The sequence below is a fragment of the Diuraphis noxia genome, unplaced genomic scaffold (genome assembly GCF_037042655.1).
Source record: "Diuraphis noxia isolate RWA-SAM2 unplaced genomic scaffold, SU_Dnox_SAM2 contig0002, whole genome shotgun sequence".
Lineage (NCBI taxonomy): Eukaryota > Metazoa > Arthropoda > Insecta > Hemiptera > Aphididae > Diuraphis > Diuraphis noxia.
In genome coordinates this window covers 35,472,540-35,544,628 of record NW_028301712.1, presented here as the reverse complement: position 1 = coordinate 35,544,628, position 72,089 = coordinate 35,472,540, and the positions used below count along the sequence as shown (strand labels likewise).

The 72,089-nt window shown below is 27.6% G+C and overlaps 3 protein-coding genes across 3 annotated transcripts; all 3 read left to right on the top strand.

Annotated features, from left to right (window-relative positions):
* The first annotated feature begins 26,717 nt into the window (after window positions 1-26,717).
* LOC107165633 (cytochrome P450 4C1-like) lies at window positions 26,718-37,606 on the top strand. The gene is made up of 8 exons (XM_089219457.1): window positions 26,718-26,839; window positions 33,725-33,942; window positions 35,096-35,290; window positions 35,444-35,693; window positions 35,757-36,048; window positions 36,803-36,879; window positions 36,958-37,147; window positions 37,215-37,606. Exons 1-8 carry the CDS (start codon window positions 26,819-26,821, stop codon window positions 37,544-37,546), a joined length of 1,575 nt encoding a protein of 524 aa, XP_089075583.1. The 5' UTR covers window positions 26,718-26,818; the 3' UTR covers window positions 37,547-37,606.
* Window positions 37,607-45,718: 8,112 nt separating this feature from the next.
* LOC107165634 (nucleolar transcription factor 1-A-like) lies at window positions 45,719-53,267 on the top strand. The gene is made up of 2 exons (XM_015513967.2): window positions 45,719-45,876; window positions 51,077-53,267. Exon 2 carries the CDS (start codon window positions 51,083-51,085, stop codon window positions 52,790-52,792), a length of 1,710 nt encoding a protein of 569 aa, XP_015369453.2. The 5' UTR covers window positions 45,719-45,876; window positions 51,077-51,082; the 3' UTR covers window positions 52,793-53,267.
* A 10,465-nt stretch (window positions 53,268-63,732) lies between these two features.
* On the top strand, window positions 63,733-69,556 carry LOC107165635 (uncharacterized). The gene is made up of 4 exons (XM_089220187.1): window positions 63,733-64,313; window positions 64,777-64,996; window positions 65,646-65,843; window positions 66,683-69,556. The coding sequence occupies exons 2-4, from the start codon at window positions 64,885-64,887 to the stop codon at window positions 66,766-66,768; spliced, it is 396 nt and encodes a 131-aa protein (XP_089076313.1). The 5' UTR covers window positions 63,733-64,313; window positions 64,777-64,884; the 3' UTR covers window positions 66,769-69,556.
* Window positions 69,557-72,089: the final 2,533 nt, after the last annotated feature.

Here is a 72,089-nt window from a genome sequence, read left to right as displayed (position 1 = left end):
AGAGTGACAATATTATGTGTTGTAGTTATCGTCCATTAAGCTGACTAATTATCATTTCACTTTGGGTTGATTCAAATATTATGTCTCTATCCTCACAATATACGCTTATATATATTATGATAGCTTATAACATATAATGAAAATTTAAACGAATGAGAGGGATGAATGCAATTATTATTATTAATAAATAATAGGTATGAAAAAATATTGATTATCTATAAATATCTATAACCAAAAAATTGTAAGAATAGCTTCAAAAATGTTGAACATCTCACAGTGTTGTAATAATATGGTCACGTTTTTAAAAACCTTGTATGTGAACTGATAATTGATATTATTTATATTTTAATATTAAAGGAAATGAAAGAAGACAAATTTATAAATACAATTTAAACATACTCAAAAATATTTACCTCCGATATTATAGACATTTCCTTTGCCATTAATACTTAGAAAAAATGATTGATACAATATTGCTTATGTCCTATAAATAAGGTAAGTGAATTTTAATATTTAATGCTGCAAAAGTGGCACAAAAACTAATGCAAATAAATGCCTTGGTACAGAAGCAGCTGGGACAGTTGGTGATTTAAGTACCTAGGTACTAAATTCTAAAAATAAATAAAAATTCTTACCTAACACTTTTGAAAGTTTTACGGACAAATATGATTAATTGGCTGCTCCTCGTGAGGGTGTATATTTTTTATGTAAAAATGCTTTGTTCTTGCGATTATATTGCAACGTTTTGATAACAATCTTTAAAGATTAATATTAATTATTCGTATTTTACGTTGCAAATATAAGGTAACTTAAAAATATAAAACACTGAATTAATTATGTATTATAAAAACGTTAAATTAAAATTTTTGTGGAAGCGATGTGACATTTATTCACACCCAGAACAACAGGACCGACCTCGCCATTATTATTCTAAGTGCAGAATGATTTTATTCAACACATTTTTGAAAAAAATAAAAGTATATTTTACTCTATTTGGTAACAGTGAACTGAATATTATCTAAGAACTTATCTTCAATGATAGAGATCAATGAATACGGTGAACGTAATTTCTCACACAAAATATAGCAAATAAAAATCACCCTTGGGTATGCATATACGTACACCCTCGCGAAAATAATATAAATGTACCTACATAAGTTCTCGTATGAATAAAAACTATCATTTATATGAATTCCATTTCCACTTAATTCAGACTTAGAGCTCACAACTTAAACTAGTTGACGGGGTTACAATGTGCTTATCTTTATGTCACATAAAGAACAAATTCTAATCCAATTTTTAATTGAATCCAGTTCATAATTCCATATAATATATATAATCTATATAAGTATAGTCTAAATAACATCATACATACATAAAATGATAATTAAAACTTAACCTATGGATTCATTTAAGAATTGAATCAGACTTTTTATGCAACACAACAAACAAATTTTAAATTCAAATTGTTTTTCTTATGAGAAGTTACACACGAGTGTATTTTTTCCTGAGAGGATTAACATAATATAATATGTATAACAGTTATACGTCTAAACCTGTAGCTATGTTTTGTGTGGAAACTTACTCCAGCCCCAATAAATATAAGTAATTTAGATTTAAGTATATCTTTTAATATTATCTAGATAGACATTTATCAATGGTAAATTCTAAATTAAATAAATACATTTTTATTAAGTATATGCATATGCTTGACAAAACTGACATTTTTAATTTTGATAATATGTTTATTTTGGAATCCCTCGACCCTTGTCAACATTTTTCACTTTCTACTTAGCAATCACCATGCCACTACATCAACTATAATAGGTTTATGTTTGTGCTCTAGATTATTTTTTAAATCATGCATTTTTTAACTTCGTGCAACACTGCAACTTATAAAGTTATAAATATTATTTCAGTCTTAAATAATTCTAAAAGCCACATTCATTAATTTCATTAGTCACAAATTAACTTAGATAAAACCGTATTGTTTCTCATTTAAACTGTTTTGATAGAATTCGTCGAACATGTTTCGAGGAAAAAGTGTTTATTTAAAACTTAAATAAAAAATCGTGTTTATAAAATTATAACAATAGTTGAATGTTAAATTATTATTTTCAAGAGACTTGTGAACTCCTCAATTAATATTTACAATATATATATTATCATTTTGGAAATTTAGTAATAATTAATATCCATTAATCATGTACACAAAAGATATAAATATTGTCAATTTTAATATTAAATTACTTACATCAGTGCAATCTAGTGGTATAAACAAATATGATCAACAATGTTCCACTACATCACTAGTTTATTCAAAATAATATATACCTTGACTTGATCAAAAATCAAAACACCTGGAATTCAAATTCCTGTACTTCAATTACGATATTATTATACAATGTCTTTTTTCAAATGAGAAGAACCCTTTTATTTATTTATTAAAATTATATTTTTTAAATGTTGAAATTATTAGTATTTTAGTATTTTACATTTTACATTATTACATTTTAGTATTTTACACGAAATCATATAAAAATATAACACATATTCAATACATCATATTGATAGAGATAATTGCTAAATTTCACATCAAATTATTATTATTATTGTTACTTTATTATTATTAGTAGTAGTAGTAGTAGTAGTAGTAGTAGTAGTAGTAGTAGTAGTAGTAGTAGTAGTAGTAGTAGTAGTAGTAGTACCTAGTAGTAGTAATAGTATAAATATATTATGACTGTAAGTCTTATTATAGTATTAAATTATAAATTTTAACATTTTTCTCTGGCAAGTACTACATGATTAAAATAAATTCAAATATTTCTTTTTTGTTAAAACTACTATAAAGGCACTCTGTCGAAACTACCGATGGATTTTTTGATCAATAAGATTAACATAATATACCAGACACGTCAAATAGGATTTTTTCAACGAGCCAATTTATGAAACAATTCCAAAAAAAAATTTCAGCTGTGTCATAATTATTTTTATTAACAAGGCAAAATACAAATACAAAATATAAATGAAAAATTAATGATTATAATGTAGAAAATTATGTAAAAATGGAAATAATGCAAAAAAAAATAATATTAAAAAATTATTATTGTTTGTTAGAAATCTTTCGCTTCATATTGGTTGAAAGGTTTTTTACATATGATTGATAGGTATGATGTTGATTGCAAGGCAAATGCGAAGAATCTTCCTCCGTTAATCTGTTCCTATAGCCTTTGAATGTGTATGATTTATTACCGAAAAGAGACTTTCGCAATCATATGTTGAAGGTTAGGTTCGAACATCCTGTAATTTTTGTTTTTTTGCATGTGACATTTTGAATAAAAAAATAATATAATAACATAAAATTCGCACACGGTGTATTATCTCAATACGCGAACGAGAACTGATTACCTATATAATATTAACTTGTCCACATACTTTTAGTAATTTAGTGTCCCACTATATTACAACAAATATATAATAATAAAGATAAGATATCTGAGCCGTCATAGTTCTGTACTAAAGGCTATTCATTTTTTTTTATTATTTTTTTTTTTATTAGATACAAACAATCTGTACAATATTAGCAGAATAAGCTTATTTGATGAGAGCATATACAAAACAAAACAAAACAGAAAAAAAATAATAAAATAAAAATAAGACATAAAAGGTGTGATTAAGCAGCCACCCATTAGTGGCTCTTGGCTATTGATTAATTATTATAACTACATAGAGACGTTAGTCATTTAAGTTTTGTAAAAGGTCACGGCATCATTTCCTTTTTAATCTGTGGTTAGGATTTCCTGGGAGTGTAAGGATGAAAAGATATTTTATGAGAGGGTTTGGATGGGTTTGAAGTCGTTTGTGAAAACGTGTGTAAAAAATGTGTGCTTCCTCTTCAATTTTTCTCATATGAAGATCGTTATGAAGAGTTTGGTTAGAGATATAAGGCGGGGCATTAGACAGTCGTCGGATTGATATATTAAATGCTATTAAATAAAAATAAATAAATAGCAATACGTCGTTGTGAAATAAATATTATTAATATTAATATATATGGACAGATGAAAGTTTTTCGAGTGCCATCGAAAATCTCACGCGTGCCACTTATTTGTCATCCCTGTAATATACTTAATTACATAAATAATACAATCTATAACAATGTATATAGTAATAATAGTATAATAAATTACCTAACAGAAAGTATTGCACTGTTTATGGCAAGAAGGGGGGGGGGGGGGTAGAATAAATTATCAGTATTTATTGTCTTTTACAATTTATTGCTTTTATTCATTCATAATTTATTTCAACACCTCATATTGTTTAACTAAACATTTTAAGTACAGTTATGCATTTAATAGAATCTTGGCAGACAATACATATTATCAGATTGAAGTGTATATGAAAGAAAACAAATTAGAACTCTAATAATATTGTAGTTTGTTTATAACTACATAATGACATAAATTATTTATTATTTTTTAAGTGCAATTAGTGAATGTAAACAAAATGAGAATTAAGGTTTTAAAAATTTAAAAAATAAATATAATTTGTCAAATCTTCAGCTGGTTATATTTCTTCGCCTGGTAGGCACAATCCATAACAATAAATCATAATTATTATTTAATGAAATCTTCGTTGGCTTCGTTTTTAGATCAATTATTTCTTTTAATTGGTTTTTGTCACATTACTGATTCGAAGTTGTGAATAATATAGCAAGGTATTTACTTTAACGAACAGAGCATATTATACAGATTCAGTAAAAACAAAAATAAAAATATAAAATTGATATTGTAATCGTACCGAGATAATAATATTTTAGATTGTTTAACGTCATATAATATAGTGTTTTGGCAACTGTGCTGTGTGAAATAAAATCACAGCTACTCAATAGATTTGTGGGAACTCGAGGTTCGCCAGAAGAAAAAGCCACTAGCGACGCTTTTCGTCAATTCCGCGATGCGATGTAACCGTTTTCCGCGTTAGGTTACCTGCTATTTTAGGTACGCTTTCACTCGCGTGTGTACTATATAACAACTATAGCAGAAAATGGACGATATTTATCTTCTCATCGAGGTTAAAAAGATATTTACGGAAAACAAAAGTAAACATGAACGGAATGAACATAATATACCTAGACTAAATGACGTCCATGAACTTGGCCCACCGACATATTAATATCAATCTGAAAATGGTACTAAAATTTTGCGAGTAATTTGCGAGAATTTGCGAGTATAGTTTTAGAATTTGCGAGTCACTTTTACCCATTCCAATGTCGAGTTGGGCCAAATTCATGTAGCCCACCCACTTCACCCGATTTCCACCAAATCGGTGCCAAAAGCTTCGTTTTGATTTGCGAGAATTTGCGAGGGCATTTACCAAATTTGCGAGTGGCTCAAAGCACAGATACGAGCTTTCAAAGTTCTGAAGTTGACCCACCCACTTCACCCGATTTCCACCAAATCGGTGCCAAAAGCTTCGTTTTGATTTGCGAGAATTTGCGAGGGCATTTACCAAATTTGCGAGTGGCTCAAAGCTCAGATACGAGCTTTCAAAGTTCTGAAGTTGACCCACCCACTTCACCCGATTTCCACCAAATCGGTGCCAAAAGCTTCGTTTTGATTTGCGAGAATTTGCGAGGGCATTTACCAAATTTGCGAGTGGCTCAAAGCTCAGATACGAGCTTTCAAAGTTCTGAAGTTGACCCACCCACTTCACCCGATTTCCACCAAATCGGTGCCAAAAGCTTCGTTTTGATTTGCGAGAATTTGCGAGGGCATTTACCAAATTTGCGAGTGGCTCAAAGCTCAGATACGAGCTTTCAAAGTTCTGGTAAATACGTCAGGTATGAGCTTTCAAGTTCTTAAAGTATTCATATTTAAAATCAAATTCTTATTTACAAATACTTTTTTTTATTTCGTTTAGCTACGTTATGTTTTAAATTGTATTATAGAATTCTGAAATTGATAAAATCAACTCAGTTCTATTGGTTTGTATAATGTATATACAAATTTTGAATGTACTTATTTGAAATTACTTAACTAAATTAACTTTTTTAAATATTATTTCTAATTCAGTATCTGTATAATTCCGTTATTGAATACTTTTTAAAATTATGTTTTTCAAGACTAGGTATTTCTAGGTTCGGTGGCGTTAGTATGGACTATGGAAGAATAACATTTTTGTACATGAGTAACAAGTACCTAAAAATAATTCTTTTTTAAGTGTTAAGTGATGTGTGTCAGTTGTCGTTCTATAAAAATAAAACTCATGGAGGACACCATGAACATGACACCCAAATACCCCTTTGATTACGCCACAGTCTATGTCCACTAAATCTTACTAAAATCTTATTTAGGTATATCTATATTTGGTAATAGGTACTAATTAAGGAATATTCCTTATATATATATAAAAAAAAACGACTTACGAGATTCACAAAATTGTTATGTTTACCTAGTGGCACCTAGTTGTCTTTCACTTAATTATATTTCCAAAAACACAAAATAAATTTATACATATTATATTACATTGTATTATGTCAATGTACACCTATTACATATTATTGTCGTTTATATTATATTTTTACTGAATTGGAAATTTGTACCAATTACTAAGTCTATTCATCATCAGTTGTTTTATTCATTAGCAGTTAATCCAAATTCGTTACTTTAAGCTAAAACTAAAATACACCATTCGAATTCTTAAGTTGGCTCACACAACGCAATGATTTTTATTGATATTATAATACGTCGTATGAAGACATTGAATAATTACACTTACATAACATATGTTCAGAAAAAATAAACATTATTCAAATATTAAAAAATAAACAGATTCCTATGAAATAATTACTACAAAAAAAAAAAAGAAAACTTATCCTTGTTAATAAAAATGAAGTATAAATTCAGTAATGCGTAATTAATTAGCACTTAATCGCATAATAATAGGTTATCCTTAACATTTTTAGATTTTTAAATAAATTTATACAATAACAAACTTATACAAATTATAATCTTACTCCTGTATGTACATTAAAATATGAGGAGTTATTTTTTGTTGGTATACACGTTTAGTTTGTTTTTCCAGATCATTGTGTAATTCCCAAATATTGTTTGCTCTTTTTACAAATGTCATATAATGATTGCTACTGTACGCTATTGCAGCAACTAATATAAACCTATAATAAAATCCAAATACATTGTGTTTTAAAATTAATCATATAGTATAAGTGTTTAATTATTAATTTAGTATGCTTACTGTTTATTGTCTACACTGAGTTCCTGGGGTATCTCTGTTAATTGACAGGATAAAATATTATCCGCTTGGAAGACCAATGAATCGAGTTCAATAAATATATGCTCTTGAAGTTTTCGTTCTATATTTTTTTGTCCACCACAAGGCAATGAATTATTAGGCAACATACATATTTCGGATCCACTTTTTACATATTTTTCTATCACTTGAGGTAATATAGATATACCTTCAGCAATAAGACGAACACCATCTGTTGGATTCATCAATATTGTTGGCGATGTTCGGTTTTTCTTATGATTTCGGCATTTTTGATTACTGCAACTTATATCTTCAATACAGCTTGGCACTTCCTTCAACAGACCATTAATAATTAAGCTTACATTACACTCTGCATTGATTAAATAAACATTATCAACACAACTATCCGAGGTAAATATAGTGTTAAGTAATTTCAATCTACTATTATACATTTTTGCTGAAGATCCATGATTAGCAATTTCAACGATAAAGTTTAAAAATTCAATGTTTTTTGAATTTATATACGAATGATATGAAGGAAAGTCTGTATAAGCCATTGCGATTCCAAACACCAACGAATCAAATGCACACGTGTTGCTGATGATATATTTTTTTTTGTTCAGACTGCATGGAGTTGTCAGATTTCCATTTCGTAAAAGTACAGTTTTTGACGATCTTGTAGATGTTTTACTTAAAATTCGTTCGATTTCTGGGCATTCTTCTAAATATTTAGTTCTTCTTTTTTTAGAATTTGTTGTTGCATGTTCTCCTGGAATGCCTTTATCTAATGTTAGTGATTTTTTAAAAGTTCTCACTCGCTTTTCTGATTTTTTAAATGGCCCGGTTCTTATATTCTTTAAACCTCTCCAACTTTCTTCTTTATTTAATGAATCATCACTACTTGTAGATGAGTAATTTATAGATAAAACATTTTCAGGACTAGAAATAGTTTCGCTGTTAAGAATATGATTAGCTTCAGTGGATCTTTCTAATTCTTCTTCTTTGTCATGGCTAGGTGGCTCATACGAAATGTAGCTGACCGGATAACGATTATTCTCTTCCGAGTCACTGTCAATATGAGATTTATTTGAAGGAAACAGTTGTTCACTTCTCGCAATTTTCATCGTATTTTCTATACTACGTAAATGTGTGACAACAAATCGATCTACTGATAATAGTCGAGATTCGTGTTTTAATATAGAATTTTTTAACTGCGAAAATTCACCTTCTACAGCAGCAGAGGTAGCCGTGAGATACGGAGACTTGAAAAACTCTACCATTACATTTGTCCACATGGGAAATTTTTTACAAATTCTCATTAATGGCACTTGAATATCGGGCACGTAATAAGCATTTAAACGATCGCCTTCTACTGAAGAATTAATTCTAATTTCGAATTCAATTGCTTGAAAAAACTTGTCCAAACAAGATGAGCCTCCTTCTTCTTCGTCGACATCATACTCACCATAACAATTAACGTTATCGTCCAAATCTACAGTTTCTTCTCTAGAAACTTCTATTGTGTTTGATGGTGAATGACCTATACAAAACATTTGTTAAAAATTGTTGCGAAACTTGAGTTCAATTATTGGGGTGCTACAAGCTTTAACGTTGTTTAAATTGACATTTTTTTTTAAAACATAATTTAATTTTAAAAATATTTAGATTTTTTTTAAATTATTTATAGGCATTTAAAATATTAGATTTTTAAAAAAATTTTTGAAACTTTTCCCAATTTTATTTATTATTACATAATAATACATAATAATGTTTTTTCAAAATATTAATGACTAAAATTGATATATTATAAAATATAGATAACTGACCGTCTTCATTCAGATGATTTCTTCTTGTACTATGATTTATTGAATTCAAATTTAACACATTAAAGTACCCTACTGCAGTGTTTTGTCTTTATTTTCGTATTTATGTTATTTTGTAAATAGGTACAATTCAGAAATTTACTGACAATTTAGAAGTTTACGTGTAAATATTTTTTTACAATTTATATGCCCTATTTTTCACGATTGATAAAATGCACTAAATAATCAGACAGTTGTGTTATGGTACAGCTAAAAATAACTAATCAACTTTCCACGATTCTTTTACACCTTATTATTATTATTTGTTATGTTCTAGTTCTTATACACTCATAATTAAAATGGATTATTCAATTTTTTTAGCAATGAACGATACTAGTTAAATGTATGTAAATTTATCTTACCGTTAAAATTTGATTAATTTCGTCAGTTCCTATCGCAATATTATGTACAAGAAATGTATTTACCTTTAATTAAACTCATTAATCGAATTCGAGAATCTTCAGCCGGGGTATTTGTTTCTAACGAATCTTTCATTTTTCCATCATACTCATTCATACAAACTGTTAATATATCAATTAAAATGTTTTTAAATTTGTTCAAACATTCACAATGAACCAGTAAAACCGTGCACCTGTAATTAGTTAATAATTTTATATATTAAAACGAATAAATGTATGTTTGTATTATACTAAAATGAAGAACGTGTGTAAATAACAATCCTACAATATAATTATGTAAATGCAAGTTATGACTGAAGATTGAACAATTAATATTGTGTATAGTAATAATGATATCTGTGCAGTGTTTTTTTTTTTATTTTTCGACATAATATGTGTTTGAATTAAAAAACTTTGAAACTCGAAAAATAACCCGTCTAAAGTACCTACAGTTCCAATTTGTCTACTGAAAATAAGATATAATATATGATTTGATCGAATAAATTCTTTTACTAGAAATGTATATTTAACATAAAAAAATATATGAAAAATAATTGTATATTAGAGTAAAACTAACGTTATTCGTTTTTATTTGAAATCTGACAATAATATAATAATATTATATATTAATATAATATAATATTAATGCTTCATTTAGTATAAAACATTTAAAAAAAAATTAACGATCATTAATTATTAGATAATTAGATGTATCTACATATTTCTAAAATTTAAATACCTGACAAAAAATTCCTTGAGATGATATGTCTTAGTACCCTTCCAACATTTCCACCGGCATACTATTTTGATAAGATGAGCAATGTCTATTCTTACAAAACATGTAAGCTGTTTATTTGATACCTTTTTCTCCGTTAAAATTTCCAAGCATGATTCTATGTAGGTCCTTATTGTCATACCTCCACAAAACGCTCTGGTAATAGCACCTAAAAGTGCCATCGAAAAATCACATACTGTTTCTTGAGGTGCAGGTACACCATCCTTCATCCACAGCATCAACCAAGAAAATATAGTAAATGTATCTTGTTTTTCGCTTAGCATTTGTGATACCGAGGTTTGATATACATTAGAAGAAACGACAGCTTCATACAAAAAAATATGGCTGGATAGTATGCCTTCTTGAGTACGTTTAATTTTCTTCACGATACTTCCAGTCGCGTCAATCGATAAGCGGACATAAGTTTTGCTCATGGTTTTGTATACAACTAACTGACATGGTGTCCAGTAATTTACGATGAAAGGCTTAGCACAAACTTGATGAATTGAACCGGCATATTGTGTTAGACTTAACTCTACTAGTGACATTATCGGACACTTTTCAGTTATCCCTAGTATTTTGTCTTTTTCCGATTGCTTGCATTTCCACAATACTGTATTTTTGTATATATTAGGTGGTATTTTTTCGCCAAAAGTCATCGATGTTACCGCATGTCGCCTCCAATTACTGGCACACTCATGAGACAGCTGCATACCTACTTCATGACGTTTTGCTCCGTTAAGAGGCCTTTTTGAAGTATGTTCATACAGTATATCCATACCTTCCATCATTATTTTTACCACTAATGGCATACCTTCATTAGGCCTTTTTTCTGCCCAGCCAACTACTACTGCCAAACAATCTTTACATTTTCCTGAAAAGTCTATGAAATGTTTTGCCTTACTGACATCATTTGCTACCCGACATCTTTTATAAATAATATTACAGAAAATATTACAACTTTTTATGAACCAGTCATTTATAATGTTGGTCCATACTCCCTGTTTTAAAACTGTGTACATTTTTTTGAACTTTTTTTTTCCGTATGAAACATCTATTGGGCTAATTTTGATATAGTCTCGATATGGAATATCAAAACTATAGAAATTTTTGCTATCGTATAAATCATTTTTTTCATCATCAGAATCTGTTGAATATTTATTATCATTTGAATTATCATTTTCATCTGATATAATAGCTTTGAACTCAACAAGAGGCTTCTTTACAATTTCTCTAAGTTTCGTCTGCAATTCATGACGATCTTGCTGAACACACGAATATAGGGTATGAGCTGTAATTTCTTTATCCAACTTATTGCTTAACTCACTCCATAAAGGATGTGAGTATGGAATAAGATGTCCATCTAAATCAAACAAGGCCATAGCTACATTGCTCAATGTTTCGAAAACCAACTCTGACGGGATACGAGGTTTTCTTCCAGCTTTATGCTAGCAAAAAAATTATTGAAAATATTAATTTAAATTCGTATTTTATTTATTTGTAAATCACAAAGATATTTATGAAAAATGTTATAATCAAAATATTTATTCTCAGTATTATGTATTAAATATAATTGAAATTTACATTAAATTATTAATTTGAGAATAAACTGAATGTATGCCAGTATAATAGTTTGATTGATAATAATTTTTAAAAAAAACTAACTAAAAACCAAAAAAGTAACATAATATCTATGAATACCTCTAAAAGAGTCCAAATATTTTTAAAACCTAATCATATATAGAAAATGCTAGTATAACCATTTGGTGAATATTGTAAGTAAGGTTAATCATTTTTGAGTTAAATCAAAAAAACAAAAACGAGTTTATTCTTCTATTATAATATACATAATAGCATATAACTATTTAATGTTAGATTGAACTACTGAAAAATTACAACATTTAACAAAAACAATTTTAGATTATGAGCGGAGGGATGGCCATAATGATTTTACAATTATGTGTTTTTCTTTATGTCTGATAGAAAAGAAAATTGGTAATTTTGAGAAGTTTTCTACACAACTTTCAAAATATTTTGAAAAATAAAAATATAATAATATATTTATAGACGACTTAAATTTTCGATTTTGCTAAGTATTTTATTTTGAAGTGTTGATAAAAAAATGTTGGGTGCCCAAAATTACTTTATAATTTAATATAAGATTTTTTATAAATCGTTCTTATTATTGTAGTCAAAAACAATTTTTTTATAAGCGTTTAAAGTACAAATTTTTACGAAATATGTCAAAATTACAAAAATTTGTAAGTAATTTTGTAGTTGAAAATTTATAAAAAAATTTTGTATTTATATCTAAGGTTAAAAAATTCAACACTACGTTTTCCATAAGTTTTTCCTTTAAATAGTTATAGAGAAAACTCAGAGTCGTTACAGGAAAAAATATTATGAGCGTCTAAATTTTAAATTTTTATGAAATCGATAACGATAACGATTTATCCTCAAATGATTTCAATATTTGTTTTTATTCAAAAGTATAAATCGTAGATACTTGAAAATTTTACCAGTTTTCCATAGGTTTGGTCCTATGGACCCTAATCCTAAATCCACAAATTTTTATCAAATTTAAAATTTAAAAATTATTTTGTAGTTAAAAATTGATAAAATTTTTAACTTTCATAGCTAAGGATTGAAAATTAATATTAAGGTACCACGGAAGTAGGTTATTCTGTTAACCAAAAAATCTTAAAAATATAAACGTACAGTTTTTTTCTATAGTTATTTTATGTTCCTATTTGGACGAAATTATATATAAAATAACCGAGAAAAACGATTTTAGTTATTTTGTTGTAATTTTATAATAATATTAATTCAACTTACCGGCTACCGTATTTATAATAAGTTATAACAATTTAAATAGAATATAAAATATCCATATGACAAACTGTCCCAGCTCAGAATCGTTTTTCGAATACAATGATTGTATATCATTGAATTCAAATTTAATACCATCCATTAAACAGTGACCCACTTGCCCACCTACTGTACAGCAGAGCGACATCCACTTACCCACCTTTTTTTCAATTTTATTTCAATTATTTTTTGGATGTATTTTTAAAACTTACCAAGAGCTTTGAGGGCCCCTAAGCTCTAGGGGCCTCAGGGCACTGCCCTGCTTTGCCCGATGATAGCTACGCCACTGGGGGTGGACCTCGGACTAGGGTAGGTTAAATTTGAATGCAATGATAGGTATATCATTGTATACGAAAAACGATTCTGAACGGAGATGATTTGTCAGTCTAGGATATATTATATTTAAATATTGTCATATATTCTATTTTGAAACAAATTCAAACATTTTAGTAAAATTTTACGATTTAATGGCATTTTCTGTACATGATTTAATTTTAGGGTATTCAAATCAGGAAAACATAAACCACTTTTTTTACCACCCACTGGAAAATACAACCTAGGCTGACTAATATTCGTTCAGAATCGTTTCTCATACACAATGATACCTATCATTGGATTCAAATTTAACACATACCTAAATAATAGTCTTTTTTTTTATAATCTTATTAAATAAATTTAATATCATTACTATCGTTAATTTCGGCTCGATTGCACCTGAATTATTTTTAATAACAATATTCACTTCAGATATCCACGACAAAATTATTTTCAATACCATATTAATAATATACACAAAAAAAAAAAAAAACTTCCACGATAAATAATAATTTTTACATTTATTTTAAGTTTTGAGCATCCTGCAAATCGAATTCAAATTTGTTGGTATTATTCGGTACAAATGATTACAATAATAGTGTCTTGTGAAAAATAATATACAAGATAATAGTATAAGATATATCATAATAAATGATACTTCATATTTAAAATTATACCTGTTATGTAATACTGTTGTACTGTAAAAAATATTTTTTTTAGTATAATCAAATGTGAATTTAACTAAAAAAGTTTTATTTAAGCATGAATACTTTAGATTGTATATTTGTATAAAATTATTAAATCTTAAATTGTTATAACCTCTAAGTAAAGTATTGAGATACCATGTCTTAAACCTATATTGACCCAGGAAGTAGATCAACAAATTATAATTTGAGATACTGTTAACCTGAAATAAGTATACCTACCATATTAAATTCCTTAGAGAATTTGTATGATGTCCTAATATAATCGTAATTAAATAACACTTAATTTAAAAGTAAAATAACAACAAAATTTCAACTTTTAAAATATAAAATAATTTATTAATTTTTATGCATATATTTTTTTCAGTTTCATAGGTGATAGGTGGCTAATATAATATTTTAAATTCTATTTTAATAAATAGAGCGTTTAAAAACTCATAAAATTGGCCCATAATAATAAATAACTTACCTTTTTATTATCCATTTTAAAATTAAAATAAAAGCAATTGCAATATTTAAGTTATCTATTTAAAATAAAATAAATTATTATATAAATGATTGTAAGCTTAAATCAATAACTCTGATGTAATTTACACATCAGACGACATCGGCGTTCTGTAAGCAAATGATTAATAATATAATAACAGATATCTCATGTAAATAATTATTTTCGTTATAAAAATAGCAATATGTATATTGAACAATGTTGATAAAAATAACAAATCTATTGTTTTCTCCAGCGGCCAGTACGCAAGTATTAAAAATAGCAAACAACAACGCCTATAATTTTATGAAAACAGCATTAGAAACACCACAGCTTATGTGATTTATTTGACGAACAAGATTTATTTATCACATGGCATAATAATATTGTTTATGTAAAACGTTAAAATCGTACCTACATATTTATTATATTTCATTTATTTTTTCATTTACCTCAAGCACGTACTACACGCTAAATGTCACAAAATTCCACATGACAACATTAGCACATGACCAATTCCACATTTTTATACTGTTTCCATATTAAATCTAATTACACATATAATGCGATTGTCGACCACGTCATTTTGGATTTTTAAAAATAGGCGTTTTTAAGGCATATAATATAAACGACAATAATATGTAATAGGTGTACATTGACATAATACAATGTAATATAATATGTATAAATTTATTTTGTGTTTTTGGAAATATAATTAAGTGAAAGACAACTAGGTGCCACTAGGTAAACATAACAATTTTGTGAATCTCGTAAGTCGTTTTTTTTTATATATATATAAGGAATATTCCTTAATTAGTACCTATTACCAAATATAGATATACCTAAATAAGATTTTAGTAAGATTTAGTGGACATAGACTGTGGCGTAATCAAAGGGGTATTTGGGTGTCATGTTCATGGTGTCCTCCATGAGTTTTATTTTTATAGAACGACAACTGACACACATCACTTAACACTTAAAAAAGAATTATTTTTAGGTACTTGTTACTCATGTACAAAAATGTTATTCTTCCATAGTCCATACTAACGCCACCGAACCTAGAAATACCTAGTCTTGAAAAACATAATTTTAAAAAGTATTCAATAACGGAATTATACAGATACTGAATTAGAAATAATATTTAAAAAAGTTAATTTAGTTAAGTAATTTCAAATAAGTACATTCAAAATTTGTATATACATTATACAAACCAATAGAACTGAGTTGATTTTATCAATTTCAGAATTCTATAATACAATTTAAAACATAACGTAGCTAAACGAAATAAAAAAAAGTATTTGTAAATAAGAATTTGATTTTAAATATGAATACTTTAAGAACTTGAAAGCTCATACCTGACGTATTTACCAGAACTTTGAAAGCTCGTATCTGAGCTTTGAGCCACTCGCAAATTTGGTAAATGCCCTCGCAAATTCTCGCAAATCAAAACGAAGCTTTTGGCACCGATTTGGTGGAAATCGGGTGAAGTGGGTGGGTCAACTTCAGAACTTTGAAAGCTCGTATCTGAGCTTTGAGCCACTCGCAAATTTGGTAAATGCCCTCGCAAATTCTCGCAAATCAAAACGAAGCTTTTGGCACCGATTTGGTGGAAATCGGGTGAAGTGGGTGGGTCAACTTCAGAACTTTGAAAGCTCGTATCTGAGCTTTGAGCCACTCGCAAATTTGGTAAATGCCCTCGCAAATTCTCGCAAATCAAAACGAAGCTTTTGGCACCGATTTGGTGGAAATCGGGTGAAGTGGGTGGGTCAACTTCAGAACTTTGAAAGCTCGTATCTGAGCTTTGAGCCACTCGCAAATTTGGTAAATGCCCTCGCAAATTCTCGCAAATCAAAACGAAGCTTTTGGCACCGATTTGGTGGAAATCGGGTGAAGTGGGTGGGTCAACTTCAGAACTTTGAAAGCTCGTATCTGAGCTTTGAGCCACTCGCAAATTTGGTAAATGCCCTCGCAAATTCTCGCAAATCAAAACGAAGCTTTTGGCACCGATTTGGTGGAAATCGGGTGAAGTGGGTGGGTCAACTTCAGAACTTTGAAAGCTCGTATCTGTGCTTTGAGCCACTCGCAAATTTGGTAAATGCCCTCGCAAATTCTCGCAAATCAAAACGAAGCTTTTGGCACCGATTTGGTGGAAATCGGGTGAAGTGGGTGGGCTACATGAATTTGGCCCAACTCGACATTGGAATGGGTAAAAGTGACTCGCAAATTCTAAAACTATACTCGCAAATTCTCGCAAATTACTCGCAAAATTTTAGTACCATTTTCAGATTGATATTAATATGTCGGTGGGCCAAGTTCATGGACGTGACTAAATGATTTGTAAATGCCGAATACACGTATCGAGAGATCCCTACCTAGTATAACACAACAATTATAAATAGCTATAATGTCTAATGGTTGTAATGGTACCTGTAGGCCATAAGATACTAATATTCAATACTAACGTGTATTCTTAACGTTCTTTAAAGATAAGATGAGAATGACTATACGTTTTTTGTAATTACCATTATAAATAGACTGTATTTTGCAATTTTCTATTAACATCAAGGCATTGTATAACACTTTTATTATTCTTTTTATTATATATCCAGATATACCTATTTAATACATTATATTAATATTATAAATGTTATAACTTGTATCCAGATCTATATGTAAATGCAAATATGATAAATATAATTGATTCTGATTAAAAATCAATAAGAGTTCGATATGTGTAAATTATAACTTTCAAATATATGCTTACAAGTTTTTGCATTTCGCTGATGATCTGACCGTTATTGGTGTGGCGATAATTGGGCCTTTACTAGAGGACTTCATCAACCTTGTTCTGGATTAGGTGGATAGATGTATGTCGAGACGTCTTCAGCTCACCCATCAAAAGAGTGAGGCTGTAATGCTGACCAGGAGATGGACATATACTCCCCCGAATCTATCGATAGTGGGAAACCCGATAGCGATAAGTAAGCAGCTGCGGTACCTTGGGGTCATTCTGAACCAAAGACTAAAGTTGATATATGTCATTACCAATAAAGCCTCACACTCTTCACTCGCTTTGGCTAGGCTCAGTGACAAGTTAGATGGTCTTCCACGACTAGAAACCCGGATACCGGCAAGTGACTTAGAAGAACGGTACCGAAGGTGCCTCTGTCGTATCACATGACTCAGGAACTGACGGACCACGTTTGCTTCCAGTATTACCTATACCACATGGGTAGGGCCATCAGCTCGTGCTGCCATCACTGCAACAGTGACGCGGACATCGTTAACCACACCCTTTTTGAGTGCCAGTATTGGAGCGGTCTAAAGCAGGATCTTGGCGAACACCTAGGGCACCCCCCAGCCGTGGAGGACATTCCGACCATTTTTTGTGGCCCTGCCTTCGAGAACTTACCGTTAGACCTCTCAATGAGGGCCTAGGGGCTCTATAACGCGGAGAAGACGTTGAGGATCTTTTACAAGATGTTAGAGTAGATTCTGACTCACGAAGAAGAGAAAGAGAGGACCAGACAGGCAGAGGAAGTCTAGCGAACGAGCCATGAAAGTGACAAACGGAGGACCGCTAGCAGAGGGGCAATTTAGAATGGACTGTGATAGCAAGGGTGGCAGACTCCGGTCGGCCCACAAAGACGGCTCATCGAAGAACACTTGATAGTTTTTAACATAAATGTATTCGGAGTTCCGGCAGCGTCGTTGATAAAAAAAAAAAAAAATCAATACTATATAATATTTTAGTAATACGTACTGAAAGGTTTATATGTTTACAAAATATATATGACTATTAAAATCATGTATACTAAATTAATAAAATAATAAAGCTAGTAAATAGTAATGAGTAAAAGTTCTAAATTGAGGAACTGTCCGTTCAAATAGTATGAGCAAACTTCAGTATCATATTACAACATTTGAAGTAAACTACTATACAAAAAAATCGAAGAGATTTAAAATTCAAATCCTAAGTAAATCATCTTATAATTTTATGCTGGAATACTAAATTCTATAATAATGTATACTTATAATTCAAAATACACGAGTCATTTGATTTATCACAGCAAGTTGATTTAATTTTTACAGACTTTTCTAGATATAGTGTTTGATTCAATTGACTAATTATACTGTGATACCTTATCTTATATTCTTGATCGATTAGGTGTTAATGAGCCACTGCGTGATTAATTCTTCATAAATCTCTTTGATAAAACCTCAGTACGAATTCGGGTGTTATCTGGAATTTCTCTAAGTAGTCAACTTGGTCCATTATTATTTAATATTTTTATTAACACTATATATTATACCGTAATGGACCAGCCTTCGCAGAAAACTTTGCCCTATGTAGATGATTCCAAATTTTTTTACAAGATATCATCACAAACTTACTGTTTAAAATCAGTGCGTACTAGACTGTAATGTCGGATTATCTCTTAATATTAACAAGTACAAAGTAATGTCCTTTTTTCGTGCACAGGATGTACTTACTTACAAAGATTTAGCTACTGCCTAGACTGACAGCCTATTTTACGAGTACAAGTGGATTAAATAAAAGATTTAAACTTCCTTTACGTTTTTTCACTTAATTTTTGACATATCTTAAGGGTTTTTAGTTGGCCATACAAACAATATTATAATATATTATGAGTAAAATTAATATAAAAATTTACCTAACTTAAACCTACACACTCGCACACTTTTACGAACAACATTTTTATATGATACGCAACTGTCAATATATACCAATGTTTCAAGCTTATATGGAGTTACATTTTCAACGAAGTGTCTGTAACACGATGACAAATGATAATACGAAAACATTATTTTTACTGAATAGTCTGAACACGTGAATAATTCCACACTTTAAGCTAAACACGTAACCTGATCAAATTAAGGTAATAATTCATTTTATAAATTACCACAATTAATTTAAAAAAAAATTAAAACCAATGAGTTATTGTAAAAGTAAACATTTATAAAGTTATTAATACGGTTATTGGTTGGTAAATTATCCCTAGAACGCGTTAATACCTATTACCTACTCAATTATACACAAGTATAGGTACTTCGTTAGCAACATAAATCAACTTTAATACTAAATTATGTTCTTTAAAACGTAAATTATCATGTTAATTACTCGTTATAACGTAGTAAGTGATACGAGAACAACCAGTTGAAATATTCACTTTGGGCCCATAAAAAAGGAAGAATGTCATGTTTTTATGATTACAAAAAAATAGAATAAATCGTATAAAAAAATGTATATGTAATACAAACGGGTATATATTGAATACTGCATATAAAAAAAAAAAAATACAAGTTAAAATAGTGCGTAGGTAGTAGGACTTTGTGGTATTTGTTTAACTATTACCAAAAAAAAAATAGAAACGAAATACAATGATCCACTTTTGAATAAAATATCGAGCTGCATTGTAGTAATGAGATGTACATTTATGTACACAAACCTCTTTCAAATTTATTCCAAAAACTGAGAATAAAATAAAATAATAATAATTCGTGCGGCTTTTTAAAGTTTTGACATTTCATTCAGCACTTTATCCGAAATATTCAGTGGATCGTTTTCAGTCCCTGCAGCAGTGTTTAGTCTGAAGTTTAAATCGTGATGGTTTAACGGCCGTTAGCTCTAATGCGTGTGGTGAGCAGAGAAATATACAAGAAAAGAGAGCGGAAGAGAGAAACCCCATGGTGGTTTTTTTTTATAAGTATTATGGGAAATATCAAAACAATTCTGGAAACAATAATATATAAATTCAAACAATATAAACATTTAAAATGATGGCATAAATACAAATTATTAAATAATAAAAATGTTGGTTTCTAGGGGGAGGGGGAGGGGAACCATTTCTTCAGCACAGCTATTTACAAAATTAAATCAGTCAAGTAGGAATAATTTTGAATTCTCTAAACGGTCACTGGTCAGAAACCCAAAATTACAACAAAAAAATGTTGTTGGTACAGTGGTTATATACGTGAAATAATATTTTTGTTAGAAAAACTAACATTATTAAAAGTATTATATTGTTTTTAATCTACATAAAAAAAATAATTTAATCTTTCTTTTTTGATCTCTATAGCATTCGTTTCCAAACTCTCACGACTCAGCATTCTTAGATCAAAGCTCCATGTTTCGTGGAACCCCAATGTCTTAAACCCCATTTTTTCGTTTATTAATTGAAAAATCAATACTCCGAAAAATGTTTTAAATAATTTTATAATATATAATAGGAAGATAATTTTAATCCGAGCGAAGTCAGGTACCTAGTATAGCTAGTATATAATATTTTTTTTTTCAAATATAGTTATTTCATTAAACATAATATAATATTTATATATATAATATATATATCTATATAATACATAGATACTAACAATATTTAATATACGATAATATTTGATAATATGGTACAACTTTTCTTATACCAATATGAAATATAAACAATCAATTAATGTTAAAATAAAAATGTTCTGAATTTTTAACTACAAAGTAATTGGTGAATGATAATTTTGATGAAATTTTAAAATATTTGATTTTAGAATCCTTTTGAAAAATATTGTTATTTCGCTGCTATAATGGAGTCAAAATTCATAATGCGATCAAACTATATATTATATAATGTTACATACTCAAAATGAGAAAACTGTATATTATTTTGCAGTTTTTCGATTCAAAACATCGATGTCATTTACAATGATTATGATAATCATAATAATAATACTTAATGACATTATTTATCCTTGAACCATCAGCGAACACGCTAATTGAACACTTAAGCTTAGAAGAAGTTCAACCGTATTATAATTGATGTATTATATATACGGTTGACCATAGTAGAAACTTTAAACCAAATATATTATACTAAAATATGGATGTACACGAAATATCGCGATTTAGCACGTCATTGGCTAAAAAACAAAAATGGATACTTTGCATGTTACAATGATAACGATTAACGACTAACGTTAAACCATGATTGACCGATCGTTTACCGAAATTAATAACGTTTTTCACGTCTTTTGTGAACTCGAAAATCATTTCATGACTTAAATTTTGCTTTGTTTAATTATTGAGTTGGCGGTCATGCGTGTATATAATTTAGATGTACACACGATGTTTACGGCGTGACCCCCTACCACGTCCTCACAAAACGTAACATTTACTAATCTTAAGCTAATATAATTATTATAATATTTTAGTATATTGAGGATATACATACGTTCAAGCAAGAAAGATTGCCTACTCGGTTTTATGACTGTAGAATAAACATTACGCACAAATCCGTTGACTAGAATTTACGTATATGAAACAGTTGTTAGGTATTAATATTTATTATTATATGTTTATGATGCAATAATTAATATTGTGTGTATGGTATAATAAAATTATAGGTAAAATTGCGTATATAATAATAAAATTGATTTGTTATTATTATTATTACGCCCAATGGCGCAAAATCTATTTAAATAAAATGGTTTATGTTAAAGTATATACATTATTAATTATGTTATATATTATATATTACTAAGTTAGAATTGAAGAAATACAGATACCACCCTTAGAAGTACATACCTACTTATTTTTATTAAAAAAAAAAAATGACTTTTGCCCCCCTAAAAATTTTTCTAGTGCAGTTAATCCGGTTTACTAATATGTGATAGAAAGTCGTATATTAAGAGGACGCTACACCCGCAGGTATTGTCTCTGTCTTACAAGTGTGTAACATAACAAAGTTTACCTTCAGCAGATCACGTTTAGCTCCGTTAGTTAAAAAAATTAAAGTGAATTAACCTCTTAAAAAATGTAAAGGTAAGAACTAAGAACATTATCTGTGTTCGTGTGTTGAGTTATTACGATATTTCAATTTTTCATCAAGTTTCGCGTATGACGATATTATGCATATAGTGTAAATTAAAAGTAATCATAACACACTTTTAAAAGTTTAACTATCGTAAAAACCTAACATACGAACACAAATAATGTTCTTACCTTTAAATTTTACAAGAGAACAATTCACTTTAATTTTATAACTAACGGAATTAAACGTGATTTGCCTATCGTAAATTTGCTATGATACGCACTTTTAAGACAGAGACATCACATGCAGTTTTGGCGTCCCCATAAGAGTTAAACTATTTTATCAAAATGCAAATGAGTTTTTTTTAATGAAAACACTAAAAACTTTAAGTAAATAATTTATGAAACACATCTATATTTTTTATGGCCAAAAACTTGAAAATGATAACGTTTTTCCCTGTAACAATTCAAAAAGTATTTTATGAAAAATACATAAAAAAAACTTTCGTCGATTGCCACTATCCAAGACTTTAAGGTATAAAATAGGTAATTTTTGAATTTTTAAATATAATACTTAAATACCATATTAATTTCAAATTTTTGAGATTGTTTGTACTACTTAAGAAGTATCTTGTAGATATACAAACTTCTTTTTTGAAACGAGGACCCCATTCCCCCTCCACCATTTAAAGTTTAAACTGTAAATTATTCTGTGAATATAATTCTAAACAAATTTACGTATCATCAGAATAAAAGTTCGTACAACTCGTTTTTGAATTATTGAACTAAGTGTTTTAAGAATAAAAGATACATGGTATTGAGTATTTAAGATATATGATGATTATGGTGATCAGATGCGGTATCAAGTATATTGTGGCATTTCGTTCTTGTCGATACGTAAACTGAGAAATCAGTTTCACACTATGCTAGTAAAAGTGTCAACATGGCATTTTGTAACATTTGGGATTATTATACAACTTTTAAACTGTGCCAAAAGTCTACTAAAGACATTAATTCAAGTGTCCTAGTAAAAATGAATCAGATTTCAATTTAATAAAAATATCCTCTGCTGGCAGATCGAAGGTCGTTAATTTACAATAAATGAGCTTTTAATGCACAATTAATTTTGCAAAGGAAGGCATTAACTATTTTAAAAGTTGATGTGCAGTTAAAAAGTAATTTTTTACTTTTTAACTTAACTATAGTTAGTTTATTTTCCAATCAACTTATGAATTAAACTATTAATATAAATTAATTAAATTATAGTTTAATTGACAGTTGAAATAACTTAGCTTTTCTCAATTGATTTAAAAATAATCCATCTAGTTTATAGTTAAAAACATTTTGAAATTGTTCATGTATACGTAAATTTTAGTATAAAATAAAAATAATTTAATACTATAATAACAAAAACTTTTTGTTCTTTTTCTTGATAAAATCATTTTGTATATTATTTATATACTTGATTAGATTGAATATACATTTTACCACGCTTTATGACACTCCTATTATGTGGTTTATATAGGGACTAATTAAAAAAAAAAAATAGATTAACTTTTTTTAACCAAGTTAAGTTAATATATTTTTCCATATTAACTTCATCTTATCGAGTTCAATGCATAATTTATTAACTCTTAAATTATCTAGCATATGTTCTCTTAACTTAACTTTATTTAATTATTTTCATTAACTTTACCACCTTTGTAATTTTTACATAATATAACTTAATGTTCATTTGGAAAATACTGATTAAAAACATCACTAAAACCATTCAATACCTACCGAGTAATTTCTTAAATAAATATCGGTTCTATTTCAATTTTCAATCCCTTCCTCTTCTAAAAACCATTTAATTATTGGAAAGCAATCAAACTCGTTTAACGCTCGCACATTTTCCATAAACAATTTTAAGTACCTTTCTAAATAATGTTTTTTTAAGGAATCAATATTTTAATTCAAATGTACGCACCTCATCTCTTAACTAAAAAATACTAGTTAATATCTTTTCTCGAAATATGTAAAATTAAACTTTACCAAAAGTGTCATTTGAGATATTGCACTATTGAAGAGTATGCTTATACACATCTAAAATTTATCAACACTGCATTTCGGTCTGAATATATTTTTTCTATGCCGAGAAAAAATGATTTATTTAATAAATATATAATACTAGCTATATTATACAGTTGATTCACTGCATTCCGTAGAAGTTGATGACTGCGATTAATTAACTTAGGAAGATAGTTTTTTTAATATATTATGATGATAAAAAATCTTCTCGTAACTATCATACTGAATAAATGGAAAAATTAATACGTAAGCAAAACAAGAAGTTTAAAATAAACATCGTGTAAAATCTGAATGTCTAATATTTTCTTAAAATAGATTATAATACACTTAATTATTGGGTTATGAATTATTTATAAAACATATTTTAATAGTATAGTATATATAGCCGTATAGGTACATAATACACAGTATTAATATAATTAAAAATTAAATGATAAGTAGGTAGGTATATTATAAAATGTTAATAAAAATAATTCAAAATAATGGTTCGTGGTGAATTGGTCGCGGGCAAATTGGTCGCCAGGATAATTGATCGTCAAATGAACATTTTTAGTTTTTTAGTTATTTTATTATAATATTAGGTATATTTCCAAGTTTTATGTTTTTAAAGTTTCTCACAGTTAATTAAATTTAAAATTATAATAAATAAATAAACAATAATAATAATAATAATAATATAAAATAATAATAATATTAATAATTATACATTTTTTATACTAATTAAATAGGTTTTTACCAACACATCAGTTCGTGGGTAGTTTTGTTTGTTTATTTATTATAATTTTAAATTTAATTACCTAACTGTGAGAAACTTTAAAAACATAAAACTCGAAAATATACTTAATATTATTATAATAAAATAACTAAAAAACTAAAAGTGTTTGTTTGACAATCAATTATCCTGGCGACCAATTGTATTCGCGATCAATTCACCGGCGACCAATTCACCGAATACCCAAAATAATAATGATTATAGGTATTAATCATTAGTGATTATGCGAGACTTCTTGATTTTATGTTCAAATTATAGCTGCCTATTTATCATAATTTTTTATAAAAAATATTCGTTAAATATAATAGTGAACAGTTGTTGTGTTTGTTTTCTTTCTTAATTGTAGTAGATTAAAAAAAAAAGATCCGACAATAGTTATTCGTATTTTAAAGCCCGGGTATAGCGATCTTAAATTATATCACACTCCAACTAATACAACATACCTACGCATTGAAAATTATAACAGTTACGAGTTATTAAATCTTTATTTTAAAAATTTTATTTTTTTTTAAAATATTTGTGCAGTTTAGCCGTTTAGAAAATCATATTAGATATTAGATATAGATATGTGCATTGAATTTTTAAAACATCATAATGTCTATTCTATTTTAAACATTCTGAATGTTCGTTTAATATATATCATATTTATATATACATGGCCCTAATCTACGTGCAAGTGTGCGAGATCTGGATGTACGGTTGGCCACCAACAATAAAAAGCTGCAGTGCCCTGCAATGTTAAATAGTAACAATATTACAATTTTATTATTATATTAAAATATATATAACGTATAATATTAAATCTTGTCGTTTTAATTTTAATTTTAGATGATTGTGGTCAACATACATGTTATCCAGTGGTATTAAAACATGGTGGATGGTGAGATGAAGAAGATCTGATTACCATAATTTATATTTTTAATAATCAAATATTATATGTTAAAAAATCGGCCATATCCAACCCTTTGACAAAATCATTTGACAACAACCGGTATTATTATTTCAGTGAAATTGAAATTTGTATTCAACTCAACATTTTATGAAAATAAAATGAAAATGAAAATTCAGCTTTTAATGGTCGTCTGGAGTGGCGTAGTTACTTTCCTTTGTTTTAAGGTAGTTAATGTGATTAAAAGAGAATAATAAAATACAAATAATGCCTCTGTGTAGTGGAAAATAATTTAATGATACAAAAAAATACAAACTACATTAATTATCTAAATAATTTTGGATGTGTATGTATATAAAAATAATACAAGTAAAAAATACACATAAATATGTATGTGTTTATATATTATAGAAGTATGTAAACATATACTAAACCGACAAAATCAAACAGTCAAGAGAAGGGAAAATATAATATAAGTGAGCCATTATAGAGGTCCAATTACGTTACTGTTCGTTCTTACGTTGTGTATGCTACTTGTCATTCGGTATTGTGCGAAGTGTAGTGAACTACAATAATATTATAAACCAAAAATGTACACACTCATACAAAAGGTAAATCATAATTTATCATATAGGTAAATTAATTAATTTAAGTTACTTTTGAGTAAATATCTAATCGTGAATTCTAATTAATATGCAAAAAAACATTAAAGATTTAAAAAAGAACAATGTTGAAAGGACAATTTATTAGTGTTAGTTCAAATTATACTATAACTAGTAAACTTATAAAGTTATAACATAGATTTAGTTTAGATTGAGTTAACTATGAATTTTGAAAATCTTAATATACAGCCCATGACACTCGCTTTATTTTACTCGTTTAATTGTATAGATCTAACTATTTAAGAACGAATTATCCATAAACGTACAACTGTACCAGAGTACAACAAATAACTAAATTAGGCTAAAATATACTATAAGATGTCAATTTTTTTTAGTTTATACTTATAAACGATTACATAAAAATTATTGATATAGTAATTATAGTACCTAGGTAAGTAAGCCGAACCAATACCTAATTTTCTGGCATTCAAATTATCATTAATCACTATATTATAACAACAAACTCGTATTTCAAATTTAACTATATTTTCCAAAACAATAAAATTATATACAGTATAGTTTATATTAATTTTAGTGAACCATGAAGTATAGAATAGTATAATATAGTTACTATGCAATTTTTTATTTTTTTTTTTTAATTATTATCTTGCAATTACTACTTAAATTTTCTCAAATCGCAAATTCGATGTAGTTAAAAACGTTTACTTGACAAATAACTAGAGTACGGGCGAGACCGTTTTCGACCAAAAACGTACCCTTCCCTTTTCGGCCGATTCACTTTTCGACCAAATTTAAAAAAGACTGATTCCCTTTTCGGCCAAAACAAAAATTTATAATATAATATATGTAAAAAAAATAAAATAATTGCTGCTACATAATGTAGTTTTTTATAAGTTGCATAAAATGTTGTAAAATAACAATATTCGTAAAAATACAATTCGCGGCAAAATTATTTACAAAACGAAATTAATTTTACACACATACTAAAAATTATCCCTATAATTTCATTTATTTAAATTTTGCAGGTTTTTCAAATTGAATTCAAATGTCTTGGTACTATTCAGTACCAACTTATACTTTTAATAATTTATCAAAATTACATAATTATATAATTGCCATAATTTTACAAAAAATTTTGTTTTTGGTCGTAAAGGGAATCAGTCTTTTTTAAATTTGGTCGAAAAGTGAATCGGCCGAAAAGGGAAGGGTACGTTTTTGGTCGAAAACGGCTATTCCCCTATAGAGTGCATTAGTTAACTCAATCAATCAAGACTGACACAATAGCAAAAGCCAAACTAGTTCTTACTTTATAATATATTTTATACTCAATTCTCCAAGTGAGTAATATGAATTAATATAGTTTAAATTAGCTTATTTTAAGCTAAGTATTTAAATTGTATAAAATAATGTATTTGATTATTTGAATTTAAAGAAGTCGTTTAATATATAATTTTAAAAAAAGACATTGCAATATATAAACAGAAAGATATTTTTTCATATAAACATAAGAAATAATTTTGTTTAAAAAACAAATTCAATTTTAGATATCTCCGTATAATAAAATAAGTAACTTAATAGTTGAAATCGTAACCAACAAATTAATTGTAATTTAGTTATCATTTTCCATTTACAAAACGCATAATGAGAATGTACAAATTGTAACCTTTATTGTTTTAAATAATAAACCTCTAAATTGAATGTCACAGTTGAGGGTTTTTAATGCAAACTATCAAAATTCTTTTTCAAAAATTCAACTTTATAACTTATAAATAATTCTATTTTAATAATAACTAAATTTCATAACAAGGTCAAATAATGTAAATAATATTACTAATAAATAAATATTTGGATTAATGACAGCTTGCAGCTAAGGTGCCTATTATGAGTTGTTTAATTTTAAATAAATATTAATATTTTTAACATAAACTATAACACTTTAAGATGTTCTGCAATATTAAAACAATTATAAATTATTATAATGTAAAATTATGTGGCTATCGAAAAAATAATTTTCATTTCGTTCGAATGCAAGATGAAAAATTTTCATTTTTTTAGTTTATTTATAATTTAAGATTAAAATTTTATTAAATTTATTTTATTAGGCACATTCTATATCAACATTCAATAAATATATAACAATACGTACATGAAAACACACTCGTATATCGGACTAACCACATAGGCACTATGTTTAATGTAAAACGGGATACGATATGGATACGAACTATAGGGTTGGGGGGGAAACCTTATTAGGTATATAATAAGACATAAGTCATATCCTTGCATTTTCAAAGTAAACGATCGGACGTCTATTTTTTAGCGTCACGCGAGAATTTGGCGGAGAATAAAACACAAAGAAGATAGAATTCCGGTAACAGTCTAATACTGCCAATTATGTGGAAATAAAATCCGCGTGCTTAATTCCCGTGTCCGAATGTGTAATACACACACAACATAATACATTTTTTCCTGGTTCGAATTCCATTTCGTTGTTATATATTAAATAGACATTCCAACATACTCAAGTTATAATAATAGTAAATAGTATATTATGATGTATGGCGAACCAACGTAAAATATATGTAGATAAGGAGAATGGATGAAAAAAAAAGTTTGAACGTATTCAAAACTTAATAATTTGTAATTAAATAAATAATAATAAAATAAAATAGGTACATAATGTTTTCCCTCGTATTATACACGCTTACTTTAAAATTGAAAACTTCCTCACAGTTAAAAAAAAAAATTACAGAAATCAAAATGTGTAATTTAGATTTTTAAATATTTATACAAAATTAACTCTTTATTGCACTATTCGTTTTGGGTTCTTAAGTGTCATGGAATCATAATATGTTGATTAATATAAATTTGGATGTTCAATATCTCGAATGTATCAATAATTGAAAACGATAATACACCTTTTATACTATAGGTAAATATACTGCAGACGTACAGTAAAAACGTAATCAGACAAAGTTATCCAAAAAATTAGAACAATATGCATGTAAGATATAACTACTGCAGTCTGCAGTAGATATTCAGGAAAAACTTCATATTAAACAGTAGATATTGTATATGGTAAGCGTCACACAATTATAGATACCAAGTTAACTTAAACTACATAGTCTCCGTGAGTTGTAAAAATAATAATATGCAAAACGATAGTATACTATCTTGGGCATAAATAATTCACACAAAAAACAAAAACAAACAAAAATGAAATTTGCGATAAAAGGTCATTATATGATTTGCGCGAAATGGTATACTAAAATTGTAAATTGCTCCAATTTAAAATAGTTAATAATAACTTTTTTTAAACTTTTTCATATATGAACACATACATTTATCTATTTCAATATATTATATTATTATATTCATTAAACAAGTTAATTTTAGTATATACATTTCAAGAAAAATATTTAAATTTAGATACATCAAATAAAATAAAAAATGCAGGCTATTTACAATCATATATATATATATATATATATATACGTACCTACTCTGTATATAAATTAGTAGTATTTTAAGCAATCATAAAATATGTGAAAATCTGGAATATTATAATTAATTACTCTTACATTGCTCATGTTCACGTTACGTGATGTATTTATAATTTATAAATTTAAAATTGTTGTAAGCTCGGGAAATGTAGGTATATGGTAAATACTACATTCCAAAAATTGAAATTGAGCGTGATGGAAGTTAAATACAACATTTCGTTTTCTGTCTAGTTAAGCAGATTAAAATTATTAATATCTAGATAAAGTGCAATTAATTTTTGTTTTTTTTTTTTGCGCATATTACATATACCTTTTAATGGTGCGAATTACAAGTGCTGAAATTAACCCAAAATAACAACTCCTAGAATCTTAATTATTACCATAGATACTGTGAACTACTCGGTAGACTTTTTGTCGAATAGGAAATTTTTTATAGTGTATACGGTTTCGAAGAAGTCTGTAGATTATCTGCACTCTGCAGCGCACAGTTTTTGCAACCCCAGCTATAAAATAATATAACAAAATTAGCGTGCGTACGTGCATTCTCTCGGCTCCTGTGACAAAAATATTAAAACGTACGGATGTGTAAATAACATAATATATATATAATAGTATACAGGCACGAATGCACGATGTCCGATAATTATTTCAAAAATAATTTCAATTGATAAAAAGCGAAATACGCGATCATATTATTTGACTGAAAATTTCGTTTTGCAATAATTATGATAATATATCGATGTTGGTAATACACCGCATAATCGTAGCATTGTTGTAAAATGTATATTATTTTCACCATCATGAAAATATGCGTGTAATAAATATCGTTGCGGAATTAAAGCAATAGTAGGTAGGTAGGTACTGCCGTACTGGACTGATCAAATTATAGCAGCACAAGTGTAAATTACGCTCTATATAGGCTCTCAGCGGCATGTTCAAACGAATTTTCACAATAATAAATAATATTATGTCCACACACAAGAGCACAATAGAAAACTCATACCGCAGCGAATTGACTGGGAAAAAGAGCAGAGTTTTCTTTTTCGATGCCTAACACGATACATTTTGACCGGGGAAACGTATGATTAAGATTTAATAAAACAAATATAATTCAATACGAAAAATATAGTTGACGTTTAAGTCGTACTTATATTTTATACATTATATATTATCTTGATTAAAATAAAAATTGTTTTACATTTATCGATGAATTTGGATGAGATATTAACATTACGGTAAGTACATAAATACGGGATTTACGTTGAATGCTTAAATTAAAATATTTCTAAAAACTAAAATTATTGGTCAATGTTAAAATTAAATGATTAGATCTTCTCCTGATTCTATATGGAGTGGAAATAGAGCTAATAATTTATTTTAAATGGTTTATATTTTTAATGAATAAATAATAATAAAATTAAGGAACGTATAAAATTTGAATATAAAATTAAACTGTTTACATTTATCAGGAGTAGTTACCTAAGTAGGTAGATCATTATTTATTGCATATTACTTGTGTTATTTCAAAACTATATATTAGGTGTCTATATGTAATATTACTATTTATGAATTGTTTTATTACATCATTACATATTATAAGTTATTTTCAAAATCAAGAATGAAGAAAAATAATAGATACAATTTTTAAAAATGTAATTACAGAGATTTCGAATTTCTTAAATAATAATTAATATTTGTACAAACTAACAAAATTATTGGTGTTGTTGTTTAATACTTTAATTTGCCATCTAATATATTATAAGATTCATTTTTAATTAGTTAAGTCAATTAATTTATTTTAAATAGATTAATTTACCAATTCAAGGTTATAAATTAATACTCCTAGGTATATGAATAATTTAACATCAATAAATTAAAAATATTGTACTTTAAATACCTAGTACCGACATTTTTGATTAATTTATTAAAATACATTAGATATCAAGTTTTTATAACACATATCAATTTTAATTTAGACGATTAGTAAAAAAAAAAAAACAGTACCATTTTAGGCATTATAATAACTCAGATAAACTACGTAATCTTTTAAGAGAAATATTATGATAAATTTTTGTGTTTATCACTGCCATATGGCACCTACCATATGGCAATATACCATGTTTCCATGTTATTATTAGCAGTGCTGATAACCTTGATCCGTAATATTATTTATGAACATTTTCAATTAATTAGCAAACAATCATTTCAAAGAATGATATAATTTAAATATTAAATACTGTAAAAAAATGAAAAACTTCTTATTTATTTAATACAAAATTTAAAATGATTTTAATTACTAAATACTAAGCTATATTTCTTGAAATTGAAGTATGCTTTTAAATTGATTTATAAATCAAATAATAGTACTTATAATAATTTAAATTTCTGACAAAGATATTATTTTTTTATTACACACTCATCAATGCATACGAATTCTACGAATTATAATCATTTATTATTATATTGTATAAATAAAGCCTACTAGTAACTAAGCAAAACGATTGAAATGCAATGTCGTAAATTTGTTAAGCCATTGTTATTTATTTACATAATTTCTACTATTACATTTACAAATGACGAAAATGTTACTATTCAATCTATGTATAAAGTATATGGCATATTACTATATTAGCAAGACAATATAGGAAATAGGACATCATATACTGCCTATATAATATAATGTAATTATAATACAACAAACATTTAATTGTGTCACCATCTAGTAATATTATGGTAAGACATACTCAACAAATTAAATAACACACATACATATTATCAAATCATTTAGTTATTCAAAATTTATTATCTGTTGAAATTATTATTTACTATATGAGGAATATTTTTAATAATACATATTACACATACTACGTATTAAACTAACATAGTACCTACCACGTATTTATGTAATGTAGTTAATTACGTTGCTTTATTTATTTATAATCCCAAAACAACATCCTTATACTTCTGCCAACAATAGCTACATAGCTGATGCACATTAAACGTAATTATAATGTACCTATTTGACATTTGGCAAATTAATCCATACTGGAAATGGTAACAATATTTAAGTGAATTTTTCAATAACGTGATATACTCGTATAAACAATACCGGTGGGATTTAATATTTAATGTCCCATCGTCTTTAAGACTGTAATTGAAAAGCTACGTAGAGTTAATAATCCCCTCGTACACGTGTATAATTCTTGTGGAAGAATTTTGAATATAAACAGATATTAGATAGAACGATCCCTTTTTGAGATATTATATTATATACTTTATTAACGCAGTATTAAAGTGGTATGTGATTATATATAAGATATATTTTATTAAATATTACATAGTAATATATTCAATGTAAATATTTTTACAGGTAATAGATTTTAACGATTCAAATATGTGGTACTTAACTGTTATTAGTCTGATAACAATATTGGTAGTAATAATGATACTGCGATTGGAAGGCAGAAGAAAAAGAGTATTGGCAAATAAAATACCCGGTCCCGATGGTTCAATTTTTATTGGTATGCTACCATTATTTCTACAAGGACCAGAAAAACTTATCTTAAATGGATTTAAAGTGTACCAAAAGTAAGCAATTAAAACACCCTCCAAACATAAAGCTGGTATAAGGTATAATGTATAATATTTTTGTAGGTATGTAAACTGAGATTTCATAAGTTCATAAACCAAACCAATAATATTACTAACAGTGACTTGGCGTGACGCATTGGCTGCTACCAATCGCGGAATGCGACTGGGAGTACCTAAGTAACGGCCACATCTACTAGCTCCCGGATGGGTGACCACCCGGGTTCATATAGTAGTTAAAAACCTTGCCACACATAAACGTGTTTTCTATCTACCGTAACAACCGTAAAAACAACCTACCATACCAAAACCTTACCCCTACCACAGTTCATAACCCCTACAACAGCTAATGGCTTTAGTCGCCGGGTTTAAGATCAATAAAAAAATAAATATTACTAACCTTCTCAACACTACTAACAAACATATAACGCTAACATGGATTCCTAGCCACACCGGAATAGAGGGGAACGAAAGAGCAGACATGATGGCGAAACAAGCAACCAGTGATCAAACTACCGAAATATTAAATTTTCTTTCCAGAGATGACCTTAAAAGAGAAGCTTAAAATATCATAACAAACTTATGGCGTAAGGAATGGCATTTACTGAGGGACAACAAATTAAGAGAGATTAAACCCACCACCGATAGATGGATTAACCCAATGAATAATAACAAGAGAACAAGATATGATTTTAACCCGCTTAAAAATCGGACACACCTGGTGTACCTACTAACACTTCATGGAACAGACTCAGAATCATGAATCACCTGTGGGTCCGAAATCTCCATTAAACATCTTCTATTAGAATGTCGCCAATTTAATGAAGAAAGAGCCAAATACAACATTCCAACTAATAGCTTTAAATGTCTCAACAATGATCCTCTAAACATCAACAACGTACTTAGATTCATAACAGACATTAATTTATACAAAACCATATAACAAAACCTTATTTTTTTTCTTCTCTCTCTTTTGATATCTGTTTATTTCTATTTATTAATTCATGATTGTTATTTATTATATTTATACACACTCCAAACCAAAAAAATCAGTTTGTAAGTCACCCAATGCGGCCAATGACCTATGCAGTTGAGGCCTTGTTCTTTACAACAACAAAAAAAAAACTCTTTTGAATACATTTGGATTTTCTAGGTATGAAAAATCTTTATTCAAAGTATGGGTCGTAAATAATCTATACATTGTGCTTACGCGACCTGAAGATATAGAGATGGTTCTTACTAATCCAAAATTACAAAAGAAATCTAAAGAATACTTGGTTTTACAAGAATCCATCATGGGCCAAGGAATATTTTCAATCGATGACATAAAAAAGTGGAAGAGCAACAGGTAAGTTTTCATACATTTAGATAGGTACTAATGGGATAATATGAGAATTAAAACTACAAATAAGTATAAACACACTACGATGAACTTATGTTATGTATGATAAAACACAATTAATTCAATACATTTTTGCATTTAATTGTCATTTTATTTTAGGAAAATGGTATCTGGGGGATTCAATTTTACAATTATAAAATCATTTATACCAATATTTTACGAAGAATCTAATGTCCTTAATGACATTCTGAAAAAAAAATATGATTTGAAATCGAATGAGTGTGATATAAGTGTTCCTGTTAGTATGGCTACAATGGAAATGATCGGAAAAACTGCATTAGGTGTAAAATTAAATGCTCAAAATGGCGGTCGTCATCAATTTGTCGAAAATTTACAAACAGCCATGCACGTGAGTAAGATGGAATTATTATGTATAAGTATTTATCTTAATATTTAATCACTATTATTTTAGGCATGGGAATATAGAATTTCACATCCGTGGTACTTGAGTAAAACATTATTCCGACTTTCATCAGTCAAACAAAAACACGATCAAAGTCAAAAAATCATAAACGAGTTCACAGACGAAATAATTAATAAAAAACTTGATGAATTGAACCAAAATGCGAATAATGAAAAACAAGTAAAAACATGTGACGAAGATGTTTGTCGAAAAACAAAAACCGTTATAGAAATTCTATTAGAACACTATCATGAAATGTCACACGAGCAAGTACGAGATGAACTTGTGACCATCATGATTGGTAAGTATGAAAATATATGAAACCTGGTCAGTTATCATTAAAATCTACATAATTTATATAGGATTATTCAAGCTCGTGCGCAGGATTAAATAATAGGGAGTATTTTTTAAAAAAAAGTTAAAAAATAGATACATCAATAATTAGAAAATTGTATTATAACATATTTATATTTATTATTAATTTTGTAAGTACTTACATTATATGTACTTATATTAAAAGTTATGCATTATTACAAATAAGGTTATAAAATATTACATAGGTATAGGTAATAAATCATAAATGAATAACATGACATTTTGGTCATGGTGGGGGGAAGGGAGTTTAAACCTACGTATATTATTAGTTTATACATTCAAAACATAAGATACATTTTTCATCAAAAAAGATTATATAATAACAAAATCTAAACGTATATAATAACTAATAAGTAAATAAAGTTGGTACCAGCGCACAATTAACTGAATACGGAATGCTGTTTTTAAAGACTAAGTCGTTAGATACCTAATTATTTCAGAATTATTTTTAATTGTATTATATTTCCTCTTTTTAATTTGTATGAAGGTATCCGTATTCGATGTTATTAAAAACTAATATATTATACTTCGACTAGATACCTATATTATCTTATTTAGTTATGAACATATTTTCAATTTGATTACTCGGTTAATTTTTCTAACAATATGTAATACACTCAAACATAAGACATTTATATTTATTTGCATTCGAGTTACATTACAATAAATTATATTTTAAGGAGGACAAGAAACTACTGCTATGGCCAATGCATGTGCAATTTTTATGTTAGCTCATCATCCAGATGTACAGAATAAGGTAAATATATTTTATCAATTCATTAAGTGCACAACTTTGCTTACTTAAATTATAGTTGTATTTCTTTTCGACTTATAGGTATTTGAGGAATTGCAATCGATATTTTCGATTGGAGATCATAATAGACCACCAACATACGAAGACTTACAACAAATGGAATATCTAGAACGAGTTATCAAAGAAACATTACGAATTTTCCCTCCTTTGCCTGTGTTTGGCAGAAGTTTAGATAAAGAAATGAAAATTGGAGAAAATTTGTGTCCAGCAGGTATTTTAGTACCTTTACCAAATATATTTTAATGATTTATATTAATACTTAAATTTAAATAATCAAGGTTCAACACTATTAATCTGTCCACTATTTATACAATCAAGTGAGCAGTACTACACTGATCCAGAGAAGTTTAACCCAGACAACTTTTTACCAGATACATGCCGCAGTCGACATCCATATACCTTCATACCATTCAGTGCGGGATACAGGAATTGTATTGGAATCAAATATGGCATGCTCCAAATGAAAACCGTTATATCGACACTAGTGCGAAATAATACATTTTTCCCGTCAGAAAGATGTCCCACGCCTAAACACCTAAGAGTAATGTTTTTATCGACACTTAAATTTGTCGACGGTTGCTATGTCAAAATAGTACCAAGAACTTCGTAGAAAAATATAATATATAATAATACATATTTTGTTCATTAAATTAGTAAAAGTATTCTAAAATTAGAATGTTTTTAAGATTTTTTGATACTTCAAAAATAATAATTCGATTTTCATTTAGTATTAGTTATATATCTAAATATTATATTTATAATTATATAAACAGCGAAATATAATATGTACCTATTCTTATTTATTATAATTTAATCTAAAGATATTTTTCTATAATAAATTGTACATGTACTATACCTTTGTATCTACCTCCGAAAAATGTCAGGTTTACATCATATAATATAGGTTAATATATTAAAATTAAAATGACACAGATTTAATTTAATATTAATTCAAATGTTCAAATGTTTTTTGAGCGTTATTCAAATTACATTTATGTTTATTTTTTATTATATTATATAAGGCTTCAACAACAAAGGTTTTTAGCCTAAATTTAAACGACATTTAGAAAAATTAAACTTATATATATTTCATTTTAGAACAAGTAATTATACATTATTTATAGTGTTTTATGTTTTTATTAAAATACATTTATATAGATTTAGCAATTTTCAATCTTTTATTGTGGTTAGCGTATAGCTTTAAAGGTTTATAGATCATTTTAATTGAGATGACATAATGCTTGCTCCAAAACTACTGAGCTTAAAAATATTTAATTTAATTTAACAAACAATTTTATACACAATATAATATGAATAGTTGCATAAATTCAGTTATGAATATATTCTGCAAACAAAATAGATTTTGATACAAAGACATGATTAATTTTGTATGCATTTAAATTTCAAATTTCAAATGTTCAAGAATATTTTCAATTAAAAAATCATTAGTTTTATTTTCATAACTAATATTAGACATTTTAATAAGAGATTTCACATAAGATTTTCTGCCTCTAATAAAAAAAAAGCTTACCGTAAAGTTACGCTATTTATAATCTTGTTAAATATTTTAGATTTTTATTTTTATTAATCTTTTTTAAATATTAAATTTTATTATTAACAAGTATACTATGATGACACATCGTCTCCGCCTCAATGACGTATTTATGGGGGGAGACAGATGCATTTTCGTCTACCAGCAAGACGCTTTTTATTGTTTAGCTTAATGCATATTTATTTTTGATTATATAATATGTTTTCAACAATATATTTGTTTGGATATTCGAAACAATTTAAGATATAACTTATCAACTTATTCACGTTATAATTATTTCAAAGTTAGGTATTTAATATCTCCCACCTCCCACGGCTCAATAACTTTTTACAGCTACGGATAATTTGATATCATTGAATTCGAAATATTCAAACATAATAAATCTATTGAAATAACGGATCGTGGAAAAAAATGACACGGAAAAAAACGTCACGGTAAAAACCGACACGGGTAAAAAACGTCACGGAAAAAAACGTCAAAAATCTATTATTTCTCAAAATCACAATCATCGTTTTTAAGTTCATTGATAAAATAATGGCACAATATTACTATAATGCATCCAATTGTCGGCAAAATGCAGGAAATTCTTCATCCGTTTTATAATCATTTATTAGTCCCATTTTTTTAATGTGACGATGTGTTGCTTGTTTGAGATGATAAAAACAACCATTCACCTCTACGTGTTCACCTATTACCGTTTTTATTACATTTATAACTGCTTTTTCGAAATCAACATGACGTACGTACGTAGGGTCAAAAAAAATATTCTTTTCTGCGCATTTTTCCAGTAAACAGTTTAACATTCTCTCGTAAGTAGACTGGGGTTTTATTAACGAGCAAGTAATAAACGGCAGTAACAAAAATACCATTAATTTGTATTCTTATTACATAAAGCTGCATAAAACCTTTAGGTAACAAAGCAAAATTACCGTTCATATACCATTCATTAGACTTGGATAAATCTACGACAGTTATTTGGTATGGGTTCGATAAGACGCTCGGGCTATAATTGTTGTTAGGTACCTATATAGTATAATAAATAATAATAATACCCTCTACTACATTACTTATTAATTATTATAACTTATAACTTTGTCGTTTTTTTCCGTGTCATTTTTTACTGATTGCCGAAATAACATACTCGTAAACTACTGTACAGCAGAGCGGTCCAGCTTTATACATATTGAGTTATTAGATATAAGAAATAAATATAAAACATTTACTACGCTTTGAATCTAAAAAAAAAGACTAATTAATTAGAAATTTTAATTATTGTAGGTACCGAGAGAGAAAAAACAAATTGGAACAAATAATTTTAAAAAATAATAACTATGAATAATCTGTCAAATTTTTTTTAAGAAATGTGAATTTGACTTCGTTATCAGTGGCGCCAAAATATATATTTACCTATGACAGCTGTCATAGATGATTTTAGTAGGTAGGAGGGTAACGTTTGTCATTTTAAATATATTACGATATGGATAATTGCATGTATTAGATATTTAGATATTACTGTCAATTGTAAACTAAAAGTTGATAATATTTCATAAAAACTATAAGTTAAGGTAATTATAAGAAATAGGTGGGTGTCAAAATTTTATGTGGAGATGTCTGATGTCATAGGTAAAATTTTGGACTTTGGCGCCACTGTTCGTAATCCATAGGAATACTAGGTACTATAATATTATGTTAATTTGAAAAAATACAAATATACTTTGTACACATATGTGATATGTGTAATATGATCTTAAAGTAGGTATGGCATACCCAGTACCCACTGACTACTACATTATATTGTTCATCTCGTTCCCAAAAAACTATAGACATAATATTCAATATATTGATTACTTGCATTTATATAAAAACTAAAACCTAAATTTTAAATAATTTTACTAGCGTTATGTCGTATATAAATATGCATGTGCAGTGTGCAGTTTTTATTTATTTATTCAATCATCATGAGCTAATTTCAGCTAACGCAGAGAACATTTATTTTTCCACGATTAAACACGATGTATCATACATAATTATTATTCGTCTCTCATAAAAAAATTATTATTTTTTTTATATATCTTTTTAGTTTTTATTATCTGCACATTACAAATTTATTAATTCTGAACACAGTAATGGTAAACGCTTAACGCCTAACTTTATACTTTTATAAAAGTAAAAGCGCGTTATAAAATCACTACAATTTACAAAAAAATTAAGGCCTAGGTTTTCACATGGGCGACGGGTGGCATCCTATATACAGAGCGTGTTTCTAGGAAACAACGACATAAAAAGAACATCAAATTTATTAAACTAAAAAATCACAAATATCATTTTTAAGATTAATAAGTTATCAAATTTAAATATCAACAAATCAAAAAGTAAATAATATCTAACAATAATCAAAGTTTTTATTTAATTTTGAATCTAGTAATTGCACAATTTGTATGAATATTTGTACAATAAGTAGGTACAAATGATGTTGTGGATTTATAACAAATAATAATAAACCACAAATATCGTATAGTTTAAAATATTAATATGTTGAAAAATTGGTGTCTATTCCATTTAAATAAAATTTTCCTAATAAATCACAAATATCAGGGTTTTCTAATAATTGATTAATAATAATCCTAACATCCACGGTAATTCGCAATAAAATCAATTTAAAAAAGTTGATATTATAAATTATTATATAATACATCTAACGCAGAGAATAATAATTACAGTAGTAATTAATTTTAGAATAGGTAACACAAAGATATTCTAAATAATAATTTAGTGTTTATATCATTATACCATATTAATTGGACTTGTATTAGTACAAACAATTTTTAAAAATAATATAAAACTTTTGGATAAAATTAAAATATATTTTAGTATGTATTTTCTGTACATTATGTATTAGTGTCGTGAATTTGATCTCATCAAACATTTTTAAAGCTTTAAATTAAGAAACAGAAATGGAATCCCTGAAATTAAAGGCGATTTCAAAATGAGTAGGTTTAGGCACACTCATTAGCGTAAACAAAAATTGTCATAAGGTGGGGGATAAATATCATTACTCTATATCAGCGGTTCTCAAACTGTGTACCGCGGTGCACAAAGGGCACCACGAGAACTTTCTAAGGGCGCAGTGGTCTACGGCACATAAAAAATAATTTAATATGTATAGAATTTTTTTTCAAAAATTTGTTATTAAGAGGACGCCACACCCGCATGTGTTGTCTTCGTCGTACAAGTGCGTAGCATAGCAAATTTTACGCTCTCATCGGCTTTTTATTATATTTTAATTTTAAAGCGAGTAATGAGTATTTTAAAATTGTAAATAATTTATATCTAAAAATACTCATAACTCGGCTTAAAATTAAAATATAATAAAAAGCCTATGAGATGCACTCGGTAATAATCTTGCCTTTAATTTTTATAATAGGTCAATTCACTCTAAATTTTAAAATAACGGAGATAAACGTGATCTGCTGAGCGTAAAATTTGCTGTGCTACGCACTTGTACGACGGAGACAACACATGCGGATTTGGCGTCCTCTTAATAAATATTTTTTTGTCCTATCTTTCATGGTATTCACAACAGCGCACCGCGGAAAACATTCTCTATATTCCATGATAATGATGAATTTATTACGCTATATTCATTATTTCTAAGAAAAATTAAAAGGTAATGCATCCCCCTCGAACATCACCAATATTAACAGATTATAATATACAATATGGAAGGATCCATTCCCGATTACCCCCCTCTAGCCCACCCTTCCGGAAACAGGCATATTTACAACTTAAGTCAATCGTGACAAAAACTTTTTAGTATAAATTAAAGATGTCAAATCTAACCTAGTAAAAGATAATAACAGAAAACAACTCAAATTCTCAACAAATTCACCTCAGTGGCTCTGTTATTAGGTTAGGTTCGGTCGTAGATTAGTATAAAAAACATGAAAAAATATCATGACAGGGACGGATTGGCCGACCGGGAAATTGGAAAATTCCCGGTGGGCCGCTGTCTACATTTATAATTCAATATTATTAACTATAATATTGTAATATAATTATCTCGTCAGGAGATTCAAAAATAAAAATGAACTCTTCTTTTAGTGCCGGTTCTTTTGGTTATAGCAGTAATAAATAAAAGTGGGTGAAACACGATTGCGGACGCTCTACCTTTTTTGCAACACGACTGCGGACGACCACTGTATGACAAAAGGTTTTATAATTTTATATTGCACCCAAAAAATGACACGACTCCGGACGAAATTTATTGAAACGTTGCCAAGTTGTGCAATGCAGTCTAACGAGCCCAACGATTATCAATTTAATGATAGGCTTATCGACTATCGTTTGAATGGCTAGTGAGCACCGACTACAACGCGGTTTTTAGATATTAGATAATATTATATTATATAGCCACAGATATATAGAATTATAGAATAAATATATTATTAATATATTTATTCTATATATCTGTGTATATAGCTAATAATAGGAATAATAATAATACAAATATTCTGATAAAATATTTTGACAGTTTTCCATAGTTTGATAAAAACACTATATAATAGAACACTATAACTACGGTCTACGAGTGTGCAGCTATTACTGCAGTGCCTATTTAACAGAAATGACTTGTAACTGCAAACTACATTTAATATTTTAATACGCTCAGGGCTCAGAATTCCCATATTCCAACATTATCGAAGTATTATTTATAAATTTGGCAACATGTGGTCCGCAATCGTGTCATTTTTGGGTGTCCATCATTAAAGTCTAATCGTCCGCAATCGTGTTATCAAAAAGGTAGCCCTGATAAGATCCGTCCGCAGTCGTGTATCACCGATAAAAGTAAGTATTAACTTATATAGGACTATATATGCGAATATGCCACCAGTCCCTAAAATATGCAAATTTTCGTACTACACACATAGTTCCAAATCAGTCAAATCTAAATTATACATAGTACCTATCAAAATAATAATATGTATTTACAATAAATAATTTCATTTAAATAAAGTAGAACCTCTATTTAACGAATTTAAAGGTTCTTTAAAAAAATTTGGGAAATAGAATATTTGTTGAATAAAAATTGTTTTTTTATATAAAACTCATTTTAATGTACAAAATGCATGAAAATAATTTTTATTAATATAATTTTATAAGCATTCAAAGTTTGAGTTTTGACAACATATTATGTAAAAATCACGAAAATTCACAAATTATTTTAAGCTAGAAATTCATAAAATTTTTATTTTTAAATCTAAGATTTCAAAATTTAATACAAGATTCCTTACAAGTTTGTCATCTTTATCACAAATAAAAAGTCTACCGGAAATTCAAATTAAATTTTTATGAGCATTTGAAATTTAAATTTTTACAACATTGGATTTTCACTGGTTTTCACATTTAGCGGTTTTCTTATTTTGGTGTAACTCTAAAAGTCTAAAACAAATGACCACAGATACTTGAAATGTTCACTGAATGTTTATATTATAGGCATTTTCTATATTTGATGAAACTTTCAAAATATTTAGATTTGTTTTGAACTGTTTACTGACATTTTAATTTTTCAACTTTTTTAGTTTTTTTTTTCTATAAATATCGATAAAAATTTATTTGTTCGGTAGAAAAGCTTGAAAATTTAATACAAGGCTTCTAACACATTTTTTCAATAGCAGTTGAAAAATAAAATAAATTCATGGCCACAATTCTTATTTACAAGCATTCAGATTTTGAATTTTGACAACATCGTCAATTCGCAAATTATTTTAAACTAGAAATTCATAAAAATGTTCCTTTTTAAATCTAAGATTTGAAATTTTTTAATAATCTATAATATATCCTAGACAGATAAACCGCCTTCGCTCAGAATCGTTTTTCGTATACAATGATATATCATTGGATTCAAATTTAATTCCATCCATTACAGTAACCCACTTGTATTCTACTGTACAGCAGAGCGACATCCACGACTTACACGCTTTTTTAAATATGAAATTATTTTTGTTAGATATTGTCAAGGAATCTGGTAAAACATTAGATCCTTCAACCGTTGGAAGTTGTTTGATTGAAACATTAAATACAACTGCAGTATGTATTAAATTGATTAGTTGTGTGAATTGAAACCAATTAATTAATAAAAAAAAAACCTTAACGTTTACCCTTGATACCTATTTGTTTGCACACTTTAAATAAATGTTTTATATTATACAAAATATGTTTGAAATTTGTAATAAAAAAAATAAAGACCTATTTTGAATTTTAAAATATTGTTTTATAATAAATTACTAAAAATTTTAGTAAGTTTATAATATATTGGTCAATACAAATGGGTCTCCGTGTACCGTGTTTACAATTTCCCGGGCCAAATTTTGATCCCAATCCGTCCCTGTATCATGATAAAAAGTATAATAAATAATTTTAGGGTTAGGTTTAGATAATAATATCATATCTTACCCGCGCACACGTCATGAATTTTATTTATAACGACATCCGGTAAATCGTATGGTCGTTTCTTCCATGGTCGTGCAATATAAACAAAATATCAAATCGCTTTTTATCAACAAAAATCTACCACACAAGCGTGTATTCACTGCCCAACCATTTTACGCGGTTAGGAGGCGATGAGGCGTCGACGTCCGACGACATTAGCTACTGTTTAGTGTTTAGTATTTTGTAACGGAATTTTTACAATTTACGGCGAGTGGTACGACTGTATTCCATCCATACATCGTCACTTCCGTCGATTTCGTGATTTTTATAGTTGGCCCGACCAACTGTGACAACTGGATCATTTGTTTTTTATTGAATTTAAAGATGGGATATACCATTTACGGGTCAAATGAACGATTCGGTTCGTTTGGATCGGGTCATTGAAAAGACCCGTTCATATGATTCGTTCATTTCGTTCGTTGAACGATGCCCCGGAGTGGGGGATGGTGGCACTTGCTCTCCGGACACCGCGACTTGCCCGGAGAAAAATGCCGCCCGATGGTCGAGGATCGAACCCGGTCCGGCTGAGCCACAGCCGACGCGGAAGACCACTCGGCCACGGATATATGCTACAAAAACATTTGTTCCAATATTCTCTTTCTCAAATTTAATTTGTTCCAATAAGTTTTTGGGACAAAAGTTTTTGGAACAAATGTCTATTGGAACAAAATATTGTTGAACATGTAATACAGTCATTATTAAGAATTTTGAGTTGGTAGCAATGCAATCCGAACGAGAACGAAATTGAACGAATGAACGACTTTTTATTATTTAACGATCCGGATTGTTTCGTTCACAGGTTTGACCCGTTCGGCCGTTCATTTTGATCGCGTTCGTTCGCGTACGACACATCTCTAGTAGTCTAGTTGAATTATTCAAAATAAACGTTCAAAATAAACGTAAGTATATTGATTTGTTTTTGTTTCATATACATAACAGTTCCAAGTCAAAATGTTATTTGTTAAAAACGCTTTAAAATCTGTAAAACGTGGTTCATGCTATAATTTCAATAGCTCAACAAGTGTCTCGTTCAGTTTGGAGCCCCTAAATTTAACACAAAAATATTTTGTACGCGTTTTATGCTATCCCATCGTGCATGATGTCTGGTAGGTAGTTAACAACTGTTTGCTTAGTTTCTGTCTGGTACACAATTGTGTTCCCTGTCATGGCAAGGTTTTATCCCTCTGTCATATTAAGAAGTAAATCTATTAAATTCATGTTAAGATTTTAAATAAGAAAGTTCATTGTACTTAATATTACAATTGGTCCAACCAATATTAAGTACCGTATTTAACAAACATACCATAACATTTCCATATTCTCCAAACCAGTCCTAAACATTTTTTCACATCTAAATCAGTTATACCAATGATTATTAAATGTGATTGATAATTATATGGCATTCATACATTCTATGATCATGTAAAAATGTGTTAAATATAAACTTTCTGATATTACATCCTCCATAATTGAATGATTGATAATATTTTATTGCACTTATCTACCTGTTAATTTTTTTTTACATTTCTAATGATTCCAACCTTATTTTTCTCAATAAATTTATTTTAAATAGTAAAGCAAAACTAAAGAACTCATTGTACATTATAATCACTTCAATCTACTTATTAAAATTCCCTATTCATTTTTGACATTGATTTCATTACTTTGAATGTCTGAAATTCTGAAAATGATCTTTGAAATTGAACTAAATTTCCAAAATCTTAGAAAAATGTACATAGTCTACATTTCTTCAATATTTTGAATTAGGTAATTAAATTTTCCAAGTAAGTAGGTAATAATTGAGATTTTAAGTCTATCTCAAATTATTAAATCAGCAAAATATTAGTACTATTCATACTAGCTTAGTATTGATATTACTTGAATAATCAATTGCACACAACAGAATTCCAGGTATTGGCTTTAGCCAAGATAACAAGTAACTAAATACACAATCTCAGCTTTAAACTTAATTCTTTTTGATTTACCTACAAAAAATACCAGACGAGGCCAATAAACTGCGTTCAGTCCATCCAGGTTTGGTTTATACTGGTAATGACTAACAACTTCTAGCTAGACAATTAAACTCAACTTTCAACAACTTTTCTATGTCCAATAAAATTAATAAAAAGTGTATGTTTTACTCCAAATCATTTGTTCCAACTTATAAAACTTAACTTGCATCTTCATAAAAGTTAAAATTAGAAAATTCAACCTGGTACATAAGTAAATAAAATAGAAACCAGCGGTACTTACCAAATTAAACTAGCAGCTAGTTTTAAAATAAATCCTAGCTAATTTATAACTTATTGAAGCATTTTCAAAGTTATATTTATCTAATTTATAGGCAGGAACAAACTAAATACATAAAATTCACGTTCAAATATATTATGTAGAAGGGAAAGAAAATACTAAAATCCTTATTTTTCTTGTGCCGTTTATAAATTAAGAATATATAAAAATATATTCCATTTTCTTGTCAAAATCGTTTTAAATATACCAAACCACACTCTACTCTATATCAATTTCTTTTATATAGGTACAACTTAAATACAAAACTAAGTCATTAGTCATTACCTATTTCTCTCTAAATAAAATTTTATTAAATAACAATTATTCCATTAATAACAGACTTTTTTTTTGATTCACCAAGTGAGTTGAAAAAATTTCTAAGTAATTAAATACTTATAATTTAATATTTTGTTTTAATTATATTATTTTATACTTAAGTATCAATGCAATCAACTCAATTGTAGGTTGCTCCTCATATTTTGTAATTAGTTGTAAAACACTAATTTAATATTACCTATTGTAATCTTGGCTCAAATGGCGTTAACATTTATTGTAAATTCTTCTTAACAATAAATTACTATCAGGGGAGGACTGGGCCGGCTGGATACTGGGAACTTTCCTGGTGGGCTGCTGTTCAAAAATGGTTTATCATTATATACTTAAATTGGTCATAGGTATAAATATAAATAATAAATATTATTTATTTTTATGTTATAATTGGCAAGTGAGAAAAATTGTTTACACTTATTGAGTGGTGTTTATAATTATTTATATAAATACTAATATTATTGAAAGAGTGTTTAATTTTTTTTTTTCAATTTCATTTAAACTTCAAAGAATTTTTATTGAAAATTAAATATTTTAAATCCCTTTTTGTAATAATTTGACAATATGTTACACTTATAAACCATCAAGTATTTTATTTTTTTAGGATAACATTTTTATTAATGACCGTAATGTTGATGTTTATGAAAAAAAAAAAAAACTCGGCTATTTTAAAAAACCCAATGAAAATGAACTTTGTCGATTTTATGAAAATTACCAAAAAATTGAGAACCTTGAGTATTTTTTGAGAAAATTGAAGATGTGTAGTGGATGTATACCTCATTAATTTAAAATTTGGTATATTTGAATTTTGAGTTTTTACAATTTGTGATGACGAGAAATGATAAATGGCAAGTGCCAGTCAAAATATAGATTTCCCGGGCTGAAATTTTGCCCCAGTCCGCCCCTGATTATAATTATAATTCGAGTTATAATCATTAATCATTATTTTTACTAGGTTACTTTTTTTAAATTGTTACAAAGTTTCAAAGACTTATTTTATTGATTTATATTATAAACTAAATATTTTTGAATAAAAATAGGTAATACATTTCAAAAACATTTTATATGTCTGCAAAATAACTTTATTCTGAATCAAATTTTTTATTTACTTTAAAGTTCTAAATATATAATAAGTTTCTGTATTTTATAATATTATCATTTGCAGTTCAATTTGAGGAAACCCTGGCTTGTACTATTTAAGCCTTAGATAATTAGATCATTTTGATCTCAACATTAAAATATAAAATAAGTACTTTCCTTTTACATGATCAGGCCCGAATAGGCCAGTCAAGCATTCGAGAAAATCTCAAAGGACCGTTACCATTTTGAACTGGTATGATAAATTTGCCGCAATGCTCACGTAACAATTTTAATGACAGCTATATAATAGTATACAGTCAACAAATGTGATAAGGTCTTTATTATTTATTATTATTAACATTTGTCCAATATGGGCTACTATAACAAAGTAAGGGCCAATTGAAAAATGTTTCTCGAAGGAACAAGACTTCTCAATCCGGCCCTGTACACGATGTAGGTAGTAACCTAGTTTTGTGACAACATCACAATCCTGTTATCTGAAATTACAAAAATAGTACTTTCCTATTATACAAAACTACATCTATTAATAATATTGACTATCATCTATCACCCTAGACTACCTCCATTATCTCACCTACCTCAATATCTGAATAATTAGTGCTGTAGTAATAATTATTTTTATTTTACTCGTGAATCATTTTTATTCATGTTCGACGATAAAGACAATAATATTTTTTGTTGTATTATTATTTTCAGTGACCATAATATGTCAATTAGTGTAGCATATATGGTATGCTGCTTTAAAAATATAAATATATAACAAATGGTTACTGCTTATTTAAATCTATTTTTATGTTATTTTTTAAGAAAACGCTACACTCACATGTGTTGTCTCCATGTTACAGGTGTGTAACATAGCAAATTTTACACTCAGCAGAACACGTATATCTCTGTTAGCTTAAAAATTAAAGTGATTTAACCTCTAATTAAATTTAAAGAAAATTATTATCTTGACAACCTCAGCGAGTTATGAGTATTTTAAGATGTAAAAACTATTTACAATTTTTAAATACTCATAACACGCTTTAAAATTAAAATATGATAAAAAGCATATGAGGTTGTCTAGATAATAGTACCTTTAGATTTTATTAGAGGTCAATTCACTCAACATTTTAAACTCACGGAGCTAAATGTGTTCTGCTGAGCGTAAAAATTGCTATGCTACTGACTTATAAGACAGAGACAACGCATGCAGGTATCACATCCTCTTAATTATAATTTAAATGTAGCCATCTTCACAATACCTATGTATTAAAACAAATATCAAAGAATTAAATATGATTTTTTAATAAAAATAAAGTAGTCAGTGGTAAAAGGAAAGTGAGTTAATTTTGGTAGTCTTAGATAACAGGATTGTGATGTTTCACAAAATAACCATGGTAGTCATGATAATAGCTGTAGTTATGTATAACAGGAAAGTACCACAAAATATATTGTAACTAGCATTCACAGATGCCAGACAGTAAAATTATGACATTTAAGGATCTATATAAAACTTATTATTTTTATGTATAATTATGAAATGTTAATAAAATTATTAACTATGCTTCTAACAATTTATAATTATTATTAATTTCTATTTAAAAGCTTAGAAATATTTCAAAAAAATATATACTACAACAGACAGTAACTAGGTTAATAAATTGTATATGGCAACAAGACAATAACAAACAAGTACTACTTTTAATATTAAAATTTATCTCTACAAATTAATAATGTGACTAAGATACTTTTTTAGTCTAGCTTATTACATAATTATCTCCATAAAAATATTTATGTTTATGGTTGTCATGTACTACTGTATTGCCTATCAGATATTTATACACTTTCTAAAAAATGTTAAGTATAATTTTGGAAAACCCCTAAATAAAGTATGTTCCATGTATTCTAATTTGAAAAAAAGGTAGAGGTATACTAGATATCTGAAAATCTAGTTGGAGTACTCAGTAATTCTGTGGCTCCCCTCCTTAAATCAAGTGTTTCGTGTAATCTATATTTTTGTTTAGAGTACTCTATACTCTCATGCTCTGTCTCTGTCTTACAAATGCATAACATGCTCAAACTTTCAAGTAAGAAAATTTTCTAATGATTTTCATAGGTTTTACTTTTTAATGTTTTAATTTTAAAGGTATTTATACCAATTTTAATATATACAAGTAATTTAACATTTTTGCTCATTACTCATTTTAATATAAAAAAAAATTAAAAATTCACCAGAAAAATTGAAAATATAACAATTTACTCTGATATTAAACATAACAATGTTAAATGGACTATTCAAAAAGCACATATTGATATGCCTTTATAAGACATATGTCATATTGATGAAGTGTTCTTAATATATTCTAATAGCAATTATTAATTCTTGATTATTATTTTCAGGTAAATATGGGCTTGGACCGTAAAAGAAAGTCAATTAATGCTGTTCAAAGTACTGATAAAAAAAGAAAAAGCATTATAGACAAAAATTCTTCATCTTCTTCTGAAGATTCTGATGAGCAGTCTGATCATGATAATGGATTAAATAATGAAGTAAAAAATGAGAATCCTACTATCACTCGTTGGCCTCAAGATGACATTCAAAAGCTGTTATCTAAAATGGAGTTGGTACTTCCTAAGAATGACAGTCAAACATTTCGAAGTCGATTCTCAAAACTAGACTGGGAAAAAATTCAATTTGATAGTTATAGTAAAGATGAATGCCAATCTACTTGGTTAGCAATACAAGATCAACTCAGGACATATAAAACTTTAGGTGATCTTATTCATGATGCTAGAAATTTATTGGAAACTAAAGGCATTGATACATATCGTTCAAAAACAAATCGGTTACAAAAACCCAGAACAGCATACATGTTATATTACACAGAACTTCTACAAAAATACAAGAAAAAACATCCAGATTTAAAATTGCCACAGTTGACACAAATCATTGCTGAAAAATATAATAAATTATCACCTGATAAAAAACAAACATTTCTTGATAGAGCACAAAAATTAAAGACTGAATATAATGAAATGGTTGATAAAACAAATGTAGGATTTAAATCTAAGGAACTAATTAAACCGAAAACTCCATTTCAAATTTTTATGGAATTGAAATCATCAGATTTAGAATCAAGTAATTTTGATAAAGCTGATATTCAAAACAAATTAAAAGAAAAGTGGGAAGGTATGTCAGAAAAGAAAAAATCAAAATGGATTAAATTGGCTAACGAACGAGAAAAGGTATATTTAAGCAATCTAAAAGAAGATCACAAAAATGATCCTACTTTCACCATGCCTACAAAAAGTGCATTAACCAAAGGTGATAGAAATATTTTGGATTCTCAATCAGGTAAACCAAAGAAACCTCCAGTCAATAATTATGGTCTTTTTTCTAAAGAAATGTTGCAAAGTGATGCATTAGCTGGTGTCCCTCCTAAAGAGAGAATGTCAGTGTTGGCAAAGAAATGGAAAGCTTTTTCTGATGAAGAGCGTCAAATTTATTCTGATAAATTGAAAGTTATAACTGAGCGATATAAAACAGAATTTGATGCATACTTAGAAACACTACCAGAAAATGAAAAACAAATAGAAATGGCTAAAAACAAAATAAAACCTAAGAAACCTGAACCAAAAGTTGTTCCTAGAATTAATGCTAGAGAAGTAATCTCAGAAAAGCCCACAGAAAAGACTAAGAAAAAAGATACTTCTAAATATAACTCAAAAACCAAAACCTTCAAAAATGAACCAACACCTATACCTTATAAAAATGCATTTGAATTATACAGAAGTAAATTAGGAGCAAATGATAAACACCCAATTACAAGTTTAGAAGATTGGAACAAAAAAAATGGACGAAAACAAATAATGTTTGAAGATGAACTTAAAGCCCTTAAAAAAGAATATATGAAAAATTTGAAAGTGTTTTTAAGATCTCTTTCTGAAGATGATTTGCAATTGTATCTAAAATTGAGAAAACCTGAATATTTAACTGAAGATTCTAATGCATCAGAAGATGAAGATAAATCTTCATCTGAAGAAGAAGACAATGATGATGATGATGATGATGATGATGATGATGATGATGACGACGATGATGAAGATGATGATTAAAACAAAAAAAAATATTTTATTCTTTATTTAATATTAATACCTCTTGTTTAATATTATTTTAAGATATTGATTGTATAAGTTAATTTTATTCCCGTTTGACCCATCCAATTTGAATTCTTGATCGTTGTAACTATTTGTTCACACCTTTTTAGATACTTTTTTAACTATCATTTTAGATTTTATGTATTCATCCATTCAAAAAATGTAATTGTGTTGAAATAGTATATTTACAATTAATTAATCAACATTGGTTGATGCTTTTATTTTTCTAATTACTAATTAATTACCTATATTATAAAACTTTTATTTATTTTTAAATGTATGATAAATTTCGTTAAATCAATCGAGTTGGGTTCTTAAATATAATTATTTCTACTTGTTTTTTATGTATTCATGGAATAAAATAAATATATGTTTTTTACAATAAAATTAAAATTTGAAAATAGTTTATAAAAAACAAAGGGTTTTAATAATATTATTTTGTTTGATATTTGTAATTGTATATTATTCTTTTTCAATCTTGTTAACAGATTGAAATCCTTTTTGTTATAGGAATGTAGGATCATCTTATAATATTAAACAATTAGTGAACTATGCTTAATACAAACAATGTTGATACATGATAACCAAATATGTTTTTTCTTATTAAAATAATTTAAATCTTTTAACATGACCTATTCAGTTACCTATTTAATATGAAAATTATAACTTATATGCATAGGTTGACAGATTTATCGCTCAGAAACATTTTCATTATATATAACTTAAAATATTTTTAATTATGATAAATTTCATGAAATCAAGTTTCATCAGATCCATTTTATTTGTTTAAATTCTTTAATGTGTTTGTTACAATTGTCCCAAGGGCCTGAACCTCTTGCCATTGCTTTTATAGATAGGCTTGTGCAGACTTTATTCACAGGTTATGCAAAAGAAAATAAGAATCCTCAAAAAAAATCACCTAAGATACTCAACATAAATTTATTGAATTTAAAAGAAAGAATAAATTATTTTTTTTTAAAAGCCATTGTATGCCATTAAACATTTTCTTTTACCACATATAGGATTTAATATACAATCTAAGTTTTTTCAAATATACTATTTAGCTTCCTAGTTTCTTGCTCCCTCAGGATCTAAAACCCCACATAGTTTAATAGAATATTAAACAGTGCATTGTAGAAATAAGTAGTTTGAAATTTTAATTATATTTATTAAAAGAAAATGAATTATTTCTTAAAGATTAAATAGGTATATTATACTATACTTAATGTCTTTAAATAATGTACATATTTATAAATTTGTTACTTTAGATTATCTTGCTGGTCGCGAAAAAATTTAAAACTAAAAAACATTTTTTTAAACACTAAGATATTATCAAAAATACTTTGGTATAATAAACATGCCCCTCCCCCCCAAATAAAGCTGCAGACTAAGCAGCGACAACCCTGAATACCCCGTGCACACGCCTATGCTTTTATATTTCTTTTTATTTAATTTCTTTTGTATGCATTTTAGATTCTGAGAGGATCGATGAATGTTCTGATTTTACAATAATGTGTTTTATTTGTCGAGTGAATGTATACGATAAGTATAATTGAGATATTGCTAATTCGAAAAATATACATAATATATAGGTATTGCTATATCAAAATATTGCTTCAGTTTACTAATTGAACATTTTCAAAAGCATAAAGAAAAATGAGAATTTTTACACAAAATCAATCTTTAATAATATCAATTTTGGTGTTACTTAAAATCGAATAATCATAAATACTTGACATTTTAGATTCTGTGCGTAGCGATGAATGTACCTATTGATTTTACCATGATGTGTGTTTTTATTTATTTTTTTTTTTTGTGTCTGTCATGACGTTTTGGGACAGTAAAAGTGCTTCGATTTTTGACTTCAGTACCTCGTGCGATCAAAAAATGAATGTAGTTGGTATTTTGGGAGGTCAAAAGTAAACAATTCTTAAGATTTTTCTAAATAATCGAGAAAAACAAACTAAAAATTAAGGGAAAAACGGGAAATTTTACGCACAATCAGTTTTCGACAAAATCGATTTTGGTTTTTGATGTAACTTTAAAACAAATGACCATAGATACATGAAATTTTCACCAAATGTTAATATAAGTATATTTTATCCACCATGCAATTTTCAAAAATTTTAGACTTAAGTTGAACTATTCATAGGTATTTGCAATTTTCGATCATTATTAGTTTTTTTAATTAATATGTATTTGATAAAAATGTATTTTAAATTAATATCGATAAAAATCTATTTGTTAGGCAGAAAAGCTTGAAAATTAAATACAAGGCTCTTAACATATTGTTACAATAGCAGTTGAAAAATAAAAGAAATTCAGTCACAATTTTTTTTTATACGTAAAAATCACAAAAATTCACAAATTATTTTAAGCTAGAAATTCATAAAAAATTGTATTTTTAAATCCAAGATTTGAAAATTTAATACAATGCTCCTAAAATATTTTTACAATAGCAGTTGAAAAATCAAAGAAATTCATAGTCACAATTTTTTTTACTAACAATCAAATTTTAATTTTGACAACATACGTAAAAATCACGAAAATTCGCAAATTATTTTAAACTAGAAATTTCATAAAAAAATTTTTATTTTAAATCTAAGATTTGAAAATTTTTAATAATCTATAATATATCCTAGACAGATAAACCGTTTCCGCTCAGAATCGTTTTTCGTATACAATGATATAATATAATTGGATTCAAATTTAATTCCATCCATTACAGTAACCCACTTGTAACCTACTGTACAGCAGAGCGACATACACTTTCCCGCTTTTTTTTTATATGCATTTGAATTTAAATTGTTTTAACAATGATTTTTCATTCAGAATGATTAAAAATTCGTATTATATAGAAATAAAGCTAAAATCATTATCATCGAACGATTTTACTGTTATATTGTAATTTACTAATAACCACAGATATTTGAATTTTTTCCCAAATGATAAAATAATAATTTAATATTCATAATAAGATTTTCAAAATATTCTGACTTGTCTAATACTATTTATAGACATTTCCAATTTTGGTTTTTTAATTTTAGATTCAGAACGAAGTGATGAATGTGTTGATTTTACAATGATGCGTGTGTTTTTTTTGTGTCTGTGTACAGCATAACTAGTCGAAATAATGCTTTAATTTCAAACTTTGGGGGTGGTTTCCGATGGAAAAGTGAATATCCTTGGTGCATTATAGAGGTCAAAAGTAAACATTTTACAATAGTCTTCTAAAAAATCGAGAAAAATAAAAAAAAATGACAGAAAACGGGAATTTTTACGCAAAACCAGTTTTCGACCAAATCGATTTTTTTATATGGTTATGTAATGCAAAAACTAATCACTGTAAATACTTGAAATTTTCACCAAATGTTTATGTTAATGATATCTATATACAGTTTAATTTTCAAAATTTTTTGACTTTTTTAAGTTATTTATAGACCACTTTAATTTTCGATTTTTTTTTTAAGTGCCGGTAAAAAAATGTTGGACGACCAAAAAAGCTTGAAAATTTAATACAAGGTTCCTTATGAGTTGTTATTATTGTAGCTAAAAAAAATTAAAAATCGTAAGTCACAATTTTTTTTATAAGCGTTTATATTTCAAATTTTTACGAAATCTGTCGAAAATGCGAAAAATTGCAAGTAATTTTGAAGTTGAAAAATCATAAACATTTTTGTGTTTATAACTAAAGATTAAAAATACAACACTAAGTTTTCCATAATTTTTCCTTCAAGTAGCTATAGAGAAAACTCGAAGCATCATTATAGGAAAATTTTTACGAAATACCGTAACTATAACGATTTATCCTCAAACGATTTTTAATATTTGTTATTATTCAAAAAGTATAAGTCGTAAATACTTGAAAATTTTACCAGTTATTTAGATTGGCATTTTCTTTATATGATTTCATTTTCAAAATACTTTGACTTTTTTTTGAGATATTTATAGACAACTGAAATTTTCAATTATTCTGAAAATTTTTTTTTGAAGTGTCAATAAAATTTTTTTGGCCCAATAAAAATACTTGAAAATTTAATACAAAGTTCATCATAAGTTATTCTTATAGTGATTAAAAAATTATAAGAAAACATAGGCACAATTTTTTTTTATTAGTATTTGAAGTTCAAATATTGACAAAAATTCGTCAAAACCATACCATTCCTTATGAGATGTTCTTATTGTAGCTAAAAAAAATTAAAAATGGTTAGTCACAATTTTTTTTTATAAGCGTTTATATATAGTTCAAATTTTTACGAATTCTGTTGAAAACGCGAAAATTTACAAGTAATTTTGAAGTTTAAAAATCATAAAAATTGTTGTGTTTTTAATCCTTAGTTATAAACACAACACTAAGATTTCTGTAAGTTTTACTTCAAGTAGCTATAGAGAAAAATCGAAGCATCGTTATAGGAAAAATGTTTTGAGCGTTTATTGAGTTTTAAATTTTTATGAAATCGCGTAACAATAACGATTTATCCTCAAACCAGATATGTGTATATCTATGATAATATAAGGTATTATGAATTATGATAGCTACATGCAATGTTTTTGGAAAAATTAATTAACCAATAACCATGCCTTATTAGAATATTTGTTTCAAAATAGAATATATGACAATATTTAAATATATAATATATTATCCTAGACTGACTAATCATCTCCGTTCAGAATCGTTTTTCGTATACAAAGATACCTATCATTGTATTCAAATTTAACTTACCCTAGTCAGAGGTCCACCCCACCTCCTAATATACAGCAGAGCGACATCCACTTACCAGCTTTTTTATTTTGCTGTGACTAAAAAGCGAATCATTGTAAATACTTGAAATTTTCACAAAATGTTGATATTAGCGTTATCTCTTTACGATCAAATTTTCAAAATATTTTGACTTTTTAAAGCTTTTTATAGACAATTGAAATTTTTGATTTTTCGGTTTTTTTTTGAAATGCTATAAAAAAATATTTGGCTGCCCCAAAAATATTCAATACAAGGTTTATTATAAGTTGTATTTATCGTAGTAAAAAAAAAATTAAAAATCGTTAGTCTCAATTTTTGTTTGTAAGCATTTAAAAAGTTCAAATGTTTACGGAATATGTCAAAATCGCAAAGATTTTCATGGAATTATAAAGTTGAAAATTTATAAAACAGTTATGATTTATACTTACGTTTAAAAAAACTAATACAAGATTCTCCATAACTTTTTCTTCAAATAACTGTAAAAAAAAAAACTCTTGAGTCTTGAGGCAATACAGAAAACATTTTATGAGCGTACAAAAAATATATTATAATTTAACATATCCTAGACTGACATATAATTTCCGTTTAGAATGGTTTTTCACATACAATGATACCTGTCATTGCATTCAAATTTAACACATCCATTGTAGTGCCCTACTCTTCATCTCTAATATACAGTATACACCAGAGCGATACCCACTTGTCCATTTTGTTTTGTTTTTTTACAAATATCAATGTTTTTCGTTGGGTTCAAAAACACAAAAATGTAATACAAGGTTTCTAAGTTGTAATAATAGTTAAAAATATAAATACGATTTTTTTCTTTATAAGCTTTTAAAGTTTAAAATTTTTAAATAATGTGTTAATAGTTATCAACAATTTGGGCCTTCTTCCTTGGATCGTCAACACGGTGAATTTAAACAACGTGATAGTTTTAGAAAATATTATAATTTATGTATTATAAATAGACAAATACCACTTCAAAGTTAAGTAACACGTTCCATTCATTACACGATTACACCAAATCTAAAATTATAGATATTATAAAAAAGTCCCGAGGTAAACTGATAAGGATTTTATTTGGAAGGGAGTGGTAGGGGTTAATCGTAAAATTCAAGTTATGATACTAATTTATTATGAAAAAAATACTAATTAATCTTCATTAAGCATAAATGTATAATGGTATAAAAAGGGTAGGAAAGTTAGCACTGGTTTGCTAAACAGTATCTATAGGTGGGTGACTATAGGCGTCTTATTGAGTCACTGTAATGCCGGGGTTTTGATCGACTGGTGATCTTTAAAGGAGTATTTGGTGATCATATTATTAATTAGGTGATATCCATTGATCATGTGCGCAATCATAAAAATTATAATGTAAATTCACTTTAAAGTATTAAATAAAATATAGTATTTATTATAGCGAAGAAAAACACATTTTACCTATTGAAAATTATAAAACACCTATGTCCTATATACTATTTATTTTTATAATACATTATATTATTATGTATTACGTAATAATAATATTATAATAAACAATTGAAAACATCATGTGTCCATAATTACGTATGGAGATATTTAAATGGTTTAAAACATTAAAAAGTTTCAAAATATTTTGAATAATTTTACTTTGTATGGAAAATGATGTTATATACATATTTGGTGAAATCACCATATTATTATTAAGATCTTTTTTTTTTTTTGCTTTTGATTTAAAACAAAATCATTAGATTAATTATTTGGGTAAAAATACCCAATTTTCCTTCATTTTACATTCTGAGAGCGGAGTGAGAAATATATTGATTTTACCATGATGATGTATGTTATTTTTTTGTGTGTGTCTGTCATTACGTTTTGGGACAGTATAAATATGCTTCGATTTTCGACTTCAGGACCTTGTTAGATCAGAAATAAATCTAGTTGGCACTTGGTACTTTGAGAGGGGTCATTTTTTCAAATATAACAAATCTACATATTTTCTAAATAATCGAGATAAACAAACTAAAAATTAAGGGAAAAACGGGAAATTTTACACACAATCAGTTTTCGACAAAATCGATTTTGGTTTTTGATGTAATTTCAAAAAAAAATGACCATGAAATTTTCACTGAATGTTTGTATAAGTATATTCTATCCACCAGGCAATTTTCAAAAATTTCGACTTAAGTTGAACTATTTATAGGCATATGCAAATATGCAATTTTCGAACATTATTAGTTTTTTTAATTAATATGTATTTGATAAAAATGTATTTGTTGGGTAGAAAAGCTTGAAAATTTAATACAAGGCTCCTAACATATTCTTACAATAGCAATTGAAAAATAAAATAAATTCATAGTCACAATTTTTTTTTATGCGTAAAAATCACAAAAATTCACAAATTATTTTAAGCTAAAAATTCATAAAAAATTGTATTTTTAAATCTAAGATTTAAAAATGTAATACAAGATTCCTTACAAGATTGAAAATCTTCATCACAAATAAAAAATCCACCGGAAATTCAAATTAAATTTTTATAAGCATTTGAAATTTAAATTTTTACAACATTTAAATTTCACTAGATTTCTCATTTAGCAATGATTTTCTTATTTTGGTGTAACTCTAAAACAAATGACCGCAGATACTTGAAATTTATTTATAATTGAAAATATGCAATTTTCGAACATTATTAGTTTTTTAAATTAATATGTATTTGATAAAAATGTATTTGTTGGGTAGAAAAGCTTAAAAATTTAATACAAGGCTCCTAACATATTGTTACAATAGCAGTTAAAAAAAAAATTCAGACACACATTTTTTTTATAAGTATTCAAATTTTGAAAAAATACGTAAAAATTTAAAAAATTACGAAAATGTTCAAATCATCTTAGATGGAAATTTAAAAAATATTTTATTTTTGAATCTAAGATTTGAACATTTAATTCAAGATTCCTTATAGTTTGTCTTCCTTTATCAAAAAAAAAAAAAAAAAAAGTCTTCTGGAAGGTTAGATATTTTAATAATTATTAATAATAATTAGTAATAATCTATAATATATCCTTGACAGATAAACCGTCTCCGCTCAGAATCGTTTTTCGTATACAATGATATAATATCATTGGAATCAAATTTAATTCCATCCACTAGTCAGTAACCAACTTGTAATAACCTACTGTACAGCAGAGCTATGGCCACTTTCCCGCTATTTTGGTTTTGTTTTTCCCGAATCTTATAAAAACTACCCCTTAATGTTACCAACTAGATTCAATATTCTACATAAGTCTAGAATAGTCAATAGATACCAAAGTTGAAAATCGCATTATTATTTCAACAAGGTACCTATGTACCTACTTATCGCATAAAGATACTCAAAAAACATGGAAAAACCACACAAGTAGGTACTTGTAAAATCAATAAAATAAAAAAGAATTAGGTAATATTTTATGGTCTGTTAGAAACTTAGAACCACGCAGTGGCGTATTTACGGGGGTCCAGGGTTCAACTCCAAAGAGAACTTAAAAAAAAAATGTACTTAATGTTAAATCAATATTTTATTAAGGGTTTTCTGATAATTGAACGATATAGACAGTTGAGTACTACGTTTCAAAATAAGATGAAACAAATAAGCATTTTTATACAAATTTTAAAAATGTTAACCCCGTCACCCAAAAACAAAACAAAAAAGCGGGTAAGTCGTGTATGTCGCTCTGCTGTACAGTAGGTTATAAGTGGGTTACTGTAATGGATGGAATTAAATTTGAATCCAATAATATTATATCATTGTATACAAAAAACGATTCTGAGCGAAGACGGTTTATCTGTCTAGGATATATTATAGATTATTAAAAATTTTCAAATCTTAGATTTAAAAAGAAAAATTTTTATGAATTTCTAGTTTGAAATAATTTGCGAATTTTCGTGATTTTTACATATGTTGTCAAAATTCAAACTTTGAATGCTTGTAAAAAAAAAATTGTGAGTACGCATTTCTTTTATTTTTCAATTTTTATTGTAAAAATATATTATGAGCCTTGTATTAAATTTTCAAATCTTAGATATAAAAGGAATATTTTTTATGAATTCCTAGCATAAAATAATTTACGAATTTTCGTGATTTTTACATAATATGTTGTAAAAATTCAAACTTTGAATGCTTATAAAAAAAAATTTTGACTGTGTATTTCTTTTATTTTTCAACTTCTATTGTAAAACTATGTTAGGAGCCTTGTATTAAATTTTCAAATCTTAGAATTAAAAAGAAAAACTTTTATGAATTTCTATCTAAGATAATTTGAACATTGCCGTAATTTTTACGTATTTAGTCAAAATTTGAACTTTAAATGCTTATAAAAAAAAATCGCGCCTACGAATTTTTAATATTTTTTAACTTCTATTGTTACAATGTGTTAGAAGCCTTGTATTAAATTTTCAAGCTTTTCTACCGAACAAATAAATTTTTATCGATATTTATAGAAAAAAAAACTAAAAAAGTTGAAAAATTGAAATGTCAGTAAACAGCTCAAAACAAATCTAAATATTTTGAAAATTTTATCAAATATATAAAACGCCTATATAAACATTCAGTCAAAATTTCAAGTATCTGCGGTAATTTGTTTTAGAGTTACACCAAAATAAGGAAATCGCTAAAAGTGAAAATCCAATGTTGTAAAAATTTAAATTTCAAATGCTCATAAAAATTGAATTTGAATTTCCGGTGGAATTTTTATTTGTGATAAAGATTGAAAAACTTGTAAGGAATCTTGTATTAAATTTTTAAATCTTAGATTTAAAAAGAAAATTTTTTATGAATTTCTAGCTTAAAATAATTTGTGAATTTTCGTGATTTTTAAGTATTTTGTCAAAATTCAAACTTTGAATGCTTATAAAAAAATATTGTGACTATGTATTTCTTTTATTTTTCAACTTCTATTGTAACAATATGTTAAGAGCCTTGTATTAAATTTTCAAGCTTTTCTGCCTAACAAATCAATTTTTATCGATATTAATTTTAAAAAAACTAAGAATGATCGAAAATTTGAAATGCCTATGAATAGTTCAACTTAAGTCGAAATTTTTTGAAAATTGCATGGTGGATAGAATATACTTATATAAACATTCGGTGAAAATTTCATGTATCTATGGTCATTCGTTTTAAAGTTACATCAAACACCAAAATCGATTTTGTCGAAAAATGAGTGTGCGTAAAATTTCCCGTTTTTCCCTTAATTTTTAGTTTGATTTTCTCAATTATTTAGAAAAGTATTAAGAATTTTTTACTTTTGACTGGAGTCAAAAATCGAAGCATTTTTACTGCCCCAAAACGTGATGACAGACTCAAAAAAAAAAAAAAAAAAAAAAACACACATCATGTCACACAATCAATACATTCATCGCTCCGCTCAGAATCTAAAAGAATTGAAAATACCCCACTGGAACAATGCATACTTAATATATATGTATGCACTGTATGCAGTACCTATAGCAGTAGGTATGCTTTATGCAAAAATTCTCAAAAACTCAATAGGTCTGAGGTCATGTTAAAAAATATTTAAATATCTAAAATTATAATAGGAATTATACTAATATAAGTATGCACGTTTTATATGTCTCCATGGACTAAGATATATTAATATCATATAGGTACTATATCTATTAGTCCGTGCATGTCATCAATATGCAAACATCCTGAAGTGCTTCCAATGACAATTTAACCGTGCTGATTTCTTTCGGAATGTATTTCTAAATCTTATCTGTTATTTATAATTTTCACGAATCATTAATCATAAAATACGGCCACACGCCCCACAGGTCACAGACTTCTACAACAAAATGAAATGTACTACCGGACACCGTTAGTTAGTAGTTACCTACCTACTGGCTACTACTTACATAGACATATAGTTTAATGTTCCGGAAGCATAGGACTATAGAAGTCTGTAGAAATGTGTGAAAATAAAATTAATATTTATTACCGATCTTTAATCGTGGTCTGGACAATTGGAAAAAAACTAAAAACGTAATATTCTAGTCCACAACGACAAAATGAGTAATGACATAATTAGTATTAAGTATAAATATTGTCTAGGTGAGTAAAATACGTCACTGCCTTGCGCGTCCCACCCGACATGACGTAATTGCGCGCGCGCCACCGACCCCAATATGGCATTATCAACATTTATCAGTGCACGGACGACAACGTCAGGCGCGACGAGTGACGACATCGCGATTTTCGTGAGTGATGAGTTTTGGTCGTTGGACGATATTCGTCTAATTCGTGACGAATATTCACGTGAATCATAATATTGAATAACATTACGTCCTCGTACAAAATGATGAACCGAAGAGATCTGTGTTATTGAATAGCAATCCTAGCCGTAGCTGACGACCGCTCGGCACGTCGGCACCCGCTGATAACGCGATAATAATAACAAAAATAATAACAATATTATCATCATCCAGTTTCGCGTGTTCGACGTCCTCCGCCGTCACTCATCAAGTCACAAATCAGTAAATCAGTAAATCACAATAAGGAACATAGTCGCCGCCGCCGCTGAGATTTTAAGTCTCGTTCGGTGCGTGCGGCGGGTGACCAGCGCAGGTCGCGGAAAAACGCAGCGGAGACCGTCCAGTGACGTTCCAACGAACGCGCCCACCAACTGCACACGAATCCCGAGGACGCGGCGGCGCACGCACAAAAAATGCGTCGCCGTTAAGACGCCGTGGCCCCCGCAACGCACGCACGCCGGCGATGTCATAGCGGTGAGTAACACAGCTGCGACTTGCAAGCAATTCGGCGGCGACGACGACGACGACGGTGATGAATGTTTTTTTTTTTTTTTTATACAACATTTTAATGATAATAACGTATTTACAATAGGTACAGTCGCTCGAATAACGACAACGATGTTATTGTGTAAAGTTTTAGTTATGCGCGTCGGACGGTCTAGTGCTGGTGCCGTCGCCTCCTTCGTAAATCGTCGGTTGTCGAGCAGTTGTAGGCAGTTGTAGTCCCATTAATAATATTATAATAACATTTCGTCTTCGTCGCCGTTTCGCTTTTTTAATAATATTCATTGGTTTTTTTATTTTATTTCCCCTACTCTCGTCGTTTGCTAGCCGCCAATTGAGTGATGCGCTCGCTCGCGTGACTTGCGACCATTATCTCTAGACTCGACCCGCGCGTCTGTCTTTTAACCTCTAGATTACGTCCAGACTTTGATAGGGCCGATAGTCGTCGTTGGACGGCTGGTGGTGCGCACAATGTGCAACCGACGCCTAGCCACCGTTCGCTGTCTGTCCGCTGACAGTGCTCCTTGAATTTCGTCGAACAATGCAGGTACCTAAGTGCAACGACACTATGGCGTCAGAGTCGGCTGATAATGGCCTGTGTGACAAGTCCATATCACTCCGCAAGCACCGCAAAAATATATTTAATAAATCAGGTGAATCTGTCTTACCTACGTGTTACTTGTTCCATATCGACTTGTGCATCTGTGGTTTACCCATCTTGTGTGATTGTCCATTTCATATTAATGTTTGAATGTTCCAATTCAATTTTTCAGCATGATTATTGATGGATGTCATAGGTAAAAAGATTAACCGTTTAACTGTTTAAAATTCACTTGGACAATACAGACAAAACTCTGAATACTAATAATTCCATTTAGAATACCATTGATTTAGATATTGCTTTTAATTCAACATAGTGATATAATATTCGGTTTTTCAAAATTGTAATTGTGATACTAATAATATTTTTACATCTAATTTCATGTGTATAAGTAATAGTTGTGAGTAAATAATATTATGTGCATATTGAATTGCTTTCTACCTTCTTTTCTTCAAATTCATAAATTTTTTCTCCTATTTTGTACATTAAAAGTTCTTAATGCATGGATATTAGTGATGTATCGATAATAAATATAATGACATAATCATCCATTACCTAAAGGTAGTTGGTTTTCTTAAACATTCATGCGTATTACACATTTCTGAGTATTCTAATGATGTTATTTATTTTCTGCTTGTATTCTTATATTATGTCTAATCAGTAAATAATGTTGCTATAATAGTGGTCTAAATTATGTGTAGCATTGAGGATGGTAGCTGCAGAAATGACAAGTAATCAAGATAAAGATGTCTCTCAAGTGCAATACATTGATATCAGTCCTGATTTTCTAACAACTGGACGAACTGGCAGAAGGAATGCATTACCAGATATACTAGGTGAACATAAACTGACGTCCACGGCTGACTTACCCGACCGATTACAAGCACTGACAACAAATGGTAAAATAATTCTTATTTGATTATATTAAATATGACGAAATAATGTAACAAATGTTTTCATCAGTAACCACAAATTGTGTTTTAGATTTTATACTGGATTATTTTGAAGGTTTTTGGTGTTATTAAACACTTAAAAAATTTTCATGTTTTTGTGATGGGAGATTGTACAACAATTATGTGTCTTAGCCCCCTGATGTTTTTGTTTATGAATTGAGTTATTCAATAATGCAATTATCTTTTCAAGCATATTCATTTGAACATCACCACTTACCAGATTTCTTAATATTATCTATATTTTTTTAACAAATATAGATTTCAACAAATGCACAGATTAGATTAGGTGTATATTGGATATATTAATAACATATCATTCAAACAAAATTGAGATAATTTAATTCAATTAATAAATTAAATGTACCTATATAATCATTACAAATATATAATAAGTATACTTAAAATGTAATTTTGTGATTCTAAATTCTAATACATGTACTTGAGTATGACGTCATTGAAACTGATAAAGAGATGTACTAATATAAAATAAAGAGTTGTTGTGTGATATAATAATAATATTTCAATAACTCTATCACAATTTATAACTACTATTTAAATACATACAATAAAATGTTTGTGATCTAAAACTATGCTCAGTATTACCATTTTATTGACAAATCAATACCGGATTAAAAAAAAAAAAAAATTGAAAAAGTTCATTTACTAGGTTGATCAGAGTATTAATTATTTGAATTATTGATTAGTGGTACTGTTTCTAACAAGCAGTACATTTACTATAGATTTTTTTTTATAATATTTAACCATTATTTATTTTTCTAACACAGAGGGAGCTGGGACGACAAGTAATATGCAACCTTCAACAACTAGTAGCGATTCAGACATGACTAAAACACAAAATGCAACATGTTGAATGACAGAACAAAAATGAAAAAATATTATCTACTGCTACTGTATGTTCTGAAGGTAAAATGAAACAAAGTAAACTCATCTGGATTGGCTAAATGTTAAAGCCTCAAATATTTTTGAGTTGAACAGATACCTAATAGTTTTAATGTACTTCTAGTCTTTTAACAATCAGACCAAAGCATAAAAGTACTTTTATTTGAATTTTTTGAATTTATATATTTAGTTCCATAATTTTATTTATTTGAATCGAAAGGTTTTGTTCCTCTATTAAATTGACTGTATGTAACTTTTTTCTTTTTGTGAAAAACAATTGTAGTAAGTATTTAATTCCTTAGTTATAAAAAATTATTTTTTGTGCTAAACTATGTCCTAAACCTAAATTATTTGATTACGTTTTAATATATTATTTTAGAATTATGAATTTAGAAAAATAATAATAATCAACTTAACTGCTTTTAATCAATTTTAATAAGAGTAAACATTTTAGTTGCTAAACATATATATTCTAGAGAACTTAAAATTAAACAGTTTATTACATGTTTACTGTTACTTTTAAGGAAAATTCAAAGCTTTATTAATACAAAAATTGTAAATTAAAATGCTTATAAAACATAATTAATGACTAATATGACTATAAAAAAAAAATGTATAGGTAATAGCAGACAATAAAACATTTAGTGAAATGTAAAAAAAAAAATAGAAATAGAAGTTTAGTGTTGATAATATAATTACACACGGTCAGGTTGTGATATTTAAAATATTTTTCCTACTCAATATTTTTCTCATTTGGCTATATTTGATTTTTCTTTATTTTTATAAATTAAATTTATAAATATCACCATTTTTTTTTTCTCAAATTTATTTATATTATACTAAAAACTATTTAATCTTATAAAAATTAGTGATGACTAAACCCGGGGTAATATAATTTATGAAGTCTTAAGTAATTTAAATTACTTTACTTCTTGTGAATAAATATAAACGAGATTATTTTTATGTTCATAAATTACTAAATTTAAAAATTTAATTTAGAGCATGTGTGAAGTATTACTAAATAATATATTTTAGAAGAATGACTGAACATAATTTTAAAACAGTTAATAGAAGATATCTCTCAAAAAATACTTACTTTAAAAATTTAGTGTCATTAGTTCCTGATTTGTGTTAATTTTTACATTAAAATATTGAAATATTGTAAAATATATTTATATTTGTTGGCAGTAAAGTACTCTGAAATTTTTTATTTTCAAGTAAATATTTTTAGTTAGTATTTCTTTTGAAATAACAGTTTCCTACCAAATTTTGCCCAAAACATACGTGTCTTACAATATATTTTTTATACGGAAATAAATACTATACATCTTAACAATTAATACTAACTATGATAAATTTATTACAATATTAATAAATAGGCATAGTAATCAATTTGTCAAACATTCCAGTAAAATCAATTAAATAAGAAACATGATTCTTGTGAATTGTATAAAATAAACACTGTACTGCAATATTACTTAATGAAATTAAAACTCATGCTGTATGTATTAGTTCATTTTTAAATTGCAGGTTAACAACTAATCTAAATTACCTTTTAATTGTACTTAACAATATTCTGTAATATTAAAAATAAGAAAACATTATTTCCAGTAATGTTGAAAAATATATCATGAAACACACTTAAATATATTTTTTTTGTTCCTATCAACTTTTTAAATTTTTTTTTTCTCAAGTAACTATTTTAATTTTTATCTGGAGTAATCTAAGCTTGTATAATATTTTTCTGATAAATATGATTAAGGTGATGTTGAAAAGAGAGAAGTTGTGAAGTGTATCTACTTTGAAAATAATTTATGTAAAAAAAAATAATATTTGTGTATCAATAATAGGATCAATAAACAAAAGTATTGATATAATAATATAAAGACATGGTTTGTCGTTAGTTAGTTTATATTATGACCAAAGTGTCAGCATTGTTAGAACATTTTTTACTGGATACCTTAAAATTTTGACAATTGTCAAAATTAATTGTCAAAAAACTTAAAACCAAAATACATTTTTTAAAGTATTTTTTTTTTTTACAAAAACTATATGAAATATTATTATTTTTTACTTAATAGACGAATCTCGACTATTCGTAAAGATGTTTATTTTTTCCGAACTCCTAATTACTATTATTTTCATTTTAAATGTTAGTAAAAAATCCAATTTTCTCTAGTCTGAGATACTTTATTACAATATTTAACTTAACTATTTCCTTATGAGCTAGTCAAACCATTTGTTGTGTGTAAGCTGTCACTAGTGTCACAATGTGCATTGGACATGGATCCAACTTTCAATTGTTGACAAAATTAGTTTAAATATAAGTTTTACAATTAACCTAATTATTTATTATTTTTCCTAAATTAAAATTTGCCTTTATTGAGTTAACATTAAAAATTAAAATAAGCCGTTTATCTTACTAGACTATATTGTTTTTAGAATAAATATCTATATGATATTTTATTTTATACATTGTACATCCACTTTTATTTATTGAGTATTTTATAATTGCAAATTCACTTTATAAAATTGGGTTTAACTAACTATTTAACACACAAAAGCACTTAACAAACTTCATGTAGTTTGTGTATTTAGTATAGTGCAATATTGAGTTTTGTTAATATTTATTCTACCTACTGTATATCTAAGTCAATTTTTGTATGAAATTGTGATTTTAGGTAGAGATGGTTTTAATATATTTGTACATGAAAAACAAAATTAATTAAATAAAATGTAAAGATATTGATTAATGATTACCAATGTGTTATTTTATTAATGATTGATTCTTTGCATCTGTCACACGAGTAACAATTCCTTTCATTTATTACTTATTAAAGGTTAAATTCTCCTAGTCCGTGGATAAATAACTAAAAATTTAATGTAACTTTCTAATGATAAATATCATTCAGTGTCATCAGCAAATTTAAAAAAAAATGTTAAGTCTTGGTTACCAAAAATTCAGAAAAGTAATAACAAAAGCCTAGAAAAGGAACCTGTATAGATAATTCTGTTTTATTTTGATATATCATTAAAATGTATAAATTAAATGGCCCATGCAAATATACTATCTATATACCATGTTAGAAGTAATATATTTAATAATGTATATTATAGATTATTGTATAATATATCAGTTAAAGTTTTGAGTTGAAACAATATTGTGGCCTCACATTTATATCTACCTATGTTTAAAATGATTACATATTTTACATTTTAAAGTTTATTGATTTTACATATCTAGATCAATATTGTAAATAATATGAGTTATTTGAAAATGAAAGTAATAATTGTTATTATTGGTTAATCAAACTTTTTAATTTTTATAACAACATATATATGTCTAAAAATTATTGTACCTATCTACTGTTTTGAGGTTTTCCATGAAATTGTATTAATATTTATTTTAATTTAAAACAAATACTGTAAAGAAGGTTTGGGCGTTCATTGTGGGACGTTAGTTGTCATACTAAGTAGATCATCTCGAAATCTAAAATTTTAGTTGTCTATAAATATGAAATAGCCTAAAATTGAAAAAAAATGTCAAATATTATCATTGTCTATACACATGTATACATAATAGTTAGGTTAGGTTAAGTTTTATGAAAAATATATGCAACAAATTAGTTTTTCTGTCGCTAAGACCGAATTCGAATTTAGGTATGAAAAATTTAAAAACTGTGAATATACGTGTACTTTACCACTAAACGCAATTGATGGTTTAAATTTATGTGATATTAAAATATTTTAATCAGTATTTATACTTTTGAAAATATTTGCAACGTTACCAGTAAGTACAAGGGGGAATGGTAAACTCCTACAAATGTTGTGTAATCTCCTACAAAAGATAGTGTTAACTCCTATAAAAGATAGTGTTAACTCCTACAAAAAATTAATACCGCACGTATTCAGTATTGCTATAAAAAATATCAGTCTTGCTATATATTAACACATAAAATAAAAATGATTTAAAAGATTTAATAAAAATGTTAATAAAACAATAATCATTATCAAACAATACCTACACAGTTATACAGTTACGAGCGGACTACGATGTCGGCAATAAACGCCAATTTATTCGGAAATTTCCGATACAGACGAGATTATCATGTTTTATCGTTATTTGACAATATTCGATGCCATATTGCTGATCTATTTAAAACATTTTGTACTGCAAGTGCTGATATGAACGTATAGTATAGTACAAGTACGGCTGAGAGATCGTTTTCCACATTACGTTGAATTAATACCTATCTCCGGCCAACCACTCCACTTACCAGGCGTCAAGAAGTAATTCTTAATAGACTTAGAATCGGTCACACGTGGTTAACCCACAAACACCTAATGTCCAAAACGGATCCCGAACCTTGTCTCTCATGCGGCGAAACACCTTCAGTCAAACACATCATATGCTTCTGCCGTGAACACAACGATGTTAGAGTCAACCTCAAACTAGCTGACAATCTCTACGAAGCTCTTGGTCCTGACCCCGACAACACTCAGAAGATATTTACCTTTTTTAAATTATCTAAATTATATAACCTAATCTAAACACACCTTCACACCCCAAGCTTGAATTGTATAAATATCCCTCCTTTTATCACCATATGTTAAATTTAACTTCAGCCAATAATCTATGTTGTTGCGGCTTAATTTTAAATTAAAAAAAAATACCTATCTCCAAAACACAATGGGACAGTTACAATGGTCTGACAAATCTTTACATACATCGCGAAATACAAATTAAAGAATCCGAAGTATTAAAAGTTCATTCTGAAAAGGGACCCAGGAAACTTAAATTTTTAAATTGATTTTTCATAATATTTAGTTATAAATATAGTTATATAAATACATAATACATAATAATATAACATATTATATAATATATTATGATAATAATAAATAAAAGTGGTTATTTAAAATTTATTTTTAATTGTTTACTTGTGTGCGAGGAAAAAAGAAAAATTATTAGCCCCCAAAGAAAAATTCTGGGTGCGCGTTTGTGCTGTATTAAACTTATTGTTCAACAAATATATATGAACAACTGATGAAATAATAACGAGTGCACTAGATTCCTTGTAACACGACTCCGAACACTACGAACCATCAAATGAAAACGAAATTAATAGACTAATTGTAAATACCTACAGCGCGTAAAGCTAGCTATAGATGATATCATTAATTATCAAAAAAAAAAAAAAAATATATATATAGGTACTTGAAAAATTAACACGAAATAGTTATTTTATAGATAACTTCACCAATGACAATATGAATAAATCATATAGTTAG

Bases quoted from the DNA above. Each gene is read 5' to 3' on its own strand.
- LOC107165634 (XM_015513967.2), top strand. From the start codon at position 51,083: ATGGGCTTGGACCGTAAAAGAAAGTCAATTAATGCTGTTCAAAGTACT.
- LOC107165635 (XM_089220187.1), top strand. From the start codon at position 64,885: ATGCAGGTACCTAAGTGCAACGACACTATGGCGTCAGAGTCGGCTGAT. The intron at 64,997-65,645 runs GTGAATCTGTCT...AATTATGTGTAG, and splicing joins AAATATATTTAATAAATCAG to CATTGAGGATGGTAGCTGCA. The intron at 65,844-66,682 runs GTAAAATAATTC...TTTCTAACACAG, and splicing joins ACAAGCACTGACAACAAATG to AGGGAGCTGGGACGACAAGT.
- LOC107165633 (XM_089219457.1), top strand. From the start codon at position 26,819: ATGTACACACTCATACAAAAG. The intron at 26,840-33,724 runs GTAAATCATAAT...ATATTTTTACAG, and splicing joins TGTACACACTCATACAAAAG to GTAATAGATTTTAACGATTC. The intron at 35,694-35,756 runs GTGAGTAAGATG...CTATTATTTTAG, and splicing joins ATTTACAAACAGCCATGCAC to GCATGGGAATATAGAATTTC.